Source organism: Carassius auratus, chromosome 13 (genome assembly GCF_003368295.1).
Source record: "Carassius auratus strain Wakin chromosome 13, ASM336829v1, whole genome shotgun sequence".
Lineage (NCBI taxonomy): Eukaryota > Metazoa > Chordata > Actinopteri > Cypriniformes > Cyprinidae > Carassius > Carassius auratus.
Genome location: NC_039255.1, coordinates 14,813,824 through 14,885,912, shown reverse-complemented (window position 1 = coordinate 14,885,912; position 72,089 = coordinate 14,813,824). Strand labels below are relative to the sequence as shown.

The window sequence follows — 72,089 nt, the reverse complement described above, 5'->3', positions numbered from 1 at the left end:
CCAGCTATAGACAGGCTCTAAAAACTGCTAGGGCAGAGCATATACACAAACTCATTGAAAATAACCAAAACAATCCAAGGTTTTTATTTAGCACAGTGGCTAAGTTAACAAATTACCAGATGCCACCTGATTCAAATATTCCACCAACGTTAAATAGTAATGACTTTATGAATTTCTTCACTGATAAAATAGATAACATTAGAAATACAATAGCGAATGTAGATTCTACAGCATCTAACACTTCAGTTTCATCCATCGCACCCAAACATAAACTGCAGTGCTTTACAACCATAGGACAGGAAGAGCTAAATAAACTTATCACTGTATCTAAACCAACAACATGTTTATTAGATCCTGTACCCTCTAAATTACTGAAAGAGCTGTTACCTGTAGCCGAAGAACCGCTTCTCAATATCATAAACTCGTCGTTATCTTTAGGACACGTCCCAAAACCATTCAAGCTGGCGGTTATCAAGCCTCTTATTAAGAAACCAAAACTAGATCCTAGTGTACTGGCAAATTATAGGCCTATTTCAAATCTTCCATTTATGTCTAAAATTTTAGAAAAAGTTGTGTCTGCTCAATTGAGCACCTTCCTGCATAAAAATGATCTGTATGAAGAATTTCAGTCAGGTTTTAGGCCCCACCATAGCACAGAAACTGCACTTGTTAAAATTACAAATGACCTGCTCCTTGCGTCAGACCAAGGCTGCATCTCATTTCTAGTCTTACTTGATCTTAGTGCTGCGTTCGACACCATAGATCATGACATACTCATAGATCGATTACAAAACTATACAGGTATTCAAGGGCAGGCTCTAAGATGGTTTAGATCCTACCTGTCCGATCGCTACCATTTTGTTTACTTAAATGGGGAGTCTTCTCATTTATCATCAGTAAAATATGGAGTGCCACAAGGATCCGTCCTAGGTCCCCTTCTATTTTCAATATACATGTTGCCCCTTGGTAATATTATTAGAAAATACGGAATTAGCTTCCACTGTTATGCTGATGATACTCAGCTATATATATCAACGAGACCAGATGAAACTTCCCAATTATCTAAGCTAACAGATTGTGTAAAAAATGTAAAAGATTGGATGACAAAGAATTTTCTCCAATTAAATTCGGATAAGACGGAGATATTAATTATTGGACCAAAAAACACTACACAGAATCTTGTAGATTACAATCTGCAACTAGACGGATGTACTGTAACTTCCTCTACAGTCAGAAATCTGGGTGTTATATTAGACAGCAATTTGTCTTTTGAAAATCATATTTCCAATGTTACAAAAATTGCATTCTTCCATCTTAGAAACATTGCCAAGCTACGAAACATGTTATCTGTTTCTGATGCAGAAAAGCTAGTTCATGCATTCATGACCTCTAGACTGGACTATTGTAATGCACTTCTAGGTGGTTGTCCTGCTTCTTCAATAAACAAGCTACAGGTCGTCCAAAATGCAGCAGCGAGAGTCCTTACGAGGTCAAGAAAATATGATCATATTACCCCAATTTTACAGTCTCTGCACTGGCTACCTATTAAGTTCCGCATCAGTTACAAATTATCATTACTTACCTATAAGGCCCTAAATGGTTTAGCTCCAGCGTACCTAACTAGCCTTCTACCACGTTACAACCCATCACGCACCCTAAGGTCACAAAACGCTGGACTTTTGGTAGTTCCTAGGATAGCAAAGTCCACTAAAGGAGGTAGAGCTTTCTCACATTTGGCTCCCAAACTCTGGAATAGCCTTCCTGATAATGTTCGGGGTTCAGACACACTCTCTTTGTTTAAATCTAGATTAAAAACACATCTCTTTCGCCAAGCATTCGAATAATGTATCTTTTTAATTGTGAGTGTAGTTGCATCTGATCAAAGGTGCATTTTTATTCATTAGCTTGGGTTAAACTAATTTTACTTTGTTGGATCAGCAGCTATGCTAATGATGTCTGTATTTTGTTTCTATGTTTTGCCACGGGATTCACATCCCGTGGTAACTAGGATTTACACAAGCTCCAGTCTGGATCCAGAACACCTGAGAAGAGATGATGCTGACCCTCAGAGGACCTCAGATGATGCTAACCCTGAATGAACAAACAGAACTAACAATTATTCCTAAATGTGTGACTTAATCATATAATAACTTAATTAATAATATTGATAGTTCATCGTCTAGCTGACTACGTCTTGTATTATTATTATTTTTTAGTTTTTCTAAAATCCTGTCAAATGTGCACAAACTACTAGCTACTACTAAATATTGTAGAAACATAATTTTCTGTAAAGTTGCTTTGTAACGATTTGTTTTGTAAAAAGCGCTATACAAATAAACTTGAATTGAATTGAATTGAACCTGTATACACAGAATGACTAATTGAACTGCTTTTATAGTTTTAATAATTAATTTATTTGTAATGAATAAAGGGATTTTACATTTGATTATTAGTTTTTCTTACTTGAATGCTTTTGTTCGGATGTAAAATAAAAAAGTGAATTATTATTAAGAAAAGAACTGCAGGAAAAGATGCAATGTTGCTCAGTGATTTTGGTTTGGAACCTTTAGAAAATAGAAAAGAGTTGACTTTGCCAACTCTTTCAACTTCAAACGGGTGTAGCTCAGTCTTTTTTTTATATATATATACAGTTATACATCATTTTGAAGGACTTTTTAATGAGGAAAAAAAACCTCAACTGATTTTTGCTCATTGTGACTAACTTTGCCAGCACTGGTCACATATGCTACTTAATTTCCACTTGAGAGTGGTCAGATTTAAAGTCTGAGATTAGTCCATCAGTTCTTGAATTTCAATTTTTGTTTATGTGTGTGCGTGTGTGTGTGTGTGTGTGTGTGTGTGTGTGTGTGTGTGTGTGCGTGTGTATGTGTTCAAAACAAGAGTGTCTGTCTCAGAAGCTGAAGAAAAAAGGCCACACCTTATAGGAAATAAACGCCTCCTAAGTGTATGGAAATACCTGGCTGAGGAGATCAGTGACATAAACCAGATAAAACTGTCAGTGGTAAGTAAGTGTGCTACAACCTCTTATCTAATATGACTCGAAGTGAATAGAGACTATGTACCATAAAAAGTAGATAATGTAATTATTCAAGCCTATTTGTGAAACTGGACCACAAAACCAGTTACAAGGGTAATTGTTTTTATTTAATTTTTTAGATTTTTATTTCAATAATAATACTAAATAAGTTTTCCATTGATGTATGGTTTGTTAGGAGGACAATATTTGTCTGAGATACAACTATTTGAAAATCTGGAATCTGATGGTGCTAAAAAATCTAAATATTGTGAAAAATATTTCAAATCCAGAGCAAAGCATTTTATTAATAAAAAATTAAGTTGATACATTTATGGTAGGGAATTTACAAAATATATTCATGAAACATTTTCTTTTTTTTAAATCCTAATGATTTTAGGCATGAAAGAAAAATCAATAACTTTTTTGAGACTGCCATATAAATATATGTATGGATAATCTCACATACTGGTAATGTGGTACATTGTCCTAATGAATTGTCCTTTTTTCTTTCTTTTTTTTTTGCAGGTCTGAGACAGCTACAAGCCACAAAAACAGTTCATAGTTCCTGCATTTCTATAATGCATTAATGAATAACAATAATTAAAATAAAATGTAATGTCAAGGTTTTGTGTTAATTCCAGCTATGTTGAGTATTCTGTGAATAATTTTGATTTTAGGTGCATATTCTTAATTCTTTGCAAAACAACCTGAACTGTTTGCTATTGAAAGGTTGGTATGAAGTTTAAATAAATAAAAACATTATATTCTTGACAAAACCTGTGTACAGTTTGTATTAATAATTTAAATTATTTACTTATATTAATTAATGGCCTAATTACCAGCTATCAGTTAAACATTCAAATCAGAACCAATATAAAACTGCAACGAAAACTATTAAATATATGCAAATAAAGACCAGTACAAACTTGCAATGGAACCATCAGAACCATTACAAAACCAACGGAAACCATTAAATTTGTTTTAATAAAGACCAATACAAACTTGTAATGGAACCATTACAAAACCAACAGAAACCATTAAATTTGTTTTAATAAAGACCAATACAAACTTGTAATGGAACCATCAGAACCATTACAAAACCAACAGAAACCATTACATTTGTTTTAATAAAGACCAATACAAACTTGTAATGGAACCATCAGAACCATTACAAAACCAACAGAAACCATTAAATTTGTTTTAATAAAGACCAATACAAACTTGTAATGGAACCATCAGAACCATTACAAAACCAACAGAAACCATTAAATTTGTTTTAATAAAGACCAATACAAACTTTTAATGGAACCATCAGAACCATTACAAAACCAACAGAAACCATTACATTTGTTTTAATAAAGACCAATACAAACTTGTAATGGAACCATCAGAACCAATACAAAACTGTGATGGAAACCATTATGTGCAAATCGTGACCAATACAAACTTGTAATGGAAACCAATACAAACCAATAAATCCTAATGGAATATGCCCAAAACACACTACGTAATGGAAACCATTTGGTAATGGTTTTAATGGTTAATTGCTGATGGTTTGTAATGGTTTTGTAATGGAAACCATTAGAATTTCTGTAATGGTTTCTATTGTTTTTTTCAGCAGGGTATACCTGGAGGAAAGCAACACGGACTCGGGTGTGCACTTGTTCAGGAAGTAATGTGACCTGCGCATGCGTTTAAAGCTTATTATGATGTATTTAGTTACATATAATACATGTAAGGGATGATAGTGTTGATGATTTACCTTGGATACGAGCGAGAGTTAGACTTCAGTGTGTTCGTGCATAGCGTGTGGAATCAGGACAACAAATTTGGAAATCCACTATCTCCTCAGAGTTTGTTTGCAAGCAGCGGAAAACCACCTTATGCATCACACACACAGTAAACCGGTGTTGTTCACTCAGCTGTGCATAATAGCACTGAATTAATAAAAAAAATATATATATTGACCCACGTTCTGTTTTCTATCATGCGTCATGCACGTTTGTGATGACGTAATAACGCACCAGGGTTTGATAGAATCCAGTTCGCCGGAAACAATCGGGCTCGGAGTCCATAAGACCGCAACAAACGATCCCAGTGTGAAAGCAGCCTTAGACACTCTTGGTTAAGTGACATGAGCTGGTTACATCCACTATTAAATATTATTTTGGTGCTGAACAAAAAGGTAACAAACAACAGTTGTTGTTCCACATCACTGGTGATTTATTTACAACAAAAGTATACAAGTGTACATATTTGAAATTAATGTTTTTATTTTTCAAGACAGGGAGGGGGTGAATGGATAAATGAAAAGAAAAACAAAGGATTGAACCAATAAAGCAGGTACTTTAACCATTCTATATTTTACAGACAACAAACCAAAGAATGAGGACTGCAGCATTGCTTGGCTTGCCGTGGTATATGCGAGAGACTCCTTCTAAATTCATGAAGATATGTGAGGTAAGCTGAAACCTTTAAGGCTAAACAAGGGAAAATTTAGATCTCTTAATTTTCAGGGGTGTGGGGACTTTAAATTGTTTGTGAAATTGGTTTTAAGTAATAGTACCTTAATTTTGTTTTCATTCTGCAAAGCCCAGTGACCGTGAAGAGGATGTGATCAAGGGTGTGGTGATCGGAATCCTAGTGGTTGTGGAAAATGTGATGGAGCCTCTCCCAGAATTCTACAATGACGTTGCCCTGGTGATTGAGGAAGAAGTGGTGATGCGTCACCTGAGTGACATACCTAATGCTTTTCTGAACCTGATGGGCCTGGTGTATGCATTTAAACCTCGATAACCTAAGGAATTAAAATTCACTTTTGAAGTGATACAGCGCCTGTTCATTGGAGTTGGATCAGACTCATGCACCGCAAGAGTTCACTCTTTGAAGAGCAAGTTGCTGAGATAAGAAACTATTTTCTCCTTCTTGCTACTATTAGCACTTAAACCGTTACACTGTTTTAAATATTAAGACCATTGTTATTTTAGATTTCATTGTTTTAAGTGTAACATTGGTATTCTTGAATTGCTTTTGAAACAGACTGTTTTCTTGTTTCCTTGTCCTGCTTGACGTTTGATTGGGAATTGAAGAATTTTATTTGAAGTTGTTAAACAGCTTATAGTGAATTCTTCATGTACTCCTGTTCCTGCAATGAAAATATCTGATAGTGACAAGGAGAGTTATTTGTACTATTCTCTAAGAATGGGTCTGTGCATGAAGAAGTTTGCACATGCTTGTGTGAGCTGAATATATGTGAGGGTTTTTCTTGTGATGTTTTCATATCTTTGCAAGCTAATAGTTTTTGGGTGCAGTGCATCTGTTTAAAAAAATAAATGCTGAGAGATTCAATTTTGCAGCTGTGTTGATTTAATTTAAAAATCTGGTTCCAGGGTAGATATCTAGAACTTCTTGTCAAAGCAAGCAATGAAGTCTAGTAAACTCAAAATGTTAAGTTGTGATGTTGATGAAAAATTACTATTTTATGTCAATTAGACTTGGTTAATGGTTGTGAAAACATGAAAAATTAAGTTCAAACAATACGTTTTTAAGTTGACTTAACAAAAAAATCTAAATGCTTATTAATTGATACAGTACGTTGGCCCAATTTACTGCAAGTTATTTCAACAAATACATATAAGTTGAGTGAACTTAACTCCTAATGTTGGCTAAACTTAACTGAGTCAATGCAATAAGATGACTTGACCAAGTCAAGTTGTGTCAACAAATCATTTTTTACAGTGTACATGGTGTTCATAAAGGGATGGACATGGTCAGAAACAATACTCAGGTTTAAACGATGCCCAGTTGGCTCTAAGGAGCCTAAAGTGTGCCAAGAACACATCCCCCACACCATTACACCATCACCACCAGCCTGCACAGTGTTAACAAGGCATGATGGATCCATGTTCTCATTCTGTTTCTGACTCTACCATCTGAATGTCTCAACAGAAATCAAGACTCATCAGACCAGGCAACATTTTTCCAGTCTTCAACCGTCCAATTTTGGTGAGCTTGTGCAACTTGTAGCCTCTTTTTCCTATTTGTAGTGGAGATGAGTGGTACCCGGTGGGGTCTTCTGCTGTTGTAGCCCATCCGCCTCAAGGTTGTGCGTGTTGTGGCTTCACAAATGCTTTGCTGCTACCTCAGTTGTAATGAATCAGTTGGCCCATTCTCCTCTGACCTCTAGCATCAACAAGGCATTTTCGCCCACAGGACTGCCACATACTGGGTGTTTTTCCCTTTTCACACCATCCTTTGTAAACCCTATAAATGGTTGTGTGTAAAAATCCCAGTAACTGAGCAGATTGTGAAATACTCAGACCGGCCCGTTTGGCACCAATAACCATGCCTCACACAATTGCTTAAATCACCTTTCTTTCCCATTCTGACATTCAGTTTGGAGTTCAGGAGGTTTACTGGACCAGGACCATACCCCTAAATGCATTGAAGCAACTGCCATGTGATTGGTTGATTAGATAATTGAGAAATAGAACATGTGTTTATAGGAGTGTATAGACAATGTGTATTCATACAATTAATCAATGTATAGAATGACAATATTAATGACAATAGAAAAAATGAATTTATGAGTAAAATAATGAATAAAAGTAACCATCACAATAAATGCATACGTTGGGGCAAATCGTTGCCTCATGGTTAGAGAGACTTGTAACTCTAAGGTAAGTCTCAGTGCTATGACTCATTACTGGCTGGGATTGAAGTTGGGAGGAGTGAATGACTAGCGCTCTCTTCCACTCTCAAAACCATGACTGAGGTTAAACCCTTGAGCAAGGTACCGAACCCCCATCTGCTCCCCCTGCACCACTGCAAAAATGGCTGCCCACTGTTCTGTGTGTGTGTGTGTGTGTGTGTGTGTGTGTTTACTACTCACTGCTGTGTGTGTGCACTTGGATGGTTAAAATGCAGAGTACAAATTCCATTTTTGGAGTGAGAGTCTCAAGAACGGGACACCATACTTGCTACTCGTATTCCACTTTTCACTTTCATACACAAATCAACATCACATGAAACTAGGCTTCAAATTCATAGTTGTAAAAATCATGTATTTACAGGCAGTAAACCCCACAACCTACTGCCATCTCAACACAGCTATGCTAACTCTGTGGCTATATTTTGACGAAGCAACTGACCACCTTCACCTGTCCACTTTGCCATCCTTCACTTCCCTCATTGCTGCAGTCAGATTGAAATTTGAACATGAATGAGGCTATCCTGTACAGAACCCTGTGTAGGCTTGTTTAAAAAACAAGCACTCCTGTGCATGAAGCATAGTAGAATGAGCCTTTGGCATGCTGAAAACATGCAGGCACTCTGTTTTCCTCAAGGCCTTTGAGGTGAGCCCTGCCTTTTGTGAACGAGGTTGTTGCATGCTGCGCTGTGCTTCACAATCTCACTTTTATCAGTGGGGACATTGTTGAGCCAGAGGATAAGGAAGACCATGATGATGGCCCTCTTGAACCCCACAACCTTGAGGCAAGAGTGCCGCTGTGTCTGCTCCAAACATTTGTGTGCCTGCTAAGGATGACTACCTGTAATTTAAACAGGTTAAAATGTTTTACAATTCATGTTGTTACAATTTGATTTTTGCCATAATTCTGATATTTGAAAGCACCAAAACAAACACTCCCATACACCACCTGCCCCACCTGCCTGCCAGCATAATCAAGCAAAAGCCAACACATATTAGTTATGTGAAAAAACTAAATCAATGCAACTCACCTAATAAGAAGAAACAACCAATCATCATGAACATCCAGGTAGGTATCCAGGTATTTGGAGCTAGAACTAGTAAAAGTGTGTTTACGCCATATCGTAATTGCAGTAATATCAAGATACCAACTTGTAATGAGCGTTCACATTCTTGTAGAACTCGTAATTACAATTTGTGGACTGAATTCTCTGAGAGCTACAACTTGTACCTCCTGACCATCTTTAGGTGCCATGTTAAGGCAGTGATAGGGCAATGGTTCTGAGTCCGACTCCAAGAGTACACCTCCAAGTAGAACGTCACGTGTTGTCATCTCAAAATCTCAGAAATTAAGACATGGCGTGAATGCAGCATACCTCTCGCTGTGTCCCAATGTTCATACTATCAATCCTTTCATGGGAGATTAGGATAAGTGTGTCCCAAAGCATAGTATGTTGAAAAGAGTATGCCAAGAACGGATGGTCTACTATTTCAAGTATAACGGCTAATATTGCAAACAATACATCGTACTTTGGCAAAGGATTCTGTTCAGAACAACAAAAAATCAGCCTAGTGTTGTCTGGGAGGCTTAAAATTCCTTATTTCTCTGGATTTAAACATTCTTCAAAACATTTTGGATAATGTAATTACACAAGTCAGCAAAATATATAACACTGTTCTAGTGGTTTTTGGATATTTTAATTAAAAAAAATCTTACTTATTGTGCCTTCACCTTTTAAATGCATAATTTTGAAAAGAGAAAAAGAAAAAAAGAGCAGAGTTTTCTGCATAAATACAGATCAACGTGCTACTTCTTTTCTCTTTAATATGGTAGGGAGTTAAATGAAATGAAATGTGGACTGTGGCAAGATGATTGACAGGTCAGCTCGGTTGTTGTAAGAAGTGATAGTATGCCTCAAAGATAGCATATTCTTCTAAAAGAACTAACCTCAGCTGTGTCCTAAAGCTGAGTGCGCACACTTCGAAGGCCACAGAGTTCAAAGACCAGCCCTCCGAAGTGTGTGAGATGCTCAGCCTTTTTAAGGATTTCCTAATTCTGCCACCAGGTGTTTCCGATTAGCGCTCTGTCTCATAGCAACGGTGCAAGAGAAGAGCTGAGGAGAGGACAATCCTGCCAGGATAGGTGGAGCCATTTATATATAGATTTAGATATATAGCAAGAGGTGCTCATTTTTGTTTTTATGTTTTACATCATAATGGAGGAGACGGAGATGTACCAGACCGAGCCAGGTAAGTTACACTGGTTTCCTGCGTCCTTTGTCAGATTACAACTTTAAATGCAGGTACTGGCTTGAAGCTTACTTGATTAATGTAATGATACACATAAAAAACTACATAACACACACACACACACACACATACACACACATAAGTTCAAATGCTGACTGATATCTTTCAAAGGTGTTCATGAAGTTTATTGTCTGTTTATTTACCATGGTGAACATATGTAGACAGTTTTGCGATCTAGATTCTTTTAGGCAGTAAACCATAAAAATAAAACTGAATTAAAAATAAATCGAGTATAGTTCAGCTTAATGTTCAGCGGCAGCCGTGACAGCTGAACAGTGCTCTATTTGACCAGCCCGAGTCCTGCAGTAGTCTTTCATATAGTTAGCAATCATTTATTAATATTCTGACAATAAATGTTGTTAATTTCATTGTCAAAATAATCAGAGGTGGACTGTAAGGAAGTACATTCATTAATTATAATCGTACAGACATAAAGTACTATGTTTTTTTTTCTCACAGGACAGCACCACTACAAAAGTACAATCTTTTACAACATGATGCATTGTTGCAGATTAAACTACCCACCAGTATATTTAGTAGGCGACTTTAAATTTAATAACCTTGAACATATTTAGAAGTAAACTGCAACATACACAGTTGTGCAAAAGTAATATTAATGTAAAACCATCTTGACTATTTTTCACAACAATACTACACATACCTTTACTTTTACTCTCAATATATAAAAGTATTTTACAGTATCCAAGATAATACTTTTACTTAAAGGATAGTTCAGCCAAAAATGAAAACTCTGTAATAATTTACTCACCCTTAAGTTTTCCAGGTTTGGAATTTACATTTTTGGGTGAACTATTGGGGTTTTCCCCCAATATGGTATTGGTAGTTACTAAAAATAGTTTACTAAATTATCTCAATATTTCTTGTACTTATTATGTTGTCATAGCTCTAAACACTTTATCTTTTTCTTCTTTCCCTAAATCAGTCCATATCACCGTACTGCAGGATAAAACTGAATGTGCCAGCGCTGGACAGGTTTTTCATTGTTTTGGACTGAGCAGGGAGGACCTGACAGTGCTGCTGGATCTTCTGAGAAGTGAACGCCAACAGTGATGGGTGCCACAATCCAGATCCTGGTGTTTCTCTTCTGTCTGCCAGTGGCACATCATACAGAGTGGTCTCCAGAGTGTTTGACATGTGTCTCGTTCCACTGTCCACTGCATTGTCCTCTGAGTCACATTCACCAAGAGATTGACCTCCTGAAGACCCCAGAACACATGGAGGTAGGGCCAGACTCAAACTGATGTTGTTTTTCTGATGTTAAACCTAAGCTATGTTGTAAATGATTGTAAACTTTCAGTTATGTATAGAACAAGTTGTTTTAATGTGTAAAAAAATATATTTACAGGACAAAAAAATAAACATAAAATAATGTTTTTTGAAAAAAAATATTAGCTGCATTAAAAAAATTAACAATGTACATAAGTACTAAGGCTTATTTACGAATAAATTACATACAAAAAATGAATAATGTATACAACTTATGCATTTCATTTTTAACCTGCATCACAAAAAAAATACAGAAATTAGGTTGTTTCACTGACAATATGACATTTAAAAAAGATATTGAAAAACTGTAATCACTTAGCAATTTTGTACATCATATTTTACATTTCACTTTTTAATGTGGGAGGAACAATGAAAAATGATAACTGAACTTATTAATGTTAACCTAATATTGCTTTATACCGCATACTATACTATATATATATATAGCTTTATATTTTTCTCATATTTAATCAATAGGTGGACCCCATGCAGTACCGCTGCTGGCCCTCTAGGTGTCGCGAACACCTCGTTAAAATCACTGAATATCTATTTTTCAGGTCTCCCCGAGAAGCATTAAAGGTGACTGATATTAACCTGTGATGAACAATAAAATACAAAATCAATAATAAATTATCATTGTGATTTATAAATGGTGAAGCTTCTTTTTTTCACATTTCAATGAAGTGAAATCTACATTTCTAGTTTCAATAAGCCTTGAAGCTAAAATAAGAAAACACTAAATAGAAAGCATATAAAAGGTTATAAAGTTATAAGAGGTTATTGTACAACGACTTAAATTATCTCACTAGAGCAAGAGTCAAGATGCTGAAAGTTTATTTGTGTCCACTTTCCATGAAATACTTTTGTTGGGTTGTAAATTTAAGTAAATATCATAAATCTATATCTAATATCTAGGCTATATGTAATAAAAAATATTTTTATCTTTTATTTTGTAATTTATATTTAAACTTGAAAATGTAAATTATGTCAGTCAGTCGTGCTCAGTCAACTACCCTCTGACCTGTCTCTTATGTAAGTTGCAACATAGGGTACTGACTGTACCACTTGTCAAGTAGTCATATTTCAATAGCCTGGTGTAATATGCGGTCTTATAAATGTTATGTTATTTATAAAGTACAGGTCAATTTGTTTCGCCTTTTATTTTATTTTTATTTTTTTCTGAGAATGTACTCTTCTTTCCGCATTCTCACAAGGTTTCAGACTGCTCATATTCTGACTGTAGACTTGGTCTGCTTGGGTTCTCTGATGGCCAGTCCATCTCTGGGTGGCCAACAATTTTTTAAGTAGTCGATACGGAAAGAAGAGTTGTATTTTGCCTTTTACAATATTTTGCTTGGCATCTTGTGGTTGTAGAAGAACACATATTTTGTAGTTCTTGTATATTCACACTTTTTGTTTTGTGTGTCATTATTCAAGCAAGGTATAACACTAACCTGTGAAATGCATGGAGAAATTCACATAAGTGATATGACATGACATTCAGCCAAGTCTGGTGACCCATACTCAGAATTTCTGTTCTGCATTTAACCCATCCAAAGTGCACACACACACACACACACACCCGGAGCATTGGGCAGCCATTTATGCTGCGGCACCCGGGGAGCAGTTGGGGGTTCGATGCCTTGCTCAGTCAGGTTACTCAGTCATGTTATTGCCGGCCCGAGAGTTGATCACACAAACCTAGGGTTAGTAGTCAAACTCTCTAACCACTAGGCCACAACATACTGTCATAAGAGGTCAACAGACGTTGTGTGTGTGTGTGTGTGTGTGTGTGTGTGTGTGTGTGTGTGTGTGTGTGTGTGTGTGTGTGTTAAGATTTACTCGTTTTGCTGTGATGTATACCTGAAACAGCTCACTAGAGGGCGTCAATGACTGAGATCGATACAGTTTTCATTTCAAGAGTTTCATTCATGCTTTGCTGTGCAACAGTCCCTATTACTTTCAGTGTTTCAAGGTACAATTGTTTCCTCTACTTTTTTGCATGTTTAAGATTTCAAATAAAAATAATATGAATTAATTAATTAATTGTCCTCATAAACCATGTTTACTTTGTAATACCTGTGTTATTTGACACTTTTGTGTCCTCATTAACATGTACACCTTTCCACTGCATCGCAAGGCCACTTCATGTCTGACCATTTAGCATACACGTATGATTCCTGATCCACCTAGTTTTGAAACCTCATCAATTCCTACGTCAACCTTACCAAGATCCAGGGTCGGATTTACCTCTTTTCGTGGCAAAGGCAAAACTAAATTTTGGGCCCCCCTTCCCTATATTAATGGAGCGTAAGCGATAGTTCTGGCAGGCCATGTTAATCAAGCTCCCATCAGCTGACACTCAGCTGATGGACGTCTACCTAGAAGATCACAACACCAATCATAATTCCCTTCATAAGGTCCCTTCAGTCATTATTCAGCAGTTATCGCTGCTCAGGAACTAATCACCCACCTCCATCCCCAGCTCCTCCTCTCGTCCAGTCAGGACTCACAGATAATATATCATTGAGTCAGACTATGGAATCATGTTAAAATAATCAGTAGAATATTAATGGTATCTACTACATTTATCATTAATGTTGGTTCTGTTTTGTTCCTATGGGGAGAGGGGATGGATATTCTACTTTATAATTACATTGACAACAGTGGTCCTGACAGAAATATAATAGGCTATGCCTAACAGCTATCACCCAAGCAAACATAAATATTTATTTATAAGTGGAAACCGTTACAGTGTTTTCTATTGCAATAAGAGCATGCGTTCAATCAATAATAATAATATACAATAATAAAAGTTGAATGTAGTTCTTAATTAGTATAAGAACTAAAGATCATTCCATTAATAGGTGCACCGTCATTGTTACATACCCACCTCAGGAGTGCATTATCTCTCTAGTAATTTTAACGGCCTGGAGTCACAACAAGACATTGTTAAAATGATTTATTTCAAGACATTTGTCATGTTTCCGTCCTGAAATCTCGTGTGTGCTGAACCAATTTTTTTACGCACCTCAAACCTTCAATTGCAAATTCCAAAACGTCATTTTAGAGCTAATAACTGAGGCTTGAGCCATTGATGTGCAGGCTAATGCAGTTATTAATGCAGTCTAACGCAGAGAGAAAGAGATTAAGCGCTTTTGAATACCTGCGTCTGTGCGTCTCTCAGCAGTGTCCAGCCGCAGCTTCTACTAATAGCGAATCTAAACTGCTTCAAGAACTTCACTAATGAGAACAAGTTTCTGGTCGCTTCTCCTCGTGTGCGCGCGCGCGTCTGTGAGAGAGAACGGGAGAAAGAAAGCGTTATTCCCGTAGTCTACAAAAAAAGTTGGAAGACATGGAAATATTTTGATTTTTTTTGTTGTTGTAGATAGCCCATATTATGACAAAAATAGTATATAGTAGGCTATCTCTTCGTTGTGTTTGGCCCACCTGGATGAGCGAGCATTGGGTGATAGGCGATGAATAATGTTAAGATATATAGCAAGAGGTTGGTTGTGATCTCAAAAGTAAAAAAAAAAAAGCCTCCGAAGTAGGCCAATTAAAAGAAGCCTAGTACGAGCATTTCCTTATGGATTAATGTAACAGTAAATTTCAATAGCTAAATAGTGTACTTAAAATTCAGCATGTGCACAAAACAACGATTTGATGCATGCAAGCGAAGAAGGTTCATGTCTTATTTTTGAAAAAATATGGATATTATTTTGGATATAGCCTTAAGTCAAATAACACGACACACCAGTTGCGACCTAATTTAGAGTAGCCTAAAACAGAAACATGTCACTGCATCTTGAAACATAGAAAAGCTTTCCAGGGTTACCATTACAGGCGCTCATTCTCCCTGATTTCAACATTTTATTAATTAACATAATAAGTTATTGCGATAGTTATACTAATCGTTAAACGACAGTTATAATTAATTGAGTTGACAGTTACCATGCATTAACAATGAATAATATGATTTGGCCTACGCTAGATAGAACATTTTATAATGTGTTATTTCTTCTTCAGACTCTTCTAAAACGAAACAAAAGGCTTTTCGCTTTTATTCAAATGTAGTCCACTGACATGCGTTTAATGTCGTTAGACGTCACTAAGCAAAGTTCAATGAAATATTAAAATGAATATGAATAATACACACACACACAGCCTATATATATATATATATATATATATATATATATATATATATATATATATATATATATATATATATATATATATATATATAGCATATTAAAAATGTTTTCCAAGGATTTTATTACTAACATCATGTGTTAGGGTTATGTGATTTATTTATTAGCTATCTGACATTGCAGAAGCAGCTATTTATTAGAATCTAGCTATCCGTGATAAAGCGTGATTTATGTATTTGTATGGTTGTTCGTTTATTTAGCCTATGCTTGTTCATATTACTTCCTTTATGGACTAAGAAAGTCATAAATCTTTAGCTATTCAGTTCTTGTATTCAGGTTAGCAGCGCTTTATATTGTTCAGGTTACTGAAGCCCAAAATAAATGAAGAATTTGTCCGAATTACACAAACACGAATGTAATATTAATTCATAGTTATTTATAGCAGGTATAGCAAGTGATTTTTTTATTTTTTTTATTTTTTAGGTTTAGTCTTTCCAACGGATTCTACTTAAACTGTCTTGAGTCAAGCTTAAAACAGTGACTTTTTTAGCTATTAAATAATACTTCTAAAAAATATATTGTAAAAAAAAAAAAAAAAAAAAATAAAGTTTTTAAGCGGTCTACAATAAAATTGTTTTAAAGGGAAAAAATAAACAACGAAGAAAGCTAAGTAGTTTTTCAGTCTCTTATAACATGTATATCATATAACCAATACACTTGATTTATGCCTCTAATTTAGAGCAACAATTCTGAACAGCAACAATATTAAATGTAACAAGAAACGTTTTTAATTTGTATTCATCCATTTTCACGAGACAGAACAAGCCCCTCAAAAAATGCAGCTCTGTGGGAAGTCATCTCCTCATAAACAAGCTTTCCAGCATTAACTCAGCGTATAAGATTGCATTTATAGCGAATTAGCCTCACCACTGAGAGAGCTTTTCTTTACATCTTTTGCCCGAAATGTTTACGACCTGTCCGCCTCTCTTACAGCATGCATAGACTCTAGCATGCAGCTCTAAAGTCTTGCTGAATTCTAAAAAGGACACAAACAAGTCTATTGTACTTTAATCTCTGGGGATATAAACCTTGTTTGTTTTTTGTTTGTTTTTCTAATTGTAGTGCAACAAACTTGGTGTCACGTAGGTTAATAAACCTTTTCAAAATAATTGCTACCACCTTGTTTAAAAAAAAAAAAAGAAAAATAAGTAATTTGCTTGAGACAGGGCTGTTCAAAACTATATGATACTGCGTACACTATAGAACACACTAAAAATAATTAGATAAAGTATCAGATCAATTACTGTAAACGTGTAGATTTATGAAAGTAAAATACTACCCTTTTAAATAAAAAAGAGAAGAAAAAACAGTGTGCAGCTACAGATGATAAATAACATCAGCTCCTTTTTGTATAGGCCTAAGTGTTAACAAAATTGCCTATAACTGGTTATATGACGTATTGCTCAAAGACCTCAAAAGAACTGGTTAGTGCGCAGGCTATTAATATCAAGAACATAATGAATGGTGAGTAGAAAGAGTCACGGCATTTTCAAACGAAGAAAAGTTGTTTCCTGATTCCAAGGTTTTTTTTTTTTTTTTTTTTTTTGGCTAATAGCCTATAAATAAATAAATAAATAAATACAGTTAAAAAATAAGCCCAATTATTATTTAGCTTCATTAGAGTGCTAGTTTAAAATAATAATAAAGGTAGTGACTCCATTTATTTCAAAATTGAGAAAGAATTGCAACGCTCTGGTAGTGCTTTGTAACGAGTATTGTGTGGCGTTATTTATAATTGGCCTCCTATGGAGCACCAAATATTAGATTAGCTATATCTGCACTGTGACACATGCACTGTAAAGTGTCTGAACATTAAAAAGAAAAAATCGCATATGTTTTTGGTCGAAAACTGTGCATAACAAACTAAACATTTGTTAAACACACACACACATAGCCTATTTCAATGTTTGTAACTGTCAGTGCAGTGTCCATGGACCCGAAAGTTTCATTTTAAGATTGAATCAATATCACAGTGTAAAACTATTTTTGAACTTTCGGTACCACCACGTGACCAAATGTAGTTCATTTTCGTAAACATGGTCTCCGATTAAATAAGGACACCTGCTCAACAAACCATAGCACAGCATGCACAACAAAACCATTCAAACATTTCCTTTGCTCAGTAAATGCATCGTATTTTATTGTTAATGGTATATGAAACTATGATGAGTCTGGAGTTTGTTTATTGATCCCAAAGATTACATGCAGTCGCTTTCCAAAAGTAAAATACAAACGCAAATGAAGAGATGCCCAGCCTAGTCCTACAAAAATGCTGTGTTTATATTAAAACATTGCATTAAACGAAATTTCATTCAAATCAAACGACGTATGGCCTGTTTTAAAGAATAAATGTAAACAAACGGAGTATGCGACTGAAAAGTCCTGGGTCAATTGCGATCTGAAATAATAACGATATCAAATAATGTTGATATCAACAATTAAGACATTTATTAGCGTGTTTATTAACAATACATCATGTCATTACATTCTAAAAAAAATACCTCTATCAAGGCCCTCCATATCAGCTTTGCAAGTAGGTCAGCCGACAGACATCCACAACTCTTTTTGTCCGTTCCTTGTCTCATTTGTTTTTGTTTAATACGTGTCTGGAGATGTTTTTACTCTAAACGTTCATGTACAAGCGTCCTTTGGAAAGGGTCCACATGTTTAAGAGCCAAGGTCGACCAAGTTTGATGACATATGGTTCAGTATAGTGTCGTGTAATGAGTGGTGGTGATGTAAGGAATCTGCACTTGGCACAGGGATGGCGCTGGGACCGGGTGGAGGTGCGAGGCCGTGGAGCGACTGAAGCCCGGGGTTCGACGTGAGGAGCAAGGCCGGGCTTGACGAGGTGTGATCTGGGGTACCAGACGGCGTTTTGTCGTCGTCCGAGCTTCCTAAAATAGTCTTATTTCCATTCATGGAAGACGTTAATGGATTGTGACCGTTTGTGTTCGAGTTCTCATTATTCTCCCTGTGAAAATGATAGTTTAGAGTTAGGGTTAGAGCAACATCCGACAACTTGAGTATTTAAAACTATTAATGAACTTACCATGTCTCTGACATTGCAGAAGCAACTTATAAACTAAACAACTAACTAATAAGACAAACAAATAAATACTGACTTAAAACACATATTATTCTGCTAATAATAACAACAATGTTATTATTCGAAAAAGCAGGCTATTATTCGTATATTTATACACGTATAATAAACAACGACAATTATTATTAGGCTATTATTTGAAGACAGCGGGTTGGTTTTGTAGGTGTGAATTATTTACATTAGAAATACTTTGTTAGAAAATAGTATAAAAAGCGAATAAAAAAAGTATGACTGTACCTATGAATTAGTCTTTACAACATAGTATCACACCACTAACATATAAATATAAGGCATATCAACCGTGTGTGTTGTGTCTGTATCAACTATTCGTCCTATTGACTGCGCACCACTTCATAATTCGTGTCGATATTAATAATTTACATTAAAGAACGTTCAAGCATTAGAAACCTAATGCAGGAAAACATGATTATATAGCCCTAATTGTTAACATGATTTGGAAATTAATCGTCTGGGTTAAGAACAGTGTTATTTTCTGATTTATCTAAAATCTCAATCACAACATGTCAAGTAAAGCGTCTTTCATTTATTATTAATTAAGTATTGGGAAATGTACGAGCAAGTTTACACTGTGGTTTCAACTTGACTACCTCGCCTGCAGGTGAAACAAGACACCCGTTTAAGGAGTATGCAACTGCACACATTATAAACAAGAATGCATGAACAGATAACTCTTACAAGTCTAAAAAAAAAAAAAAAAAAATTCCTGTTAATTATCCTGTAAATGTTCCTGCAAATGATCCTGTTTATTAATTTCCTGTAAATTATCAATGGACTATTTTCCCTTAATTTATATTACACCATGATACACACATCACGCTTTATGTCATTTTTTTAGAAACTAGCCTACTCCGTTTAAGAAAAGTATGCACATTGTTAAAAAAAATATCATTAATAAATATATGCATATAAAATGACCATAACACTACTGGAGAAAGGATTATATTTATAGTTACTGTCTGTTCATCCATCTGTGGGAATTTTGATGTAGGCTATTTATTTTTCTTGTAAGATTGTTATAATAATTAATGGACATCACACAGCGTGAATGAATGCAATCCATGTCAGGGAAGTGTTCCAGTTACTTTTAAACATGCAATCGAAACTGTTTTTAAGATACAAGCTAACATACTGGACCCGTACCTTTCTTTCGCCTCCGCTGCTCGGTCGCGTTGACGTCTGTTTTTAAACCAGTTACTGACTTGTGTTGTTGTTAGCCCCGTTGCATCTGCTAGTTCCCTCTTCTCCCGCGGGGAAGGGTACGGGTTATGGGTGTACCATTCCCGCAGCACGCTCCTGCTCTTTTCTTTAAAGCAGTAACTTGTCTCCTCGCCGTCCCAAATGGAGCGGGGTAGCGGAAACTTTCTTCGGACGCGGTACTTCCCAACAGCCCCAAGAGGGCGGCCCCGGAGCTTCTCAGCCTCGACATAATGCGCTTTGAGCCACAGCTGCTGCAGCTTCGGGTGGTTGTGCGGAGAGAACTGGTGGCTCTCGAGAATCTTATAAAGCTCTCTGAAATTTCCCCTGTGAAAAGCGACCACAGCTTTTGCTTTGAGCACACTCTCGTTCTTGTGGAGATGTTCGCAAGCCGGCAGAGACCACAAGAAGCGCCCGAGACGTTCAATGTTTCCACCCTGCTGAAGGACCTCGCAGACGCACGCCACTTGCTCCTGCGTAAAGCCGAATGTTGGAAGCATAGACATGGTTTGTCACCAATAAACGTCCGCTTTTTGTAATTATGTCTGTTTTAACGATGACAGTGACAGTTCTTCAGCAGATTTTATGTAAACCCCTTGGGAGACAACAATTTAGAACGACTTCTCAAATAGACGAAATCAAATCCCACTCCGGCCGTAGAGAGGCACAAAACTTTAGATCCGTTCAAGCAAGCATAACACACCATATATCCATCTAAAGCACAAGAGAGAAAGTTGTTCCTCCTGCGCGAGTCTCTCGCCACCTCTTCTATGTCGTTTCAGCATAACGCACTCCCGAAGAAGGACCTCGCTCTCTTGTTTTAATAATATTATTCTAAGTTGGCAAGAAAAGTGATTATGTGAACTGTGATTGGTTGGATATCTGACCCGGGGATGATGAGGATAAGACAATAGTTTTAGTCAAATTATTTGCCATGGTTACGCTGTCATCCAAGGTAACCTGATATGCTTTGAGGTGGCGCCTTGGGCTGACTGACTGATTATTCCCGTCATTTAGAGCCCGCCCACAGAATTCGAAATATAGCTTCGACTTTTCCTGTATATTACATTTTTGCCCTGGGCTTGACAGACACTTCTAGCAACCAAAGAGTGCTGATCTTTGAGGTAGTGATGTAGCAGCAGTTGAGATGAGAGCGCCATAGCAAGACTGCGCACCAGACGCTCTCCAAACCGAGGAACCGGGGTGTTAGTGACCACAAGCAGACAATCCACCCTGCAAACCTTCCACTTTGAAACTTATTGATCAAATCAAAACTATTTTAAGAACCTCTCAGAAACCAGAGTCTCTCTCATTCTTTTTGCAGCACATTATTATTACTGCTATCAAATGCAATAATATAAAATCACAATTTAACAAACATGTTTTTGCAAGCACATTCAGTCTGCCTTTGATTTCCCTGATCAATTCAGGGTTTACCTAAAGAGTTGCGCTGTACTATGCATTATTTAGCAGTTGCTAATAAACAAGGGGGTATGTTTCTGCAAGTGCACACGCGTGAAAGCCAGGCATTACGGACCTGACTGGAATAGAGTTGGAGGGCGTTTTTTAGTAGTAGGCTATAGAGTGATATTCAAGGATACATGCTAGAAAGAACAGCGATTGGGTATACCACAAAGGGAAAACACTGCGAGGGACGTTTGTAACGGTAAGACAACTCAGATTTATAAAAACCGCTATTGATAAAAGTTAGGCTATAGTAATAACATGAATATTTTATCCTTTTACTAAGTTTTACAATTCTTATTTAGTGTATATATATTCTTAACCAAAGCCATAGAACATTCGTTTTTTGAAAGTGTACAATGTAAAAAAAAAAAAAAAAACGCAGATATGGAGATATATCTCCATAAGTGAGAGAGGCGCGAGAGACGCATCTTTTAATGATGCATATTACGCACACCATTATTGGCATATCATCAGTCAGTGTCTCTAGTCTGAACTTAAACTCCCAAAGTAATGTCACAGAGACAAAGGTCTGCTTTAATCAGGACTACACTCTCTGATTTCAAATGAATGGTAACTGAGGCCACAAGAAAACTCAGCAAAATCGCATTTTACATGAGATAAAAAATCCTGACGCTGTTAAGACATGCCAACCTTGTCAGGAGAGGGAAATTGCTGAGTTTAAGGTCTGGCGTCTTTGCAGTTTTTAGATATCCGTACTGCACTGCTGCAGTAAAGGCCTGTGATGTGGCTTATTAGTGAAGAAGACTTCAGAACTTGCATAACATATTATTCAAAACAATACAAAGTATGTAACAATCTCTGAGGTTAATGTCATGGAAAGATTATAATTCAATTTCCCATATACCCCTTTAACCGGTTATTCTGCGCAATATAGTCACTAAGTAGCTATACTGGGTCGCTTTACATGTGTAAATATACTTTTGAAGATTAAAGAAACAAGCCTGTTACCTAATCAATGTTTAAGACGCATTTATTTGAATAAAATTGCTGTGATCTAAATTATGAATGAAGAAATCTAGAATATATTGATTTTACAATTTTTTTTTACAACAATTATAGTTGTAATTATTATTTTTACACAAACTATATATATATATATATATATATATATATATATATATAGGTATATATATATATAGGTATATATATATATATATATATATATATATATATATATATATATATATATATATATATATATATATATATATATAATTAGCCACATTATTAACATGAGCAGTCCTAAAATCTACACTCAGATTACAGATGATTCTGTATATGCTGAATTTAATGTTTTTAAAATATCTTGTGTTAAGTAAATAATAAGCAAACTAATACTGAATAAAAGCTGAGCTAATGCCAACCTCAGAGACGGTCACTGCCATTAGAAATGGGTTATTAATATGCATTAATTGCACTTTGCTGTAAGTAAACATTTCGCATGTTATTTTTTATCTCATTACTTTCATGTGTGCTAATCTAAGTGGATCATTCCTTTGACAAAACTGTACCAATATTTAATTTTCAGGATTGGTGATGATAATATAATATGATGATCAATAAACAGCCTACTACACAGCCGAAGGCTAAATAGTCAGCTTATTCTGTGATCGTCACAAATCGAGGTATTTTACCAATATTTTCGATTTGTGACACCCTGATGAAACTATAACAATACAGTGAAGCAATGGAAAACACATAGCTACTGAAAGGATTTTGGATGTTGTGTGGTGGGGGAATGTCAATGACAGGCCAAATCAAGATACTCGTCTTGCCTTGACACTGTTTGTAAACGGCTTGTTTCCACGGATCATTTTGATCAGAGCTTCGCAGGACCTGCGCTGGTCGTCTGCACGGTGATTATTACAATGCTGATGAATGGGGATCGCGTTTCGTCTAATAGCCGCCCCCTGTTTTGACAACCTCCCACAGCTAACCGGAGAGCACGCAGCCGCGACCTCCACTAATTGGACTGATTATTGCAAGATGTTTTTTCCTCTCTGGAAAGCGCAGGGTGGCGGCAGTGCGCGGCTGCTCCGTGGCTTGCACCACGAGACCTGATGAGTTGCATTCTTTCAGACATGTCATGTTTAGCGGAAATAGAAAGAATTAAAACCAGACATGTGGTGTCGATGTGCGGTTCAGCGGAAGAAAAACAAGACACACATTGTAATTAAAAACTGAAGTGTATTAACGTTTAATTGATTACGAAGTTGAATTTAATAATAAAGAGACCTATAAGCGTGCATGATGCGATCAATCACAAGACAGGAAGTGCCGTAACACTTTACATGGACTTCAAAACACACAAAGATTGAACAAAATGGAAAAATATTCATGCCTACATTAAACACAGCAGTGAGTCACTAAACCACGCCCACAAACAATATATTATTTTATTTTTAGGGTTGTGTGTATTTGTATTGTATTTGCGACCCATTTTGCTGTTTTGAAAGAAAACTTCCTATTTGTTTAACCTTTTTGAATGAAAATGCTTAAAATGATACTAGGTTTTATATATGGGACATAATTTTTTTGAACTTCAATTTGATGAATACAAACAAACTAATTTCTTAATGTAACAGCCTGTCCCAATACAAGCACTCTTGAGAAAATACTGAGAAATAACAGAATTTAAAACTATAAATATGGGAATTGTATATCACTCACACACTCGCCCTCTGCTTAACAAATCAGAACTATCACAATGAATGTACATTTGATTCATTAATGAAATTATTTTCTGCTCTGGGTAATTTGCTGTTGTAGCCGGATCGGATGATCCCCTTTATAGAGAACGCAACAAGTGCTTTTCTCAAATGCTGGCGTAACAGCTTTTTCTTGTTAGCTATAATTAATGCAACAGATTTCACCAATTCTGACTGTCCCCGTTCATTTAACTAGCTGAAACTATTAAGAATTGTTCTGTCTTAGTGCACAACTGATTGTGACGTGCACAGATTTCTGTGCTCCCAGGAGACTGGGGTCGCGCCTGACATGAGGCGAATCTCTGCACAGCAGCAGTTGTTGTCTCTCAAGTCGTTCTAAACGCCAGATGCGCCAGAAAGCTCAATGCAGAAATGCAAATTAGAGATTAGCTCAAAATGCTGGCCACGTCAATGTTAATTCATTATGTTACATGATGGCAATAATAAGCACGTTAGCGGAGAAAATATACCTATAAAATGTTGGCTACTTAAATCAATAAATATTAAAACCATCTGAAAGTAAATTATACCCATTTGAGCATACGCGTGAAACACACGGCAAGACGGCTAATCAGTAGAATAAACAAGCAAATAAATAAATCAAACTAGTTAAATTTTTTTTTTTACAAACTTGAAAAAAGTAGGTACATCTACCATTTATACCATTTATGCGTGTAACCTACATAAATATCAACTGTCAGCATTAAAATTAGATTTAATACTGATATAAGCAATTCTATAAATGTTACACGTGTGCATCGGTTATTGACTTATCCAGGACCATCACTATGATTATCACTAGTCTATAACATTAATAATAAAACATTTAATAGAAAATTGTGTAGATTTAGACACATTGTGTGATTTACTACAGATTACATGACTGCATTTATCAAATAAAGAAATAATAAAACACCAACAGCTTTGGCAGAAGGTTATGAATGCCAATGTTGGTTATTTTTCTAAATATATTTAGCCTAATTCAGTTACATATGCAATCATACTCTAGATTTTTCTATAACTATATTTAATAATTTAGTCTGTTTATGACATAAACTGCTGCAATATGAAACCACATATTGTAAAGATTATGTGGCAATTGTTTGCATTTTGGGTAGATGTGTATATACACGTTTATATCACTGGCTCTCTGTATATATATATATATATATATATATATATATATATATATATATATACGTTTTAACTTGTCTTATAGTGAGATTTGTTTTCCATGATGGTCACAAAAAACCAAACACTGGTTAGTTTCATCTCAGAAAATAAGTCAGTGTCAAAGTGCGTTGAAATATGCATACTGTCTTGGTTAAACAACTGAATATTCCTGATTACATTTTGTGTGTGAATGTTAAATGAAAGACAGCCTTACTTACAATTACTAAAACATAATACATATTTCTGACTATATGCAGCTTTTTCATTTGCTCAGTATTATATCAGCAATAGTTGGTATGTCACAATAAGTAGATACATTAATCTGCAGGAAGAGAACAATTTACATTTATGCACACCATGTCTGAAAATATTGATGAAACAAATGAAAACAATAAAATAATAATAAAACAAAAATACCATGCAGGACAGCAACAACTCAGCCATCATACTCATGAGTGAGTGTGACAGTGTGTGTGGCAGCTGGAGCAGATGTTTGGACAGTAGAGCAGTCCTCAGCAGTCAGGCATTAAAGAGGACTTTACACCCACAGTTAAGGGCAGATAAAAGGCATGATGGCTGTGAAATGGTGCACAGTAGAAAGAAGTGTCTGAATAAGTTACAAACGATCAAGGAGAAGAGTGAACAGCTGGCTTTATACATAAAATACATGCTTTAATTTATTCATTAAATTTTTATAGAAAAATCAGATCACATTTAATTACACCTGTACAATTTATCTAAAGTTATTATTTGTTTTTCATGTTACCCTTTAAAGACATTTTCATTGTGTGAAACATTCTTATATGATACTTAAATTAGTAAATGTCTGCATTTAAATTTTTGGGTGAACTACTTCTTTAAGATAAGTTATTTATATTCCTGTTTGAAGCTATGATCGAGTATCAAGTACAAGAATATATATATATGTATGCTTATGGCTTCCTGAAGACCCCTGTCTGAGCCTCCTCTGAGGGAAAGAGAAATGGTTGTCACGATTATAGTCTTCCGGCCACTCGTGGCCCATGCTGATATAGAGACACTATGCCAAAGCCATATTTACTTCAACTACAGTAATATTATCAATAAAAACAGAAAGAAATGCACCTTTCAGTAACTCATCCAGACAAGTGTCTAAGCAGCTGTTCAGAGGCTTCCTGGCATCCTGTGAAGGGCTGATGGGGCAGGATTGGTCTACACTGAAGGAGATGTGCAGTTCTCCACAACAGACCAAGCTCTGGGGTCAGATAGGGTTAAAGGGACAGCTCACCCCAAAATTAAAATTCTGTTATCATTTACTCACTCTCATGTCGTTCCAAACCAGTATGATTTTTTTTCTTCCCATGTCCCATGTTCTTTTGTTGTTTTGACCCATTTGACTTGACCATTTTAACAGTTGAAAAGTTCTTTAAAATATTTTAAGAGGGCAAGTAAATGATGACTTTTTTTTTTTGTCTGAACTGCCCCTTTAACAATATATGGCTTTAAGTTTTCACCGTTGTGTGGATACTAAACATCAATATTGTCCTCTAGAGACAATGGTTTTGATTTCAGTGCCTATAGTAAGCGACACCTCACCAAACTGTCGAGGAGGCATATTACAAGGTACAACCAATACTGATATCGACATGTCTGTATTTGTTGAGAGAACCTCACAGTCATGATGTGATGTGATACGAATGATGAAATTATATGGCTCTGAGAGGGACTTTAATATTCAAAGAGGGAAGTAAATGGTACTGGGTACATTTTAGGGTCTGTAATTGCCAATAACCCTGAATGTTCCTCTCCCACCACCGCAGTAAAACAAAAAGGTGAAATTATTGAGAATTAGTACATTCTTGTGTCTTTTAAAGGGTCAAAGGGGTTCAGAGTCAATATGCCTATAGAACACATGCCTTCCCTTCACAAAAATCACTTTTAGAAAAGCAGACAGAGTGCAGGCCTGCACATTAAAACAATATATATACATCCAGCCATGTATACGTGGGGCTGTGGTGTTTCCCAGCTGACCTCTCTGTTACAGGCCAGCTGCTTTCTGCATTCATCCTGATCTCCAGTTCCATTCTGATATTTCCTCTTCCTGTCACTGAATAATAATCCTAAAGCAACCAGAAAATTAGCATTCACTTTCCATCAAATCAATGCCCTTTTTAAAACTGCACAGATTTCAAGTGGCTAACATTAGCAACATTAGAGGAGGGAGCGCTGCGTTCATTAACTTTCCTCTGAGCGAAAGAGGTAGCCTACTGTCCTTCTAGTGGCTTCTTTAGATGCCATATGTCCTTCATGTCAGCTAAGATTCTACAGTTACAGTTCAGGTTAGTGTGAAAGACAGATAAGTTGTATAATAAGAGGCCTGTGGGTTTTTTAAGCAGGTCTCATCATCTTGCATTACCATCAATAAATTCAACCCTGCAATAGTGCTGACATAAATTGGGGACCCTGTTCTCCTGTGACTGTACTTCCAAAGGTGTCATTGTTCAGAGGTGAATTTGCAGCCTTGCAGTTCCGCAATTAAAAGACCACTTCTCCAACAAATGGCTCCTCTTCTTGTGTCACTGATAGAGAAAGGTTCGTAAAATGTATATTCAGCAATGGAGCAGAAAAAAAGCACAACATTGGAGTTTGATGTTTTGGCAAACTCATTAATGCTGTCTTCTTTGAGGGTTGCGTTCGAGTGTTTATTGCAGTCGTGGGCGTTTGTACCATCTAGGCTGTTGTTTCCTGACCCGGTGTGGTTTTTTTAAGCCTGCAGATGACTACATAGAGCAGGGTACTAATTTGAGGATGCAATGTTGGCTTCTTTTGAAGTTCAAATCAACTTATGCCTTACATTTCATTTCCTTGCAAGTAACACCTTCAAAATACCTATTTTATCCATCTACACTGTTTTCGTGTGATATGTAAAAAAATAAAAATAAAATAATCAACAACAACAGCAATAAAATAAAAACAAATTTAAAATAATATAAATAATATACAAATAATTAAATATATTATTAAATGTTATATAATTATTATTACTATTATTAACACCAAGATCTTTGTTTTTTTTTCTTTTTTAAATAAGTAGTTTGGCTGTAAACAGTGTCCTTTCTGGAAATAAGCACTTGAAACCTATTTTTTTTTGGGATCAGCAGATTTGTAATTGTTGTGCGGCCTAATCTGGTCACTAATTCAATTATTTAGGCCTGCTTGGAACAGGAAGGCAGACATTGACTTAGTTAAGAAAAGCATAAATGGAAGATTATGTAAATCAATACTAATTAAATGAAGACAGGCCTTCACCTGTTTTTCACCTTTTAAATTCGCCGCAGCTTTCAATGCTGCATTTATTAAAGACAGGATATATTTTGTTTCCTTGATTTTCACGTTTTAAAAAGACAACATTTTGCAGGACTCTCTTCACACAGAAGGGCTTGTTCTGTCAGGGCTTGTTCTGTGAGCTGCGAAAGGCCTCGGAGCAGGTTAGACAGAGTGAGAACCGGCCTTTGAGTGAGCCCTCCAAGAGAAATAAAAAACACCCACTCCTCATGCGTTTGGTCAAACATAAGTTAAGCCAAGAGTAGGCTGGCAACTTGCCCCGCCGAAGCTCAAGCGACTCGCTTCGTCAGGTTATCAGCGGTGACCACCATGCCAAAAAAAGTGGGCACCAGGCACAGGAAGTACCAGATGGTGGAGGCTGGGAAGGCGAATAACACAGAACCGATCACAGGAAAGGTCAGGGAGAGAATGAAGGAAAAGGAAATGACACAGGATCTTCTTTTCGAGAATGTGTATTATTATTATTATTATTTTTAATGGCTGCAACTGAAGCTTTGCCGCCTTTCCGATGAATGACAGGCAAACGGAGCAAATCTGACATTGTTGAAGTATGAATTTCAGCATTTGCCTTTTTTTACAAAACACTAAGTCAGATCAGTCCCTCTTGATTGGTAAGAAGGGCTTGTCCTGCATTCGACCTGCCCGCAGAACAGGGGGGTTTTATTGGCTAATCAAGTTCAATTAATAAAACCTGTTCTCCTTAATTCATAGGATTTCATTCAAAAACATGCACTGGGATGAAGTAATACCCTTTATAACACTTGAAACTGTATCTTACTTTTGCACCTACAAATTTCACACATAAAAGTGAATGATGCAAATTTTAAAACAACACAATACTTAGTATATATATCTAAGTATATGGGAACAGAAGAGAAGTAAAGAGTATTCAGAAAGGCCATTGCATTGCACATTTGAATTAAGAGCAGGGAAAAGTAAGAGAGAGCAAAAGAGATGTTCTGTGTCTGGTCTTGATCCTGGCCTAAAGGAGTTCCTCCTCAGAGCTCAGAGCTGTTGTGACATCTTGGTGATTGATAGGTAAAAGGAGATCCATCCTGTAATAAAAGCAAAGTCCATGCAATAAAAGGCAGGATTTTAAAATCCTAAGTCAATACAGAACATCGATCCCAGTAGAGGGACAGCAAAGGGAAAAGAGGATAAACCCTGGAGAGAAAAAAAAACAAAGAATCCGTCATGAAAGAATGAAGTATTATGTGAATAGTTGGTTTATGCGAGTTGGTCATCTGGATAATAGACGGGGCACTGCAGAATCATGCTGACCAGATATTCTATAACTCTCGGACTATAAAATCCAGGTCTGGAATCAATCTGTGATTTTATAGCCGCCCTGTTTCTGCTCTCTGTTGTTTTATCAGTGAAAGGATGATACATTTTTGCACTCTACCTGCTCACAAGCACTTCACCGGAGTGCTGAAATACTATAGCAGTAAGAAATAGTGGTTGTAGCTTTAGAACCTGTCATCAGCATTCAGACTGGTCTCTAGGAGTTCAAAAACAGTTTTGACCAATCCAAAGACATAAAACAAGTTGGATTTTACCTATCTATCCATCCATCAATTATGCCATACAGACTTCACTTGCACAGGAACTTCTAGCCATTAACATCTTCCACATTCTTTCTCAGACCATCTCAAACTATGAATTGTGATCTTGACTCCTCGGTTAAACAAGTGCGACAACACCTACATGTCTTCAGAATCTGTACAACAGCAGCATGCCATCACTGAAGAAGACCTGCTCCTGGCTGCAGTCTTCAACCACAGAACCGCACACATGCTCGCATCTACACAGATGTCTCATTGTTCCTCAGTTGCTTGCTCAGTGTGCTTAATTAAAGCTGAACTACGGGAACGTCCTCACAACGCTGAGGAAAAAACTCTCTTCAGCCAGTCTCTGTCTTTTATCAACCTGTAAAAAAAAAATAAAAAATCAAGCCTCTCCCTCGGTACTTAGTCTTCAATAGCATGCAACAAATAAATTGCAGATGAAGACCAGCACATATTCATGTCAGCTTTATTTCATGTTTCATACTGTATTTCCTGATGACTTCACGACTTTTGGAAATGGGACTTATGGGAAGTGACAAAAGCCAGTTCAGTACGAATTATGGCTCACAGTATTCATCTAATCTTTATTTTTTAATATACAGATCTTTTACATTTTTTAAAGGCAGAGATTGGTTTCCCTCAATCTCTCTCTCTCTCTTTTCTTTTTTCAACATTGTTGCTCTAGTTCATTCAACACCAGGGTCAACCTACAGCTTGTCTGGTGGTAAAGGTTATCTTATCAGATCATGTTCAGTTTGAGTGACCAACTCAGTGGGTGGACTGAGGTATTTGTAAAGTGATCATAGCAGCAGAGTTCTAGTTCACAGAGATAACAAGCCATCTGCTGCTCATCCAATGTGCCTCATGAGTCAGCTAATGCTTTGGCACCAGCCTCTTCCACAACAAAGAACAGTTTAACAAGGTATCAAGCATGCCTGGCCCAGACAGGTGTGAAGCCTTCACGTGTAGCATGCATTTGTAAATATTAAGTTTGTTTTTCTCAGTTGCTAAGGCACATTTCCTAAAACAATAACACATTTCTCAAAAATATGACCACAAAACCAAAATTGCAAACCTATTTAACAACAGAATCTATTACAATAGGCTTTTGTGAAGAAACAAAATACTGCAGCGAACTATTGGCATTGTTTGAATCTGTGTCAGGTTTGATGGAAGTTCAACAGTGTAAAGAAGTCTGGCTGGCCCAAACTTTTTACTACAATGAATCTAAATCAATTACAGTGCTAGGATACAGTTAACAAATGCATCAATTGTAAACAATGACTCTTAGTTGTGCTTATAATATTGTTCTCCGAGCATAAAGAATCAATTGAGGACTAGTATTTTTACTGCTGGTAAAAACTATGGATGTGAATGAGCACAGTATTAAATATATATATGCATATATATGCAAAAAAATCTGAATGTGCTATACTGTAAATCATGTTGAATGAAAACTGTTAAAGATAAACAATTCTGTAAAAATATTTTGCCAAATAGGTGAAAATTGGTGACAAAAAATTTCAAACCAATTTTGAATCAAATTTACATCACAGATAATGTTACTTGATCTGGCAAGACAGCAAAAGTAGCCTTTTTTAGGAAAGACGCCATGCTAATGTTCTCAGCAGCCGTCCTCCACTGGCTGGAGAAGATTTTTGTACTCATATGGATTTCTGTCATACGACAAAAGAACATGGTCAACTATAGTAACACAGATCTTAGCAGAGACAACCTTTTACACTGGCCTTTTCTTCCTGCTTTACTGTATTTCTACTCTACCTGTACTTTGTGGTGACATATTTCGGACTCCTCCAATCATTTAGTCCACTTAAACACCTGCCCCTTTCTTACAGTTAACTACAAGCTAGTATTTGGATCTTCCTCCATTCAGTCAACAATCAGCAGAACCAAATCCTTGCATTAGATATGTTCTTATCTGATAATCCTTTACACTACGATGTACATCACAGTACAGAAGAAATTATCTGTCACTTTTTCCGTTACATCACGACTGTAATCTTACTAATGCTTGCTAACGTACCCTAAGTCCACATAAATCTGAAAAGTGAAATCTTTTCACACAGAGATCCTAAGTCACAGACATTGTTCACAGCGCCGGTCTGAACTCGGTCTCTTCATAGCAGCTTGACCTGCTGGCCAGCATCTGTTCAGGTCCTGTGAGGCTAGTGCTACTGAAATACTTATTAAAGTGGACATTAACAAGGAGCAGTACCAGCCAAATGCCTTGTAACTTGGACGAGCAAGGTGACGAGATCATTAATTTTAACAAGGAGAGCCGATAATAATCTCATTGGAGCTCTTATTTTACTGACACTGCTCTCCTGGGTTAGTCCATATGACTTGGACACAAGGATAAAACGCCCAACTTATCAAAGCAACACAGCTTGGACTCATTACATATCGGTATTAGTTAAAGATCTATTACAGTATGCAGAATGCAGATTCCCAAACTCCTGAAAGTGGCTGTCATTGGAATTTTAATTGACTAACATCTCTGTTTCTATGGAACGATAAAATCATCTGGATTTAAGTTATGGCAAGTTTTTGAAGTGCTACAGGCGCCCGTAAATTTGGCGGCACCTTTGGGAGCTGCTGCAGCGGAGCTTGCTGTGCCACTATTTCATAGCATGGGTGATTCATGGCTCTCCATGTCATTCCCACAGAGGCATTGTAAATCTAAACTCATGCTGCCGTCATTAGGGAACGGTGGGCTGTCGAGCAGAGGCCCAAGGGCCACTTCACATGGACTAACGCTTTCGGTCATTTCACTGCTCTTCACATTTCATCTAGTGATCCCTTCCCAGCCAGACAGGCTTCAGGCTTTGGTGGACTGCGACCCTAGAGCTGTCACATCAACTTCACCCACGCACATGTCTGGCCTTGGTTCTCCCTGGCCAACAGCAGCTGTCCTACACGCTCGTAAAAATCATATTGCTATTAAGCTATAAAAAGGTTTTGCAACAAATGCACCATTTCATAGGCTTGAAAGAAAGGGAAATGTCAGTGGGAGAGTAAAACTGAGTTATTGCTTTCAGTTTGAAAAAAAGCATGCAACAAGAACTGATAGAATTTAAGAAAAGGAAAAAGAAAGAAAATATAGGAGCATAAGACTAGAAGGCCCAGGAGGGGTGTGCACGTTTCTTATACAAGCTCCTGGGCTCTTTGTTGTAGACACCTGTGCACATCTAATGTTTCAGCGAGTCTCTAAAAAACAAACGCAAAGCTCCGATCTCTTAATCCGCGTGGCTCCGTGGAGCACGGTCACATGATGATGGTGCACCATGGTGGTAGGGGTGCATGGGTGAGGGGCATCTTAATCTTTTTTAATTCAAATCAAGGAGGTCCCTGGTGGGACTCAGGGATGATACCCTATCCGCTGCAATCAGGCTGACCTCCACTTCGGGCGCGCTCTAAATGATTAATGGAGCTGCCTTCCCACTGGTTTCCACGGCAACTGGTAACCGGATAGCCCACAGGAATTCGGCTGCCCGCCCAAGTGTGCGCCAAGGGAGGAGGCAGAGAGGAAGAGAGAGAGAGAGAGAGAAAGAGTGCAAGAGAAAAAAAAGAGAAATGAAGCAGTGGTACTGACTCCATATGGGAGAGGGACGGGGTCGAGGGGGATAGTCCCAGTTCCATGAGAGAAGGAAAACAGAGACTTCCTTGAATATGTGAAAGCTTTCGCAGCTTTGTGAGAATGATGAATTAGGATGTAACGCTAACTGTTTACTATTCTAATAATAAGGCAACAGATTAAAAGATCACCAATCAAAGAGGCATCGATATCTATCGTCCACACTTAATATAAGTACATTTATATGCACAGTTATATTCAAGCTACAGCAGATTTTTGATTTCCCAAGCTACTGTCTGTCCAAGTACAAAACACAATATATAAACAAATATTGTTTATATTGTTAAATAGTGTTCTTTCAGGCAGTTTATCCAAGAAAATACAAAATTGGTTTGATTTCATATATACAGTATACACATACATATATGTATACATATATTTTTTATTTGCAAATATATAACTGTACATGCACACACAGTTTATTTGCAAAAAAAAATAATAATAAAAATAATAATATTATATATATATATATATATATATATATATATATATATATATATATATATATATATATATATAGGTTTAATATTTTGGTACTCTTAATCAGCCAGACTAAAGTGTTTACGTGACATTTTACATTTTTTAATGGCTTTAGTTCAATTAAAATCCTTTTTTTTTCATGGCTAACTTTAAACCACTGATACAGCACTGTGCTTAAAATACTACCACTGCTACCCCTTTGACTGGCCATCAGACATAACACATGGGCTTTGCAACTTTGAAAATAGCTCCCAAGCCCATGTCCATCCACCCAGAGGGTGACTGATGAAGGAATCCATGTTAACTTGATGGGACCTCTAGTGCTTAAGTGGCCTTTATAGGGTAAGAGGCTACATGGGGATTGATATTGATAGAAACTCAAAGCCTAAATTGATCTGCCCATGAGGTTCACAGCCATACAGTGTTCCTGAGTCGACAGAAGACAGCAATGATGGAACTTCACCAGTCGTGATATTAAAATTAGCAGAGGGCAGGTTAGCAGATAATTATGAACCATTTAACCCAATATCTTAATGTGTAATATGTAATTTAAAGTCAGAAAGAAGGGTCGGTTACACATCTAGACAAACATTCTGATTTATTGGACTTGTAACACAACACACATTCACTGGTCTTGGTCTCATCTTCTCTGTAAGTGTGTGTATGTTTGGGAGTATTTTGTGTCAGGCATATTGTTGTGGTTGAAGGTAAAATCAGCTGCTAGGTTTTCACAGGAAACCACACAGACAGAAAATGCTCCATAATGCCCAGTCTGTGTATTGAAATACCATCCCTAAGAGTGTGCTGTGCGTGCGTGTGGGTGTGTTTGTGTGTGTGTATATTGGAAGACATTCACAGCATCACCGAAGGTATCTGTGTACATGGTGTTGCAACATCCTGTCACTCATCGATGCGGCCACATTTTTGGATTAGATTTCTCCAAAGTTTTTGTCTCCGATGATGACACATCTTTCCGAAACATGTTTGAAATTCACATTATTTGTATTTACACGTAATGGGTGTTAAGCAGCTCCGGTTTCTAAATGCGTAGGCTAGCTGGAAAATGTCATTTTACTGCAATCTGCAAATTTGTCATGAAAGGGTATTTTTAAAGTTGTGCATGTGTGTCCTGTGTGTGTCCCGTAAGTGCTATATGCAGTGCTGACGGACTGATGCAGAGGGGGTATCACTGACATACTGACAGACCAGTAAACCCAATCTGACCTGTTCCTCCTTGCTCTTCTGTGGCCTCCGTCTCCCAGTCTCCCTCAGACTCCAGTTTCCTCTATTTCCTGCAAATCTCACAAGCCTTTATAGAGCTGCCGCTAGTCACTCAAACATGCAGCTTTAACCCACAGAGAGTACGGCAGGATTGACCTCACCCAGGTTCCAGTCTCTCATCAGTCCATACTGTGGGAATAATAATGACAGCCCATTAAACTGATGTGTTTACCTGACTATTTCAACAGCACGCAACAAATAATATTGTATTTTAGCTACTGATAAATGAATAAAACAAAATTCTAAAACTAAATTGAAGTATGTTTCAAATGTAAGTGCCATACATAATAAACATACACAAAAAGACTCACTTATTTCATTGTTCACAATTATTATAACTGTGGAATATATAAATAATAGTCAAAGTATGAAACTATACTAAATGGAATTATGCAAAGACCAAAAAAGTAAAAATCAAAACTGTTGACACTCTCAACTTTACACTGAGTTCATGTTATTTTGTGTTATTAGTATAATGCAATGTGTTTATGCGGTTTAAGGTATATATAAAATAATAATAATAAAAAAAGTGAGGTGTGCTCTGATTGGTCATTGTGTACATTGTGAACAGCTGAATTCCTCAAGTGTGTGACGGAAATGTTACGCCCCTTAACACTATGATGCTGTGTTTATAGTGCGATGAGACAAAAACAATAAAACCCATTATAAACTAGGCATTTGTTGTATCCAGTGGGGACATAATTAACTGATTATAAAGACTTATACTGTGTTTTGGCGCGTTGCGTATCGCACTGCGTAAACTTAAAAACAAATGTCTGCATTTACGATTAGAGAAACAACACGCACGACTCTACACTGCTTAAAACTCGCGTTTGAAAAGTCAATAGCAAATTCTTTATATATGAAAACATATTTACAGGCTGTGAGTCAGAACAGATGGCATTGTAGGCTACTCTCACAGGTTCCGGAAACAGTCCTCTGTAAAAAATAAGTTGCACACACACACGAATATTTGGTTTGAACTTTTCTGGAACAGTGTTGTAAATACAACTTAAACATTGATTTCTTTACTTTTATAAAGAATATCTTTTTGGGTTTGAGGCTTTAGTCTTTACGACTTTTAGGGATCTTATCTATTCACGAACAGCTTGTAACACTCCAAAGAGAAAGAAAAAAATTTAAAATGCATCATATGACCCCTTTAACTATATAATAATATTAGTTATTATTATTATTCAATTATTAATTTCTTATTAACAATTTGTTATTTGTATGTATATGTTATTAATAAAGAAATCTGTACAAAGTCACAATTTATAAGTGTCTACAAAACTTAAGCATAAATCTTTAGATCAAAAGGTCTTTCAAATCATAAGAAACATTCATTTAGTCCAAACTTTTGACTGATATCGTACATTAATTTTCTTTTAATGGCTTTGAAATTGTTTTCTATTGGTAAAATATTTACAAATGAACAAAACTCAGACTTTTGTCAGTGGCAACATAAGGATTAAATACCACTACACTTTTTGGAAAACAGGTGTATTTTTCTATACAGATGAGTGGAATACTTGCTGTTCTGAAGACCTGGCCGGAACCATTTTGTTGAAATTATGGATAATGATCGTGACCTGTATCCATAAGGCACAGTGTTTACTTTCACAAACAAGTTTATAAGATAAATTGAGGAATTCAAACTGTGTATACCAAGGGGAGCAGAAATGTTTAGTCACAGCGGAATATCTGACACATGTGACTACCGAAGGACTGAGGGCTGCTGGGTAAGAGAACGGACAAGCTTGTGTGGGAGGCTGGAAATACACCAACGGCAAACAGCAAACAACTAGAATCCATGAGCTGATCAAGTCTGACCTGAAATAGAATGAGAAAATGCTCCCTCACGTGTGTCTTATAGCTATGTGCATGTGTCACTGATGTCCGTAGACAAAACTTCATGAAACATTACAAACCACAGGAATTTGTGTAAGCAGATGTCTTTTAAGACTTTGTTCCTTTCAGAGATACTGAACCCAATTGTTCCGGAATCGCAATTGTTCTATCTATCTATCTATCTATCTATCTATCTATCTATCTATCTATCTATCTATCTATCTTATCTATCTATCTATCTATCTATCTATCTATCTATCTATCTATCTATCTTATTTCAAAATGTCATTTCCTTGAGTTTATTGTTATTTCCTTGACTTTATTGTTATTTCTTTGACATTTACTAACAATTTATGAGTGATAACTTCAAAGTAAAAAAATAAATAAAAGTAAAATAAAAGTCAATCAGTGCATGGATTACCGTGTGTTTCACAGAGATGGATTATTTTTCTAAAAATCTCAGTTTGTGTTCCACAGAAGAAAAGTTAGATACCTCTGGGACAGCATAAGGGTGAGTAAATGATGAGAGGATTTTCATTTTCAGGGGAAGTATCCCTTTGACTTGTAGTTACACTGTGAAAAACCAGCCGTTATAATCAGTCAACAGGCATATAAGAGTCAATGTGAGCAGTGTGAGAAGGGTTCAACAGTAGGTTTGCCCCCTTTGTCAGAGACCAAGGGGACCAGTCTAATTGCATTTCATGATTAATGAAAGAAGGAAATGGGGTCATGTTGTATTAAGAAAATGTGTGTTTAAACCCAAAACCGGCACAGAGCTCTAGACTAATGCATCAGTTATCGACTGGACACCTGAGAGCGAGAGGCTGTTACACTGGTCCCCATGGCCTGCAGGCCCATCCATCCACACAGAGCTCCCTATACCTTTCTGTCACAGTCACTCACTTTATTTCGATTATATCCTCTTTTTTTTAGCTCTTTTCCACTCCCTTTTTCTTGCAATCCCTTTCTCCATCCAACATTTCCCTATTGTCCATTCTTTCTCTACTCAATAACACAATAGGCTCAGTGTCAGTGTGATTGCATGTTTAAACGGAAGCCATGATGGTTAACACTCAGTCTGCTCTCAAACCCCTCTGTGGATAGCAATTTGATCCTGATGACTTGTTAGGGATACAACGGCATGGCCTCGGGTGCCAACAGCCATGATTACACTTACACTTCTCTCTGCATTTACTTCATTCTCTGATGCTAGTAGCAATAATATTTGTAGATATTTGAGGTACAAGCTAGTTTCTCAGTGTTTTATTTATTTATTTTTCTCTCATAACCTGGAGCTTTTACAAGTTTTGTGCTTTTTGGAAGAGCAAGGTTAAAAACTAAAGTCACATAAATCTGTTTCAGATCTGTTTTTGGTTTGCTCAAGTGAACCATCATTTGGATGCATAGAGTTCACTTTGCAAAGTTTAGTCGTAAAACAAATATGGAGTGTAGATAGCGACTAAACAAACAACGACTGATTCAGACGAGCTTCTCATCCTCAGCGGAGGCACAAACGAATGAAAGCATTATCGTACTGTGCCGAGATACAAAACAGGGAGTGGAAAAACAAAAAATAGAGTACCATGACATGAAAGCCTGTGCATTGGGATGACCTGAAATGAAAACCTGACTTTACAAAAACAGAATTCATAACGGTCTTTTCATCAATATGACAATTACCATAAATTGGTTATGAAGAGTGAACATTTCTGGCTTTGATATATGGTTTTCCTCCTCATCGGAAACTTCTGCTGTAAGGAACAATCAGTACATTAATGCCATAATTAAGTTTGACTAGGCCTTCATCAGAGAAGAAGATGAACTTGCAGAGGGAGTTTGAAAAATAGATTATCTTAACTTTTGCCTTCCACCCTACTATCATTATTTCCTGTTTCTCATAAACAAAATGTTAAAAACTGTTGACCATAGAATGACAAGACCTACTGGACTAAAATACGTACCATTTTAAAATCACACTGCTATTATTTTTCATAGTTAAAAAAAAAAAAATAACTAAGAATTTTTAATTGATTTAAACAGAGATTTATTTTTATTTTTTTGGAAGGAAGGGAACATCATTTAAAACCATTGAATAACCAGATTATGGCAACATTATAATATAAGTAAATCAGAATTAACTATATTTATTTTGCTGGATATAGTTTCAGAATTGGACCAGCATGGGCTGAACATGCTCTGATGTGAGTATACAGTATCATATTGATTTGCTCATAGTTGTCTTGCTCTTAGATAGATGATCCTGTTTTATTGGATCATTTCCTCAAACTATACATTAGGAGGCAGACAGGATCAAAAGCAAACACCAAGAAAGGTCACTCTAATGATTTCTGTTATGTTGGGAACATAAAAGAGAAGCAAAGCACTTTTTAGCAATCAGATTACACAAAAAGATCAGTTATCTCAATTGAAACTAGTTTGTTGCCATTTTTTAAGTTCTCTGTGCTGTATAACACAAACAATAAATATTCAGAATATATATATATATATATATATATATATATATATATATATACACACACATATACACATACACATATACATATATATATATATATATATATATATATATATATATATATATATATATATATATATATATATATATATATATATATATATATACGTATAAATCAACATTATAATTATTTCTCAAGGATTATGTGAAATTGAAGACTGCAGTAATAACTGCTGAAAATTCAGCTTTGCTATCACAGGGATAAGTTACATCATTTAATGTAAATAATGTAATTATTTACACACCACACTACACACACACTTCCTTCTCTGCCTATGGGTCAGAGGTCAAGTAATTCATCAAAGTTTCCTGAATAGAAAGTCACATAAAGAGCCGAAGATGGTGTGCTTTGTTTATAACTGTTATACCACATCATCTCTCTGTTTCCTAGATCACAGATGTGTGAAATCATTGGCTTTTCCATTTTTATTTTGGCCACCTTGTTTTGTGATTGTATGTGGTGTATGGGTCCTGCTGGTTACATTAACTGATGTTTGGACATCTGCTGGCTCAAAGAGTGGGCCTGTCAACATGGGCTTTAGAAAACCGAGAAATTGCACAAACACTGAGCTGTACAATAATAAAAACAAGCTACCGCTTTCTGCATTAGATCTTCATTAGCCCACTATCCGGACTCTGTGTTGCATTAATGCATTTAAAGAGTTAGTTCACCCAAGAACAAAAAAATCATCCTTCTACTCACCCTTGAAGTATCCTAGGTGTATGTGACTTCCTTCTTTCAGAATAATCCAATCGAAGTTATATTAAAAATTGTCCTTGCTCTTCCAAGCCTTTCAATGGGGGTAAGCGGGTGTTTGTTGTCAATTGCTCAGAAGACGTGAAACAAAGTGCACGCATCTGTAATATAATGTCCCTCAAACGGCTCCCTGGGCTTAATAAACACCCCCTGTAGCCAATCCATGTGATTTTGTAAGATAAATATCCAGATTTCAAACATAATAAATGCTTTTTTTTCTCACTACTGCTGGCTGTTGGGAACCGGAAGATGTGCAAGCAGAAGATGGAAGAAGTATGTGTGTCGCGCACCTCTGGGAAATGTAGGAGCAAAGGAAAACCAGTCTCCTCTTGGCTTATTTTGAAATCCTCCAACATTTTTCTTTAGAAATTCTCATTTTGTGTTTCTAATTCATGACCAGCGTTTTGTTTTGTTCTCTCTCCGTGCTTTTCACAAACCACGCAGCGGTGACATACTACGACATCTTTCCGGTTCCCAACAGTCAGCAGAAGTGAGAAAAAAGTGTTTATTATGTTTGAAATCTGGATATTTATCTTACAAAACCGCATGGATTCACTACAGGGGGACTTTATTTACCCCATTGAAAGGCTCGGAAGAGCAAGGACAATTTTTTATATAACTTAGTTTGGATTATTCTGAAAGAAGAAAGTCACATACACCTAGGATGCTTCGAGGGTGAACTACCCCTTTAAGGATATATTTGGTCAGATACAGTTACATTTCAAATGCCTTCTTCATTGAGCGGAGCAATGAGACTTTTTCCACTTCAACATATTTTCTTGTCAAGCAGTAAAACTATGGTTTGTGGTCTAATAAAATGAAGTTTGTATAAATTTGATCTAAAAGATGCTTAAATTTACAGCTATTAATAAAGTGAATAAAAGCAAGGAGTGAAGTAAAGAAATGATAGTGATGGGTCGATCTTAGCCACGATCAGTAGGGGAGTGCTATGGTAGGGCCCCGTTTATTTATTTTAAGATTCTGCTGAAAAGATACAGACTGATGTTTTGTCACATGTAAAATACAAACCGCTCAACAATATTTTGAAATAGCATAAACAGTGAAATGACCCTTGGCGTAATAACCATCACTTACCGTTATGATGGCAGACGGATGTATTCTGATAAGATGTCTTTTTTTTCTGTTTCAGGTCTTAATTTGTCCGTTTCATGCTAGAGTAATTCATATTCTGACCTTACAATACCAAAAATATATTACAAAATTATATTTTACCTCTTGAAATAATGGGAAAATTTTATATGATAGCAATATCAACTATAATTGCAGCTACACAATAAAGAGGGTATTTTGTTTGTTTCTGACTTTATCTTGAAGTTTAAATGTGATTCAATATCTTCTTGTGCTCATTGTGTTAGTTAAGCTGTCCAAATCTTTACCTTATCCACTTGACTCATTGCATTTTCTCACCCTCATGTCATTCCAAAACTATAAGACTTCCTTTCTGTTTTGACATTTTGTGTTCCACAGAATAAATAAATTCATCACATTTTTGGGTGGGCATTTCAAGTCTTTAATATTTGAATAGGACGCAATTATACAAAAGATATTTTGCTTTAATACTGTGGTTTGCTATGCTTAAAAAATAATGAACATCAGCATGTTACAATAAATAAAATGTATCTAAAATCTAAAATTAAAATGTAATCTATATAATCTAATAAATCTATTAAAATCTATCCTATTTTATGTTCACAAACACTATGAATTTAGTTACTTTTTTAAGATTCTAATTGGCACAATTTTCCCATCTACATACATTATGTGCTGTGAGCTTCTGATTCAAAACAAAACAAAAGAAATTTAGGCAACAGCAGTGAAAGGCAGAATAACGAGCTGGAGTGCTGTGTTTCTGAAGAGAAACATTATGCTTGATTTAGTTTCATCAAAATCTTGTTTACATGTCTCTGTGGAACTGACAGCAGCAGTGTGCTGTTATTTGAACCTGATCATTTGTCAGAGCGGTTGTGACAAGGGCACCACAAGACTCCTAAGAAGGACATGGGCTGCTGAGAACCAAATTCATTTTTAACCGGGTGCGAGACAGAGCCATTGGCTTTTAAAGTGCCATCGATTCACTGCAGTGGTACTTAATAATAGTCAGATCCAGATCCACACTTACATAACCTTTAGCTCAATCCTCACTTCAATGCCACTAGTCTCAAAACTCTGAGCGATGTGGCAAGTGATGAATTCTTTAACTGGGTATGCCATCTAATTTATCAGAGACAACAAATGCCTTACCACATGCTTATACACATGCATACATATACACACACATATATGTATATATATATGTATATATATATATATATATATATATATATATGTATATATATATATATATATATATATATATATATATATATATATATATATATATATATGGGTAAAGTTACTTTTAAAATTAATACATTACAATGTTGCATTACTCCCTAAAAAAGTAACTAATTGTGTTACTTAGATACTTTTATGGAAATAATGCATTACGTTACATTACTTTCACATTACTTTTTAAATATAAGCAGGGCTGGATTGTTTTTAATATAAAAAGTTCTATTTATAGCAAATGTAAAAGCCCTTTCATACCAAAAAGTGTGATGAATAAACCTCAGGCTGATGGAAAAGTAAATTGACATCTGTACAGTAGATGGACAAGAAGGTTCACTCTTCAGCAATAATAATAAATAATAAAAAAACAAAAACAACGAAGAACAATTGTTTGTTTATCTAAAGTCATTTATGCCAATTAGTATGGATGAACTGGATAATCAAAGGTCAGGAGCAAAGACATAGTTAATAAAATGGGATTAGATACATTTGTGTTATTTAACATATTTAATTATTGCAAGTTTGCGTCATATTCTGAGTTTGCATTTCACTGTTTTAATTCATTTTGAGGAATACTAAATCATTTTTTTTTTTTTTTTGCGAGTTCACATTTAGTCTAGAAGTACATCAAGTTCACATGATGTCTCTGTACTTCCGATTTATCCTATAATGGGGGCAGGAGACTTGTCAGTCAATAAATGTGAAAACAAAGTAACTGGTGTTACTTTTTGAAAAAGTAACTCAGATATTTTGTAAATTAAAAAGTAATGCATTACTTTACTAGTGACTTGAAAAAAATAATCTGATTATGTAACTTGCGTTACTTGTAATGCATTACCCCCAACACTGTGTGTGTGTATATGTATATATATATATATGTATATAGATATAGTAAAGAGTTTTCTTTATTTTCATGATTATGAAAATTGTAGACTCACACTGAAGGCATCAAATCTATGAATTAACCCATGTGGAATTATATATGGAATTATGTACATAACAAAAAAGTGTGAAACAACTGAAAATATGTCATATTGTAGGTTCTTCAAAGTAGCCACCTTTTGCTTTGATTACTGCTTTGCACACTCTTGGCATTCTCTTGATGAGCTTCAAGAGGTAGTCACCTGAAATGGTCTTCCAACAGTCTTGAAGGAGTTCCCCGAGAGATGCTTAGCACTTGTTGGCCCTTTTGCCTTCTGTCTGCGGTCCAGCTCACCCCTAAACCATCTCCATTGGGTTCAGGTCCGGTGACTGTGGAGGCCAGGTCATCTGGCGCAGCACCCCATCACTCTCCTTCTTGGTCAAACAGCCCTTGATGCCTTCAGTGTGAATCTACAATTTTCATAGTCATGAAAATAAAGAAAACTCTTTGAATAAGAAGGTGTGTCCAAACTTTTGGTCTGTACTATATATATATATATATATATATATATATGCACACACATGCAAGATTTGTCAAGCATGGGGAAAACAAATTATACAACAAAACCCTAACTTTGTTTAGTATGTATTAATGTATACCTTCAACATATTTTGTCTGTGCCAAAAAATTTATGAAGATATGTTCAAAAAGAAGATATTTTTTTTCAATAGACTTTCAATTGTAATTTTGCTTGAGAAAAAATGAAAAATGGTTACAATTGTTTTTTTTTTATTTGGTCCGGTTAGTTTTACATTTTTTCTGCTTGTGCCAGCAATTTGCAGACATCCTAAGAAACACTCAGATGCCCAGCTTCAACAGTCGTATCCTACTCAGAAGGGGTTACAGTATACATTGCAAACCCAGCACCTTTCTGACAATGGCAAAAAATAATGACGTTTCATAGCCATAGAGTGTAGGAGCCAGTTGTTGTGTATCCGCTCACCTGAATTCCCTCTCTAACTGACACGATTTAGCAGAAAATTACCATTGTTTGGCAAATAATTAAGTTACAGGTGGTTACATAAAAAATCCAAACATTTTATTATGGAAGCCAACAATCTGTGACACCTCAAATCAATATGGAATTTATACTAATGTTAACTCTCAACCAGTCCCCGAACTCATTCTCCCAAATGACTTGGGTATGCTTATTATTCAGCATTATAAGGACTGAATGCCCCTGTTGAACACTGAATATACAGATCTTGAAGTTTAAGTTCATTGCAAAAAGATAATCTTGTCCAACCCTTCTGGAATCAGAGACATTATGCATTGACCCAGGGTGGGAATTCCCCAGGTTCCTCCAAGAGGCCTCTTAAGCCCAGTGACAGTTTGTTGTTACCATATTGTGAAACCTAAAACCTCAAAGAGAGGTTTGTCACTCGCTCACCTTCTCCAGTTGTAAGCCAATAAGGACAGTAATTGACAGATACACTGCTGGAGTGAATGACTTGAGCTCTTGAGGCCAAGCATAAACTTGAACAGCTTCCTGACAGGAATCCATCATTGTTTTCTTTACCCCTTCACATGGGAGAATATAATGGTTTTTTTTTTTTTTTTTTTTACATTTTTCATTGGATAGCTTAATCATCACAAAAAAGGCGCCAACATCTGAATTTTCCATACACTAGTTCCAAACATTACACTTGTCTTTCAGCAGCACCGAACAGTATGAATATCCATTCAGATGCCCAGCTTCAACAGTCGAATTGGAGATCGACTGCATAGCAGGTTCCCACTGGGAAAGGGGATATACTTTGCAAAACCAGCACCTTTTTGTGCATAGCGCAATCAGATCCAGATGGTGTGGGTTATGACCTCCACGGGGCCAGGCTAGCTGATCTACTCTACTGTCACTCAGTATCTCAGTGTGTATGTGTGTTCAAAAGCGTAAAAGAGAAGACGCAGATGATGTATGTCAGTGTAAAAAGAGTCTACAGACTATAATTGCCACTCTCCTAATATGTGCCTTAATGACAGATCTGTCAGCTAATAATCATAGAGTAAAAATGATTCTGTGATGCCTATCTGTGGTTAAGCAACACATACACAAGACGATATTGCTGTGTGTGAACACTACAACACTTTGTAAAGTTTGGGAACATGCTAAATATAATCTAAATAGGGTTAATATTGTCAGTTGCCTGATAGTATTTCAAATGCAAAGAACAGGCAGCTTGTACTGAGACAAGCTGTCGCTGATGAATTAAGTATTTGAAAATGTAAAAAACTGAGATGCACAGAGGGGGATTTATTTTAGGTAAGACAGAAAAAAAAAACAAGAGGCTGTGGTGAAGGCTTGTACCATTTCTCTCATTTTATCCTTCCTCTCTCCTCTGCTCCTTTCTTGTTAGGTGATCGGGTTACTCCTCTGGCCCATCAGCTGAATAGGTGGGGCTTGATCAATGGCAGGAAACTGAAGGATCAAATGGTAATATATCAGAATAAGACGGAGCCAAAGTCTGCACTCAGCCACACACACACAGAGAGAGAGAGAGAGAGAGAGAGACAGAGAGACACTTAAACCTAGACAGAGGCCAATGTGACCACAGAAACAGTAACCTGCACACTGACACAGAGTCAGTAACCTTCATCTGTGCTGTACAAGACCATGGAGACCACAAGTGATGCATCTCACACACACACACACACACACACACACACTCACACACTCTTCTTTCTCTTTGCTCACTGACAAACGCATTTATACATTTATAAACCATTGCAGCCCACGGCAAATGCAAATTATTATCATGAATTGTGTTATTGATAATATTATAGATTACATTTATTATATCTAACGCACGTTTATATGTATTCATTCATTTTAATTATTTCTCAAAGTTACCCTGAGGATGTGTGTGACGCCTGTCGGGAATTTGCATAATATCCACACAAGAATTACTCTGAAAAACATAAGGCTGTACCACAGATGTAAAGCAATAAAACCAGATTATACTGGTCTCCACAAAGGACTTAATGTAGGACTAATTATCTCCTAATTTATTCTAATTTAGAGGTTTAGTGCAAGATTAATTTAATCAGGATATTGCACAAACCTCAAAATGAATCATTTTGTAATTCCAATCTTTGCAAGGTAATATATATATATATATATTTTTTTTTTTGATGGTTTTAATTTTATTTGACAGAATTCATGAAAATCAGAAATGACTTTGAAATTAGATTCCTTGTTTATCCCTTTCAGTTTTGTCACCTGATTAGCCACATACATGTAAGAAGCACTGACAAAATAAACAACAACAAAAACAACAAACACATAAAATAACAGTGTTTCTGCTAATGCTGCAGTTGGAGTCATTAATCACATGATTTGACATCAATCATTAAAGTGGTGCTGTGAAAAGCGTCTGACTGAATGAGTGAGTTTAGCAGGTTTAAATATTAAATAAAGCCGATCCACACTGAAAGAGAATTTCTAATATTTCTACACTTGCTTCGCCTAGTTTATCGTTCAATAAATGTGAACAATATGCACAATATATAGACTACAACATGGATGCTTATTTAGTCTCTGTCGGTAGAGGCAGGCGTGTTAAATTGTAAAATAATCTAAAGCTAAACACATTAGTTTCAGTGATTGTTTTCATCGGGACGTTTAAATGCGGCCATTTAAAAGATAAAGCATTTATCCCGACAGACTTTACCTGTGAGCGGTGTGAAGTGATACAGCACACACTTTAAGAGAAGCCCATTTGTGTTCAGACTCTGCAATATCTATTAGGCAGATGCTACTGCAACCTAACACCAGCTTTTAGGACACATTATGCCCTGGGTTCAGCGTGATATCGGAGGAGCTTGAATTGATGATTGTGTAAGGGTCGCCCGCAATCCCGCTGCCTGTCCATAAATCAGAAAGGACCTCAGATTGTCCACAAAAGGTCTAGAATTTAAATCTGATAACAATATTATATATATAATATATATAATAATAATCAATGCTTAAATGCCCAATAATAATGACATATAATTAGCTTTTACTCTATTTATTTATCTTTTTGAAAGCATAAGATTAAAACTATTTATTTTCAATATAAACAGTTTATTTCACGTGTTCGTTGTTGATGCTTTGGATTTAATTTTTTTCCCCAGTGTTCCTGTAATTACAAAGTTTACTCGTTTCAGGAAAAGACATCACCACTGAAAAATCGCAATAAACATCGTTGTGTTGCATTCTTTGTTGCGTCTGACAGCTTTAGTAAATTGTCTTTAGTAACGCAAATACTTCCCGTGTGCGTATACGGGAGGTTTAAAGTGAGCATCCGTGAAGCGGTTACCCGGGACTGATATAATTGTTTGTTTAATTTTCTCTGATGCATGGAGCCATGTCAGTGTTCACTGATTATAGTCCAGGTTTTGATTTGTGGCAATCAGTATTGTGGTATCTATTAAATCCAGGATCAAAATGATCCGGTTCCTCCTTTTCCATGGGCTGCAGCTCCAAGTGTCATTGGGGCCTGTGCGCTGCAGTCTGCGCAACCAATGCGCTGCGCATTTTCCTGTGTTGAAGGCAATTACTCCCCAGACCGAATGCAAGACACCCACATCATGGCTAGAGGGATTATATGTGCCTTTGTTGTACAAAAAAAAAAGTACAAAATGTTGAGGTATTTATGGAGGTTTTATGTAGGATACTTGTGTTTCTAAACCGTTATGAAAGCATCACAGTAGAGATGCAGTTAAGAAAATATATAGATCGGAATATCCTGGATTTCTTTTCGAACAAGAATAAACCATATGAAACTGTCAAATGCTGCATGCAGTAGGCTACATATTATCATCTCCGTGCGCTGTTGGGGACCGGGGTAGCGTTTAGAGTGATGTTTCAGTTTTTGATTATGTGCTATATGGGCGCCAAATTCTTACGAAATATTCCCATATTTGCATGCTACAAATAAACGTCAAGTAGCTTTTAATGGCGCTGTTGTTGAAACTTAACGCACAACTAGAGGTTGGTTGTTAACACGAATTGAAAAGATTAACATTACAATTTTGTGCATTACCTACTTTATATTGTGTTAATAACATTTAATAGGTTAACATATCTTTATTGAGTTAAATAAAATAAAAAACTCCTCAGAACATTCAATAATATATTTAATAGTAATAATAAAGTGTTAATCAAATTTACTTTATTTTTTATGTCCTCCCCATCCACACAATTTAAAATGGTAAAACGGAATAGTTAAAATGAAAACAGTCACAATTTATTTACCCTCATGAACCTGATTTTCTTGTATGACATTCTTTAAAATATCTTCTTTTGTGTTCCACAGAAGCAAGTAAGTCATACAGGATGAAATGAGGGTGAATAAATAACACAGTTTAAATTCTGGTGTGAACATCTCAAAATACCAATAAAGTAGTAAGCAAACATGGAAATTATGTATATATTAGCCAACAGCTCGGTTAACTGTATTATACACTATATATAGTTTAAAGACCATATATAAAAATATTAATTTTAAAGCTTGATGATATATATCACATTAAGAATCTACTAATTCTAGTACCATTTCTTCCATTTATCACCCATTAAAACCCATCAATATTGTAAGCCAGACATTAAATTTCACTTTTTAACCTTGTGTTACAACACTACCCATTCTGCCCTAAATCTTTTACTGTACACAATGGAACAGGGTAAGGATATTTTCATACTATTTTAAGAATAAGCTCTATATAATTATATTTTAAAATTCTCTTTAAATAAGAATAGTGAAAATAAAACAAAAATAAACACTGGCTGGTGTAAATTAGGTTGAAGCACTTTGCACAAAGCACGTTCGGTGAGTTTATGATGATGATGGTAATGATGATGATGATTATGATGATTGGTTAATTGCAGTAGAGTGTGCCTGCTGAAGGTGGCTGGATTTCTGTAAGGTCCATGTATCCCAGGCTGCAGCGAGAGAGGGCAGCAGCCGGTGTGGGTGTAAGGCGTGTAATATATTTAACTATGGTGAAGTACCGTTTTGAGAATTGGTAATTGCTCACATCCTTCTCTGGTCACGGGGACACTGTCCAGATCTCACCGTATGCACACGTGTGGGATTTCTGAGGTGCACGCTTTCAGGTCTACATGGCACGCAGCCAGACTCATCTCAAGCTTGTTTCCTGACATGACATGCTGACTGACTGATAAGAAAAACAGTAGCACGGAATAAAAACATAATCAGGAATCATCTGATAACCTGGTTATGCTTTCATGTTCACAGCCGTCTTACCGCCTGCTCGAGCCCGAGGCCCGAAGATCGGACCCAACCTTACACTAGCGCTCTTTGCATAAAAGAACATGTCTACAGTCATAATATTTACTTTGATAATGTTTTCACGACATGGCAACTCTGAAGCGGGGATATATGAACTGTCTAAATATGACAGTTCATGTGATTTGGAATGTGCAATGAATAAGGCTCCTTTCACCCTCTCTCTAGCATTTTCTCTGAATAAACAAGCGACTCGGGTCAGGTCCTCCGATGTGTGATCTACTTTGTATGCTGGTGGTTAAGCGTGACATGCTTGGCCCTTAAAATACACCTTTTTTGTTAGAGGGAAATGGACAGAAAAATATACAGAATTCTCTGTAATTAGGTATAAAGGTTTATTTGACTTTGAAGCCACCATAAAGACATGCTGACGGCTGAGGACTGGATGTGCGCGGCTGTACGGGCTTCATCTTGTCTGGAGTAATCTAGCCTCGCGACTGGTTTGAATTTACTGCCCCGCGACAGCAAAATTGTCGTAATCACAAAGTAAATAGATACTTCCTCTCCTATCAGAGCAAGTCGACAAAGCTAGTGAATGAGGGGACTTTCACTGTTAATTGTTGTTTTCCTTCGTACCCTGATTCAAAAACAATATAGCATAATTATTGAAAGTGCTACTTTGATTTAGTAATTTAGTTTGAAAGGGGCTTAAGGAGTTTCAGCAAATTATTCACTTAGGTTTAGTTGTTCTTGCATCTCTTCATGGAAATCAAGACTAATTCAAGATAATATAGTTTGATACTATATGCAGTACAGGGCTACTACTAGATAGATTGTGGTCCAAACACAAAGAAAAATCCATGAATGCTAAATGGTTTGAGTTGATACTATATTTCCACCCAATACATCATATCACCCTTTCTCACCATTTCTTTGCCCCATGCATAAACACTGAATAAACATTATTTCTAGATTTTAAAAATTTGTAACTTTTCTACAAAAATCACCGGCACAGTTGTTCCACCGAACACACATTAAACTGTGAAAAAGATGACAATGTTTTTAATGTTTTTACAGGTGTCTTCACCAGTTAGTCACACTTAAAATATAATGTTAACAGACTGTTAACAGACTGTTGATTCCATGTAATTTGTAGTTCTGGTCAATTCTTGCAATAAATAAATAAAACAAATAAAGCACAATTCACGGTACTCTAGCACATTTCTTACTGTGAACATTTCAAAATTCTAAAATAGGTTTTAAAAAAAACTCACCAGCTGCAAAAACATTCAAGCTAAATTATATAATCAGTATGCTGTACTGTGTCAAATTGAAAAACTACATCGCATTACGTATATGTTTATATGGGACAATGTCTGCTCTCACCAGTTACAGTAGTGTATGTACAGGAATGGCTCACATCATATACTCCTAGAGTTCCCCCATTCCTCTTTCCTAAATCCATTTTTTTTTCCACCTAAAAAATGGAAATATATGATTGAAACAAATAAGTAACTCAATATGCACATACTGTAATCAGAGGCATGTCATTATAGTTGCTACTTCACCGTTTGCCCAATGAACCAGATTCAGTGGTTATGTAGATGAAATAGGCTTTGTTTGTATAGCTTTGGTAACTGGAAAATTATTTTGTGACGTGTGTATATAATGGGAAAAAAATGTAATCATTCAGCATAAACTAATTTGTAAAATTAGAACATAAACAATGCTTATTTCCCTGCATCCAACACCCCATATCGTGTATCTTTATATTACTTTTATAATGCCTCTCTCTTTCCTCTTTTTCTTTTTCCAGTCATAAAATGGTGCCAGGCTGTGACACGAAGGCAGGGGCCGTGAAACCGTACCTTCATCATCAGACTGTACAGTAGAGAGACAGAGTCTCACTCCCGGTGTAAGCGGGGCATAAAAATACTTTGCATGATAAGGAGCTGCACAGGGACTTTGAACATTTTATTAGTATCTATAAAAGAGGCACAGGACGAAGACACAGTGTCTATAAAGCCCTAATGGAGGATCAATTAAGATGGTCAAGCTGCAGAAAGAGACTTTTACAGTGTAGGGTTTTAACACTAACTTTGTCCTTGAACACTTACGTTAAAACCACAAGGCTGGAAAAAAAAATCTGTCTAGTTTTAATTCCACTGCATCACCATTATATTCTGATGGCTAACAGTAAATTAGTTTGTTTACTTGTGTGAGAATATAAAAGTGAGTGGTGAAGGGGAATTTCTACCTGCTTTAGTACACACACACACACTCTCACACACACACACACACACACACACACTATAATATATCTACTTACATAGCTTGCATTATGTAAGGTTTAGTTTAGATTTGAACATTTAAATAGTTTTAGATTTTTGTATGTAAATGTATGTAAATTATGTGTGTATGTACCTACATACTACATACAAACATACAATATAATATAATTATCTATCTATCTATATAATACTTTTTTTTTATATCTATTTAATAACAAAAAAAATATTTCATTTCCGTTTTCATTATTCTGAAATATCATTAAACATCGGAGAAAAATTGGGCAAAAATCAAACAATATTAAAATATTCAATAAATATTTATTTTAAAAAAATCAATAAATTGTATTGATAACTAAATATTCATGTTTTGACTGAAAAGACCAATATTGCTTGTATCACTCATCTGTGTTTATGGAACATTTATAAGTTCTGTATTCTTAGACCTACATGCATACATATTAACTTTTACTTCATCAGTCAATTGATTTAATTATTTATGATTATTTAGGCATTTTTTCATTAGTTTCTCTATAGGCAGGTATCACAACCTCCTTTAATTTTCGAAATACACACATTTCTGGTCTTCCAGACCTCCCTCACCCTCTTCTCTCTTTCTGTCAGGACATAGCATGTCAAATTGAATTACATTTTGAAAACACGACTGGCCATCTATCAAAAACAAGTCAAAAATCTTTCCTGCGCATGTTTATGAAAGACATTTCTAAACTCTTCCTGACCTGAAATGTTTATATCCAGAGTTTACGTTGTGAACATTTTAGATGTCATCAAAACCACCTTGCTCCAGGGGTATAAATTGATTCCATTTGTTGTCTGCCCAAGCGACTGGCCTCGGCTGCAGGAGCCATATGAGGTGGAAACCGAGAAGCTGAAGAAAGCAGTTCTGAGGGGAGATACCAGGACTTTCAGAGGGCTTCGTGATGAGTGAAATCAGGGATGGGGTTCAGTGGGAAATCGCATGCCATGCCTCAATCAGCAACATGGCCCAACAACCAGGGAGGCATGTGTCAATCAAAATGTATCAGTGTGGGTTTGTGGGTAACCAGTAAATCAGTAAGGCTTTTAAGCCATCATTTAAGAAAAACTGAGAGATGCTCTGCTGCACTAGTGTTATAAGTGTTAATACTGCTAAACACCATAAGACCAGGGGCATCTTGCACTATTTTTTGTTTGTTGGATGGGACACTGATGAAAGTTTTGGCTCACTTAATGACTAAGAATAAACAAGATTATGATGGGTATGGGAAAACATCTAGTACTTCTGTGTTGTAAATTGTGTAAATGTGATTAGTGTGTTCTAATAAAGATAAACAATAATGATATATGATAATAAAATAATAAAACTCCTTTACACAAAAAAAACAGTTTGGGCTTTTTTTTTTTAAACAACAAACTTCACTTTCCATATCATCATTTTGTAAAGACAAAAACTTACTTTAACATTTAAATAATATATATATATATATATATATATATATATATATATATATATATATATATATATATATATATATATATATATATATATATATATATATATATATATATATATATATATATATATATATATATATATATACATATTCATAATATCAATATAGTATATTTTATCATTTAATATTATGTATTATTTATATAAAATATTTTTTAGCCATTTCAGTCGTTGGCTAATGTTTATTACTGAATTCAGTCATAGAGAACGCGGTAAAATTACAAAACACCCACACACACACACATCCAAGTGGGGGCATCCCATAGGCGTAATGGTTTTTATACTGTACAAACTGTATATTGTATGGCCCTACACCTAACCCTACCCCTAAACCTAACCCTCACATGAAACTTTGTGCATTTTTACTTTCTCAAAAAAACTAATTTTGTATGGTTTATAAGAGTTTTGAAAAATGGGGACATGGGTTATGTCCTCATAAGTCACCCTCTCCTTGTAATACCTGTGTCATACCAATGTCATTATACAGAGTTGTGTCCTAAAATGTCACAAAAACATGCCCACACACACACACAAACTCTTTAATCCAACCCACTTTAATAACTGCTCAGTGCATTTTATAAACTCTACTCAGGAAGTGACACTAACAAAAGTCAGAACTCATCATAGCTCATTACAGTGAGAAGATATAGTACATTATCAGCTCATCTAAAACACTATCAATTAAAATGGTGCCAAACAATGTTAACAGGATGTCACTGAGAGTATGTATACTATAGATGGATGAAACAAAGTGTGTATGCATCTTTTAGAGCAGAAGCAGCATTAGACAGTCTAAATGCTTTAGTTTAAGCACATGAAAGTGTAAACGAGTGCACACTTTTACAAGCATGCATTAACTCTGTGTGTATATAATTTGTGAACCAGAAGGTGGTTTTTAACTTACAATGAAAGTGGTGTGTGCGAGTGTTCAGCAACGTCTGTACGTATCCACCCTCCACGCTTAGACAGAAAGCAGATGTCCGGAATGTGTTAAAGGACAGTCTTGTTGATAATCAACCTGCTATTAGTGAGGTATGTGGCAGCGGTTCTGCTGGGCTGTGAAGGATTACATTACTCAATCTCTCCTGACGACAAGTGGCTGCTTTCCTCTTAGCGTAGCACACATACAAATGGGTTCGCACTGTTTTGGAGCATCTCCACCAAAACTCTGTCTCTCTGAAGTGAATTATGGTTCTCCGTTTCCTCCTGTGGCTCCAGAGGTCCTGTAAACACAGCCTAAAGTAATGCAACTTTATTCAATTTCCACCATACAGTGGGGCAGAAGGAATCTTTACAAATGTCTGACCCACAGATGAGGTAATAGCAAAATTGGGGGTCCCAACATGCAAAAGCTAAAATGACTGAGAAAGTGTTACATGATAGAGTGGCATAAGGCGTAAAGGAAGAAATAGAGTAATCAAGAGCGGGTGGGAGGGAGTCAATCAGTGCTCTCCCTCTTGACCAGCGGCCAAGCAATGAGACTCAGAGCTGTGGCCGAGCTCCTCTGAGACAGCTGCAACATTTCAGTGCTCCAGCTCAGCTAATTTCCATCAGCTGCTGCTGCCAGAGACCACAAAACGCTTTCAAACAACGGCTCACTTCAAGAATTCTTGTCTCAGGGAGGAGAGAGACGGAGAAAAAAAAATGGCTGAAGAAAAGTATCACAGTGCAGCTGAGAGAGTTCAGTGCATTAGGTTAGCAGATTAATGCAAACTGTGCCCTGGCAGAGGAGTTTGATTGGCCTTCCACAGCAAAAATTGCTTGCAGGTTTGGAAGACGGAGGAGGTAAGTGTGTAAGAGAATGTGGCGGTCAGAAACGGGGCTGGCGTGTTTCGTGTCAAACCCCTTAGCGTCTTCACCATTCATTAACACTTGTCACAGATGCCCATTAGGTCTAAGCCAGTGCCAAAAATTTAATTACCAAACCATTTATTTCATTGTTAGGAAAATAAACCAAAGAAACCTCAGAATGCATTAGGCTGGCTGGTGGCCTCTCCTGTTTTCACCTTCTGCGTTGATAACACCCAGTACACCCTGCAACCGGCCTGGCACACCAAAATAAAGCTCCTCTTATACACCACAAGCCAGTCTGCTCTATTAAAAACAGCTGGCAGGATTTAAACATTCTTTATTTAAGTTCAATTAAGAGAACAACTGATTTAATGAAGGAAGTTATTTATACACAGGGGTTAGTCATCCATGCCGTCCATCGGCTGAGTGCATCACAAGCCAAGAGGAGACCTGTCTCAATAAACTAGACCATTGACATGGAGTGCTTGTAAAAACAACTGGGCCCAATCCATTTGTGATTGAACGCAAGGGAATACAGGCAACCTTTGTCAAGGATGGTTTGGGAAAAGGGGGTTTTGGTTTAGAGAGAGGAGCAAAGGGGCCTTATGAGATTGGATTTGCTGTTTGCTCATTAGAGGGAAGTACAGAAATCATTTGGTCTTAATTTTATAACAAGTATTTTATTAATAATGATAATAATGAAGTTTTAAAACTCAGGGTCATCTTGTAAAATAAGTATAATTTGTTTTTTTAAATGATAATGATATAATTATAATCATAATTTTGTTTAAATAATCTACAAAATGACTTTTGAATTTAGAGAGGTGCTATATAATAAAGTCGAATAAAATGTATGATGATGAGGATGATATTGATGATTATTATTATTAATCACCATCAAAGTAAAAACAGATGTGCTATATAAAATGTAATAAATCAAATGCAATTGATGATGATGAAGATTATCATCATACTTTAAAAAAAGAATAATATGTCCCTCAAGTAGTGCTAAAATAAGTTTTGGAAACTGTGGGGTCTCCTCTTTCAGTATGTTAAAGAGAAAGGTTCTCCATTCAGTCCTGATAGCTGAAAGGAGCAAGGTTTGGTTTCTGAAGGTAGTTTTACAAATTCCTTTAACAGCTTGAGTAACTGATGAAAAATATATTTTGATATTTCTACTTAATTATTATAATTATTATTAGTTTTATTGCTCTGACTGTGTGTTGTTTGGCTCTATCCACCTTATTTTTCCTGCCATTTGTAAATTTTATGGGTCTGGCTTTCAGTCTCATCCATGTCCATTGAATTTTAACTGTGCAAAACCGCTTTTTTTGCTGCTTGATGTTGCAAATTGGTGTGTCTCACTACATTATTTTAATCTATTATCTTAATTATGGACACACTGGTTTGTAGTGCATGTTAAAATTCAATTCAATAAATAATTAATGATTATGATATTGTAATACTACTACTACTACTACATGTACTACAAGTTCCAAGTAAAGCAAGACCTTCGGAGTTTAAACACTGCTCCTCTAAACTCCACTAATCTAGCATTTTAAGTGCTGTGTATGCGCCTTCTCTCTTTCTCTTTCTGCGCGTTATAAAAGAGAAGAGCTATGCTGGAAGGTAGTGTTTGAAGTCTGGGCCCAGGCCCCAGCTCGGCAGTAAAGGGACTCCCCCTGCCTTTCCCTGGCCGTATAAATGACAGCTAGTGAAACCCGAACTGCCGGCTCTTTGTAAAAAAAAACCGGACTATCTGCGCCGCCCTCCCAGTTAATCAAATCCGCGGTAATTGTCATCTGCGGATTTTTAAAGACACAAAAGGGAAATCGTAACTTGACCCACACCTCTTGACTCAGGGTTGTCAGAGTTTGTGTATAGTCATGCTTCGTCGTGTGTTTATGTGTGCGGCCGTATAAAGGCCACGGCTGTCAACTTCATCTTCATCTCCCCTCATCTCACGCTGCACTACTCTTTAGATCTTCAAAGCCAGAAGAGGACAACAAATCACAGCGTCTTGTGAGTGTAAGCCTATAATAACAGTGACAAGGCATGATACTGGGGAGTAAGGCAGTCGGAACAATGGGGGTACCATATGGGATGTTTTTTGGGAGGAGATGGAACTATTTAAGTAGTAAAAGAACATTTGCAACCCAGAGGTGAGCAACAGGGGAGCAACTACAAAATATGTAATACGCAGGTCACCACTGCCTTACGGAGCGATTATACTCCTGTGTCCACTCAGAGCTGAAAGAAAAAACAAAAACAGCTTTCGTATCCCGCAGATGAACTTCAAACTTCACATTAACATGGACTTATCACCTGACCCCAGCTGTTTTGAGGTAACCGAAATATCTGTTACTAACTGGCTGAACAGTATTTGCCATGGGTGGAGATGGTGAGGTTGAAAGGGGCCAAAACAGCTGCAGAGATGGTGTGCGTGTTCTGTTGTGGCTGGACCGGGACAGTGCTGCTGCAGCATTGACTGACAGGTGATGAAGACCTGCACTTCAATTTGCACAGCCAGACTCTGAAAGCGAGTCTCGGCTAATACCGTGTCAAAGGCAGAACTCACATTTGTGGGTAGGAAAGGAAAATGTTTTGATGTTACCATGAGAGACCGAATAGAAAAATAACACTCCATTAAGACGAGTTAGTAGGACTCTTTAACGGGAGCTTTCACTGGGGGCCGGAGACAGCTTTATTTGCCCACCTCTAAGAAAAATAGTTTCACTGGATTTCATAGCTTCGTCCTCCAGGAGTTGAGGTACTTGCACACTTTACAAAGCACTTGCTAAATGGTACATTTTAACATTACAAATGAGGATATGTTACAGGATAATTGCTAAATATACAGAGCAGCACCATAACATTTTACCTGAGTGAGGGAAGAGTCATTAACAAACTCTGCATTTCCTCTTTTGGAGTTGCAGCTGAGGAGTGGTTGCAAAATGTGGGCACCTACCAAAACACAGAACAATTCCTATCATCAATGCGGTGCATGAGAACATCCTACTCTGCCTTTACACTACCAAGGCAGTAGTTTGTTTTCAGATTTGATAAAAAACCTAATTCAGTTTGGAAAACTGAAAAAACAGAGACACTTTACTGTTGATTTGAAATTATACATGTGATCAGACAAATGTGTGAACAAATTTTGGACTAATTTGTGTAAAACAAATAATAAAAATCTGTTAAAGGAGTAATTAAATGTATCAAATCATGTACAAATTTATTGTCATTTATTTGAAAAAATAGAATTATTTATATACATATTATCAATCATTGATAATTGCCTTAACAGTTCAAATGACTGAGATAACAACCTTTCAAGATATATATATATATATGTTTTTTTGTTTGTTTTTTTAATGGAAGCTCTGTTTCATAGTTACATTCACCCTGTGTTAACTGGCCTGTCAATCATCTTGTACAATTTTTTTTTATTATTTTTTTTTTTTTTTTATTACCAGGTTAAATGTTGATTATTAGTAGGCTAGCTTAAACCCCTCTATCTGAACCTCTCTACTTAACCATTTGTCGGGTACATCCGCCATGTTTGTAGTTTAAAACTTTTTATGTGTGCTTTCTGAACCAAACCCTTCAACAAAGTGCAGTGGGTTGTGGGCAATATTAGCCATTAGATTGTACACGGATCACGAGACAGTACACCATCCGGGGACATTTGGCATATTCTTTTTGACATCCTATCCTTTGGGACACACTTAATCTAATCTCACATACTATTTAGGATTGGATAGCATGCACATTGGGACATAAGGATTGGCTCTGACAGATACATGTTAAAGCCACTCAGGTTGCTGTTTTCTCCTGATGATGTAGTCCAAACATCCAGTTTGGTCTTGATGCACAAAGTTGTGATTATTGTCACTTATAACAAAAATATTTAATTTAAACCCATGAAAATGCAGATCCTGTTGTAAATAATGTTTTTTTAAAACTATTCTTCCATTATTACCTCTTAGCAGATTTTGACTCAAATCCATAAAAAAACACATCATGACTAAGTGGTTGAAATGAATGAATGAATGAATGAATGATCTCTTCTTCCTACACATATTTATCATTATTTTACTAACTGAATTATTATTATTTTTTATATATAAATTTTCTTTTTAATATAATAAGTTTATATGAATTATATAATTTATAACAAATAGACAAACACACATTATATTCTAGATAAAAGCTGAAAATGTAACCTCTGCCATTTATGAAAAAACCTGAAGGGACAGATACATAACATTAGTGCTTCAAAAAGTGTCTTAGTAAGTGAGTGTGTGTGCGTTAAGACAGACTGAGTGGCACATTTGATATGGTCTACACAGGTGTCCTTGAGGCCCACAGTTGCTTCCAGTCCAAAAGCTTGAATGAGGATTGACGTCTTTAACTCAACAAATATGAAAGCCATGTTTGGAATGATATAAGGAGAAGAGCGAGGGAACTTGAAACATCAACTCATTAAAGCTTTAAAACTCACTCATGATCTATACCTGAAAATAAAGCTAATAACATCAATAAATCTCTTGGTTTTGGAAATAGATTATAGCAATTAGCTTTAAAAGGAGGCGACTGTTCAAAGCAGGGATTCATGCTTTCTCAGATTTGGAAGCAAAAGCCTGTTTTTCAGTCCAACACTGCATAAAATTAGAGCTTAGACCTAGTGTTTAGTGCTCAAATACTTTGTTCATTGCCTATGTTTTTTATTTATTTATTTTTTATTCCACCGTTAATAGCTATTTGTTTGGCCCAGCATGGCTTCAGGTAATAGTTTCCATTTGAAACAGCACATAGCTGTCTGGAGAAAATAAACACAGGTTTTTCTCTCTTCTCATCATATGACCGAGGGAAGACATAAGGGTTTCATCTATCACACATTGGAATGGTGCAATTACACCGCTGTTGTCATTTGAAACTGATACGCAAGGGAAGTGCACGGAAAGTAAATGCTAACCCCACAGAGAGCACGTTGGTAACCTGCTATTTCTCATGGCTTTTATATTATTCCCTCTCTGCAGGTCAGAGAGTTGCATGTGTGACTTGTTAGGCATATGTACATGTGTGTGAGAAAGTGTGAAAGAAACTCGACCGTATTACTACACTGGGGAAATATGCTTTTCTTTATCACCTCAGTCAGACTTAGTACATTTGATTTTGGTTGCACTCAATTTCCATTGACATGAATTGTGTTATAAAGAAATGGGGAAATGTAACTCTTGATTTCTCTTTGAGTAATCTCATCGAGTCAGACAGGCCTCCTGATAAGACAAAACCACAAGCGCTAGTGCTCTGTGTAAATATGTGTTCACACAGGCCTTGCATGTTTAACAAGCAGATCTCTCTCTGATACGGCAGACTCAAGCCTCTGACCTTCTCGCCATGACACTTTCACTGCTGATATAAATACCTAAATCATCTTGCCCCACTCAGGTAACTCAACACGCTTCACCCCAAGTCTTCGCCCATTGGCCGCATCGCATCACATGCCTAGCACTCTGGCCAACTGCATCGGAGAACCATTAATGCCTGGGGGTTATTTTTATACAAGGCTTTTTTGTTGAGAAGGCATCTGTAAAAAACGCGAGAGGTGGGGAATGTGTTGGGGAATTGGGTTCCGCATTGAAACCGGATCACAACGCCTACGCTAATATGTCCAAAAGGACTGTAATTATGAGGTGATAATGCCTGCTGATCAGGTTGCTTGTTGCCAATGAGAGGGAAGCCCCCACTATTCCCAGAGCCAAGAGGCAGATGGGTCTTCCAGGACTCAGTGATGCAATATCCTCACTGACGGGTTGCAAGGAATGAGCAGGCACTGCAATGTACTGTTGACGAGTTCCCATCACCTACATGATGGTTCAGCGTGTTACTTATAAGCTTAATATTTGCCAGTGCTGAGGTTGTTACAGGCGCATACATAGTATCTAATGTCCAAGTCAATCTTCTGAAATCAATGTACACTACGGAGTAAAAAAACACTACTTGTTGTATGTCTTGTTTTGTTACAATTGTGCAAACCTGGTCATTGACAGGGTTATTACTGTTAACTAAAACCATTCAAAAATATGCAAACTAAGGAAAGGTATTTTATTTTAGCTTGTTGCCAGGGCACTGAGTAATCTAATCCTTAATAGAGACTATAAAGACATATAAAAAAGATAAAAATGGAATAAAATGGATAATGATAAAAACACAAACACTAAAACTTTAAAATTAAAATCATTGTAATTCAACAATGTAATTCAAAATTCAAAAAGAACTAACAATAACGCTGACAAAAACGTCTTATCTATGACTTTATTAATAAACATAATTTGACATTTTTATGTCAAGACAACAGGACAGGCTGTAAAATGCAATGTGGTTTGACTGCCCCAAAACAATGGTATTTATGAATTAATGAAGTCAATAATAATAATGATTAAATAATAATAATAAACTCTTTAAATAGTATTAATTCAATCTTGATATATTTTTTTTTAAGTTTCAAAAAATAGTGTGTCTTAAACTATATAATATAAGTACTGCAGTATCTATCTCATCAAGCTGTCATAATAGCGATGCTTATCAGGAGTATGTGCCAGATAAGGTCAGAGACCAACAGAAGTCGCAATGTTGGCTAGAAATTGAATATCTGAGGTAAGAGGTCAGATAGGGGCCAAGGGTCAGGATCAGGGACACCAGAAGAGGCATGGCTTTATCAGCTCTGTTACAGAAGGGTAGACAGACACAGTGGACTGAAAGACAGAGCCTTAATTATTTCTGACACATATGGTCTAGCCCCAGTTGCTCCACACAGCACCCTATGGAAATATACCGAGTCTGTTTATTCACCGTCTCACATTCACACTCATTTCCTTTTCATGTTTTCGGGTTATGTTCAGATTTTCCAGGTTGGGATTACTAATGCAGGGTAAAGAGAGAGGAAAAAAGCGATTTTAGCACTCAGTGGCTGAAACCACATTTAGAATTCCACCTTTACGATCCTCAATTAGCTCTGCTTCAGAAAGTATATAGCTGATGAAGCTACTCTGATGGAAAAAGTCTTTGTCAAATTTGTTCTGAAGTCTTTTAGTATGTGCCTTTGTGAGCGAGTAAATATTAACCACATTCTGTACAGTACTTAGAGTCAAAAATCTAATTATACAAATGTGTGATTTCTCCAGTAATCTCTCTGTTAAATTCAAACGTCTATTTTTAAACCGTCTAGAATAATGTCCTCAAAACTCCAATTCCATTATCAAATTCCTATACTGATGAACTAATGAAAGTGGATTTTAATTTAAAGGTTGAATAAGACAACGATATATTTTTTTTTTTTTTTGTAAATCTATTTTTAGGTTAGGTTAGGTTGCTCAATGGCAAGTTTAATTGTGACAACTTACCCCTCACAGTGTGACAACATACCCTGCTTTTTTCTGTTCAATAACAGTGGAAATGTTCAATGTCAAAGTAGCCCTGAATTTAACTGAGACTTAACCAAAACTGACGGACCCCGACAAATATTCTGTGGCATTGGTATCCCCATCTCTGATATACACTACTCACAACTTATTCACGAGTTATGGCCTTTTCTCTCTTTTCCAATTATGAAAAGCTGACTAAATTTGTCATTGCATTAGCAATGGTTTAAAATGTAACAGTCATCCAAATTAAACCAGAATAAAGTTTAATTATATTAACATCCTATGGTGTTAACTCAGCAGATGAAATGGAGACACTGCCCTAAAAGTGATATTGCTTTCCACTTTAATTAATTTGGTTATACAAATTAAACATACAGAGATAATGGTTCCTAGTAGTTTGATTAAAGACTGATTGATAAAACACCAGCAAGCTGCTGCACCCAGTGACTTTCCAGGGAAAAAGCATCTACTGCTTGCATAGGAGTAGTTCCAGCTAAAAGCAAAAAATAAATGGTACTCACTGCTTATTGATAGGTAAAGGTTTCTCACCAACATGGTCTATTTGTTTTCACTGTAAGAAAATAAGCATGTTTTTTATAGCTGTTGATTAAAATAGAAACATTACATATGACTGCATTGGACTTGGTTTGTGACCCAACACCTTTCTTCAACTGTACTAAAAAAAGCCCAGGGGAAAGGGTTTTTATAAAAACATTAGTTGAGGAGGAAAAAACTGGAGAAAAGCGATTATGGAGTAAATTATATCAGGTATCTTTCTCACACCCACTTTCCATTACACACACACACAAAATGAAACTAGGGGCAATCAAACAGCCCATGTAACACCCTCATGTATGGGGCTGCCTGTGGTCCTGTCAAGGGCCAGCAGCTGGGGGACAGAGGAGAAGGCAGAGGGGGGCGTCTGACCCAGGGTCCAGGAGTTATTTTGCAGACAGGTTGGCTCCAGTAGCAATGAGTCATGGCCGTCTGCTGCCTACAAGCTGGCCAGAAGGGTCTTTTATTTTATCATGATGCTAACCACTGCTTCATTCACTTACAGAGTATTGCCATTTACCCTTTCCAAATCTATGGCTCCTTGCACGGCCACTGTGTAGGGAATGAGCTGTACTGGATATAAACAGCAGACTGGAGTCAAATGCAGAGAAATCAGTCTAATGTTGACATGCTCCCTTCAAAGGCGCTCATATTTAAAGGAAATTCTGGGTCAACTGAACATTCATCAAACGGAGAACATTTATCAAAGGGGGGAAAAAATCCAGACAAGCTTTATAAGTGTTAAGATTTGTAATGAAAGAAAAATTCTATATATTTTAAGATGAAGGCTATTACTATTTTTATGTAATGTTTAAAAAAAATCAAATTACAAACTGTAGCTGCATTTCTGGGTGTGTGTGTGTGTGCATGTGTGTGTGCGTGTGTGTATAAATATATATATACAGGTGCTTCTCAATAAATTAGAATGTCGAAGAAAAGTTTATTTATTTCATTAATTCAACTCAAATTGTGAAACTCTTTTTTATTAATTTTATTAAATTCAATGAACACAGACTGAAGTAGTCTAAGTCTTTGGTTATTTTAATTGTGATGATTTGGGCTCAAATTTAACAAAACCCACCACCAATTCACGATCACAACAAATTAGAATATGATGACATGCAAATCAGCTAATCAACTCAAACCACCTGCAAAGTTTTTCTGAGCGTTCAAAATCGTCTCTGACGATTATTGACACCCTTCACAAGGAGTGTAAGCCACAAAAACGAATTGCCAATAAGCTGGCTGTTCACAGAGTGCTTTATCCAAGCATGTTAACAGAAAGTTAAGTGGAACGAAAAAATGTGGAAGAAAAATATCCACAACCAACCGAGAGAACTGCAGCATTATGAGGATTGTCAAGCAAACTGGATTCAATAATTTTAGAGAACTTCACAAGAAATGGACTGAGGCTGGGGTCAAGAGCCACCACACAAAGACGTGTCAAGGAATTTGGCTACAATTGTCGTATTCCTCTTGTTAAGCCACTCCTGAACCACGTCATTGGTTCAAAGTCATTTTTCAGATGAGAGCAAGTTTTGTATTTCATTTGGAAACCAAGGTCCTAAAGTCTGGATGAAAGGTGGAGAAGCTCATAGTCCAAGTTTCTTGAAGTCCAGTGTTAAGTTTCCACAGTCTGTGATGATTTCGGATGCAATGTCATCTGCTGGGTTTGGTCCATTTTGTTTTTTGAAAACCAAAGTCACTGCACCTGTTTACCGTGAAATTTTGGAGCACTTCTTGTTTCCTTCTGCTGACTCGCTTTTTGAAGACGCTGATTTCATTTTCCAGCAGGACTTGGCACCTGCCCACACTGTCAAAAGCACCGAAAGTTGGATAAATTGACCATGGTGTTGGTGTGCTTGACTGGCCAGCAAACTCACCAGACCTGATTCTCTAAGGGGTATTGACAAGAGGAAAATGAGGAACAAGAGACCCAACAATGCAGATGAGCTGAAGGCCACTGTCAAAGAAACATGGGCTTCCAGACCACCTCAGCAGTGCCACAAACTGACCACCTCCATGCCACGCTGAATTGTAGCAGTAATTGAAGCAAAAGGAGCCCCTACCTAGTATTGAGTACATGTACAGTAAATTAACATACTTTCCAGAAGGCCAACAATTCACTAAATGTTTTTTTTTTATTATTGGTTTTATGACGTTTTCTAATTCGTTGAGTGAATTTGTTAAATGTGGGCCAAAATCATCACAATTAAAAGAACCAAAGACTAAGACTACTTCAGTCTGTGTGCATTGAATTTATTTAATATTTTATTTTAATACATGAGTTTCATAATTTGAGTTTAATTACTGAAATAAACTTTTTGAGAAGCACCTGTGTGTGTGTATATATGCATATATATATATATATATATATATATATATATATATATATATATATATATATATATACACACACACACACACACACACACACACACACACACACACACAGAGAGAGAGAGAGAGAGAGAGAGAGAGAGAGAGAGAGAGAGAGAACAAAACAATTCTAAAGAACCTTTTCCGCTATGAACGTTCTTTATAGTGGAAAAGGTTCTTCAGTTTTTTTTCTAAAGTTTATCAAAAAATGGTTCTGTTCACTGAAGGATTATTTGGGTAACCAAAATATTTTTTTCTGTAGACTTTAGTCAGGTTAGACACCATATTCAGTTGAAAACAAGCTCACATAATTTTTATAACTCAAAACTTTCAAAATTCATTCATGGAGTTTTTTTTTTCTCTCTTTCTGAAAGACGTTTTGTCAGGTAAACAATCCACATGTCATTAAACAATATTACAATCCAGTGACCACACCGCATCTATCCCTCACAGACTCATTTTCATTCCAAAATGAACAACGGCGATATTCTATGGCGAAGGTCTATGGCATGACTGTGAAAACCCCTTCTGAACCATTATATCTAAGAGTGTGTTAAGTGATAAACATTAACTTTATGTATTCAATCTAATCTCACTTTACATAAACACAGCTACATTGTACCAGTCACTTCATATAGAACCACTTCAGCATGAAGCTTATCATTAATAAAAATCACTACACAAACAACAAAACCACCCTTTCCGCTGAAGCAAATACGAAAGCGTGATATCTTTAGGATTGAACAAACTGAAGACTTACACATGACAGAGCACTGAAATTAAACTGAACCGCAATAAAGTCACCCCAGGGCTTGGGTTCAGTCCCTTGAATTCAGGGGCAGATTGGACCAAACACCAAAACTGAGTAAATTTGTGTTTCCTTTCTGCAATCAGATACTATAGAGGCAGATGGACATCCTCAAGACGGAGATTTTACAATTGAGGCTGTGAGCACTGAACTCTTTCATTGTCTCAGCACTGTCTGCACTTGTACAGATCTTCCGCAATTGTTCTCGGGAAAAAAAAGTGAAAGCCAGATCTGATCGCCTTACTTTTCAGGAAAAAAGGTGAAAAAACATGCAACCTAAAACTCTTCGGAACTCAATGTGAAACAGAAACGGGCGAAGGCGTTGAGAGAGAGAGAGAGAGAGAGAGAGAGAGAGAGAAAGAGATGATGAGAAAGGATGAACAGAGATGTCATGTTGAGCAGCGTAACCTAAGGCAAGGTAACAAACAGAGTTCTCAATTGTGTCTTAATTTGTGTCTCACCACAAACTTTCCCTGCTAACTTTTTGGAAATGGTATAAAGTGTAAATATAAGAGAACTGGCACATGTACTGCAATTAAATATATTTTTTTTCTACTTATAAATCATCGATTCATTCGTCTGTGAAAAAATGTCAAATTACAAAAAGCCTATCTATAGTACAAACATGCACACAAGAATGGAAATCAAGACACTCCAACTGAACACAAAGAAACATGTTCTCAGGGATTTCAAGCAAAGAAACAATGACACAACCTTGACAAAACATGCAGAAAAGGTAACGTCCACAGATAGATGAATGACAGGTTAAACCTGCTATATGTCAAGAAACACTAAAATGTCAGAAATCTGAATTATTGTACTTTCTATTAAACATATTATTTCATTGCATTAGTTGCACAAGCATTAATTAATCTGAGATTAACTGGTATTGAAAATTATTTCAATTAGATTGATTGAAATAGTTGTTTGTCTGTAGAAGACTGCAAGCCATATTGTTTCCTTGTGCGCTGGTTAATTGTTGGGGATTTTTTGTAAATTGAGAGTTCACAGACGCAAAACAGGACTTTATCTGGTGGATCAGGTATGTATGGGAAAAGCGACTCACTTGCCCTCTAGATAAGGAGGTACAAGTTTTCAGTTTGCGCTAGCGGCGTATCCTGTTACTAATACTGCACTGGTTTTGTTCCTCTGCAGGGATGTCACATCCCTGAGGGAAAGGAACATCAACTTCCACAATTCTCTCTCTCACTCCATACTCACACAAACACTCACACACATGTAAATATCAACTAAAACCTCTCACACACTCTCTCTTTACCTCCCCTCATCCATCGCACAAACACTCACACCATAAATACCACCTCTTGGAAAATAACGTCCTCATCTGCACATTCACCAAGTCATTTTCATTATGTCTCTTGCTGGTTTTCCAAAAGATAATGCATCCTTTGGAATATGCGTTATGATTTTTAAATAAAAGGAATTGTTATATACTCTGAAATCTACAATAATTACCTCACATTTGTCATTTTAAAACATTATATGAAGAACAAATGTTAGAATTATAGTAGAAATCCTTTCAATGAAAGTCGGTGGTGACCACAATTTTTAAATAAGACATTTTCTGGAAAGCATAGCAACTTTTTGAAGAGAGTAACATATTTTTTTTGCAAATTAAATTTTGTTCCTAGCAGAAATGTATCATATGGATTCAGAGGATTGGAATAAAATGTATGAGTTGCATGGACTGTTGATTGACACTGGTTATTGAAATACATTATTGATTCAGCTATACCTTTAAAACAATACCTTTAATGTGGCCTTATAGACAGAGGAAAGAGAAAATCATTAAAAGCTATTTTGTTTTAGTATCCATCTGCTGTCTTGTCCAGTATTTGCCTGTTGAAGGAAGGTCTGTGTGACTGAGGTTACATGGGTCATGACACACAGTTGCAGGTGCATCTTAACCTCTGCAGGCAAAGGTCAAAGGTCAGAGAAACTCAAACCAGTTACACCAATTACTCTGTAAACCCATCAAATATAAGTCTTGCTCTGTTATCTATGTAATTTAAGAATTAGTAGGTAATAGTGCCACTTTGTCTCTTTAAAGTGTCACTAAACACAAAAAGGCCAGTGGTATTATCCTAGCAATAAAGAAACCCATTAACACCTCATTAACGGGATATCCTGTGGTGGTCAGGCACAATCGTCAACAATTACAATTACATTTCACCGATAGCAGTTTGTTTGGATGAATGTTGAGCGTAATGTTACATTTAAATTATGAATGTATGAATGCATTTCAACAAGTCTCTCTGTTTATCAGAATTACACAGAAATTCCGACCGAAATGTTGACAGTAAATCACAGAATAAGGCTGTCCTCTTTGTGCCAAATTGAAATCGAATTAGGTCTCTACATAAGATGTAAAAATATAAGCAAATTCATGCTAAATTCAAGCACATTGTTTTTTGTAATATGTTCCGAAATATGTTGCCAACATAGTCATTGCAACCACCTAAAAATACAAAGTCTTAATGATGTAATGCCACAGCTGAGTAATATTTTTGGCACTACAGCAGAGTTCAAAAGCTTAAGCCTTTTGCTAACGTCCTCCAAGACAAATCTGTCAGCAGCGCAAAGCGAGCATGACTGTGTGCGAAAGGTCTACTGAAAGCCATTTCCCTTTGAACAATAAGTAACTGTGTAGAGAGTCCCGTCTCTGTGTTATCCAGCAGGTCCCTGCTTTCCCACCTACATCCGTAGATGCATTTGACAAGTCTTTGTTCTTCCAAATTCTCAGCCATTCACTTTTACCTCTCTATTCTCACTCACTGACCTCCCCTGCGGAACACTAAGGGAGATATTTAAGTGGATTTTTGGCATTCCTCTGCTGTCGTCCTAACCCTGCTGTTTACCTTGTCTTTCAGGGGAAGTTCTGGCCCATCAGCCTCTGCCCATCCTCCCTTGAGAGTCTCCAGACTGGTTTCACAGTAGGTGCTGTTCTCACCTGAACAGGTAGTCATTAACTACTCACTGTCACTCCAACACACGACAGCGCTCCGGCCTGTCAGCACCCTTGTATCGGGAGCCTAAAAGCTCTCTTAGCATATTTAAACTCTAAAATCCTCAAGTGCTTCTAATCCCAATTGAATTTTGTTTAGACATATGGCAAGGTAATTTGAAAAGCCATTTTCTCTCCACTGAAAACATTCCGTTGCTATTGTGCGCGTTCAACGAAAACATTTAACGTGAACATACATACAGTATGATCAGATACAGCACATATTTACAAGCCAGACAAAGACATTATTATTCACCTGGTGTAGACATTGCCACTTGCTATGAAACAGACACCGGGTTTGAATAATTTGACTGGGAAACTTGAGAAGAGCATGTTCACACACATATACAGTACTTTCATTGTACAAATGCGCTTTACCAGACGTTCATGCATTCTCTAAATGATTTGGCTTGGCACAAAGGAAACACACGTCTCATGTCCTTGTTCCTGAGCACTGACAGTTTGGTCAAACAGGTCTTGCAGGCTTCACTGAGTTTGACTTATTAAAATTAGTTTCCTTTTGTTGCATCTTTACTCAAAACTATCAACTTTTGCACTTTCAGGCTTTCCTCTCACCTGCATTCAGCCGGTCACCCTGTGTGTGTGTGTACGTGTCTATGAATATGGATGTAGTCATAGTAAACATTTCACTCCGACTGATGTCAGCAAGAGTTCATCCAAGCTGAAGAGAGAAGCTGCCAGAACAGTCAAGTCTGAACACGCTCTTACAGCAGAAGCATCACACCTCTCTCATGCCATCTTTCAGGTGCCCAAAAGGACAACGAGTTGCCAAACACGTTAGCAATGACCTCCAGAAAACTGTTTTTACAAACTCATTTTCTCAAAGGCTTCTTGTTCAATGAAGAACAAGTCACTTTTGAATGACATGTCTCTCTTTACAGTGTGTTCAGGGCTATTGCTGAACTCCCCGGAGACTGATCTCCCTCTGCTGGTTACACAGCACTCACATATGCATCTGTATTAACATTTTAGTTTAGGGACCAGTTCTAACTTTTAACTAGTAGCTTATTAGTATGCGTATTACAAGCACATTGGCTGTTTATTAGTACTTATAAAGCACATATTAATGTCTTATTCTAAATAACCATATATTAGATTGCTTATTCTATTGAATTTAATAACTACCTTACTAACTACTAATAAGCAGAGAATTAGTAGTTTTTTGAGGAAAAAGTCATAATTAATTAATAGTTAGAATTGGACTCCAAACTAAAGTGTGACCACATCTTCAATAAACTGTACAGTCAGTTCACTTGTATCTTGTTTTTGCTAAAGGAACTGGAATTGAAATCAAAACAAAATCCAACACATCAGCTCTGATCAACCAAACATCTTTATACAGCTGGAAAATGTTCATGATAAAAGCATTTCTGTAGCTCAATCAATTAAACATGGCACTGGAAACTGCAGAGATTTGATTCCTGATAGGATTTTTTTAAAAGGGAAAAATCTGCCTAATTATGTGGAATACAATTCTAAAAATATATTTTTAATATATTCCGTGTATATATATATATATATATATCTTTTTTTTTTTTTTCACACACACATGCACATTAATAAAGAGAAATATTATTACAATTTAGATATTAATTTTCTATTTTAATAAATTTTAAAATGTCATTTATTCATGTGATGGCAAAGCTATATTTTCAGTAGACCTTACACTATCTTCACTGATTAATAATTTTGTGGAAAACAGATTATTTGATTAACAGAAAGGTTAAAAGAAAGCCATTTATTTTAAATACAATATTTGCAACATTTGAAATGTCTTCACTGTCAATTTTGATCAATTTATTGCATCTTTGCTGAAAAAAAAAATCTGACTCCATCAGGTCAGGCCACTTTTCAGGGCTTATCAAGTCTATAACTGACATAGGCCGGCTGTGTAATGTGAATTAAGAAAACAGTAACTTAAAACACCAGTCTCACTCCAATAATGTACTTTACATGATCATTTCAAATAATCCAGTATGACAAAACGTCTTGCTGTGTTTTAGTGACAGCTTGTTTGGCAAGGATGAAAACTAGAGTTTGAGAGAAAGGGAAGCCAGAATACTTTTCCAACAGCGCACAT

General features: G+C 36.4%; 1 protein-coding gene and 3 long non-coding RNA genes across 5 annotated transcripts in view; 2 read left to right on the top strand and 2 right to left on the bottom strand.

The window, feature by feature from the left end:
- LOC113112794 (uncharacterized) overlaps positions 1–3,814 on the top strand; it is a 10,851-nt gene extending 7,037 nt beyond the window's left edge. For both annotated transcript variants that reach the window (XR_003293494.1, XR_003293492.1), the window contains 2 exons: positions 2,902–3,022; positions 3,563–3,814. This is a non-coding gene — a long non-coding RNA (uncharacterized LOC113112794). The remainder of the gene's footprint in view (positions 1–2,901; positions 3,023–3,562) is intronic.
- A 13,349-nt stretch (positions 3,815–17,163) lies between these two features.
- LOC113112790 (homeobox protein SIX2-like) lies at positions 17,164–20,698 on the bottom strand. Its single transcript, XM_026278645.1, has 2 exons — positions 19,824–20,698; positions 17,164–18,530 (listed from the first exon to the last, which is right to left on the bottom strand). Exons 1-2 carry the CDS (start codon positions 20,381–20,383, stop codon positions 18,224–18,226), a joined length of 867 nt encoding a protein of 288 aa, XP_026134430.1. The 5' UTR covers positions 20,384–20,698; the 3' UTR covers positions 17,164–18,223.
- A 707-nt stretch (positions 20,699–21,405) lies between these two features.
- LOC113112791 (uncharacterized) lies at positions 21,406–53,851 on the top strand. The gene is made up of 4 exons (XR_003293490.1): positions 21,406–21,543; positions 46,324–46,400; positions 52,016–52,114; positions 53,331–53,851. It is a non-coding gene; the product is annotated as an uncharacterized LOC113112791 (long non-coding RNA).
- On the bottom strand, positions 35,107–47,837 carry LOC113112792 (uncharacterized). Its single transcript, XR_003293491.1, has 3 exons — positions 47,638–47,837; positions 46,275–46,385; positions 35,107–35,683 (listed from the first exon to the last, which is right to left on the bottom strand). It is a non-coding gene; the product is annotated as an uncharacterized LOC113112792 (long non-coding RNA).
- Positions 53,852–72,089: the final 18,238 nt, after the last annotated feature.

Bases quoted from the DNA above. Each gene is read 5' to 3' on its own strand.
- LOC113112790 (XM_026278645.1), bottom strand. From the start codon at position 20,383: ATGTCTATGCTTCCAACATTCGGCTTTACGCAGGAGCAAGTGGCGTGC. The intron at 18,531-19,823 runs GTACGGGTCCAG...TCATTTTCACAG, and splicing joins GCAGCGGAGGCGAAAGAAAG to GGAGAATAATGAGAACTCGA.